The sequence below is a fragment of the Bufo gargarizans genome, chromosome 4, assembly GCF_014858855.1.
Source record: "Bufo gargarizans isolate SCDJY-AF-19 chromosome 4, ASM1485885v1, whole genome shotgun sequence".
NCBI lineage: Eukaryota > Metazoa > Chordata > Amphibia > Anura > Bufonidae > Bufo > Bufo gargarizans.
The window spans coordinates 529930599-530002687 of NC_058083.1; the positions used below are offsets into that span (position 1 = coordinate 529930599).

Here is a 72089-nt window from a genome sequence, read left to right on the forward strand (position 1 = left end):
TGGGTCTTTATTAGCGATCGCAGCTTTACTTCGCAAGCACTCCCTTTTACTAAGCAGGTTTGATCTTTTTCCTGGGTAGTCTCAGAGGAATACCCCCTAAATTTAGTGAACCCAAAATGTCAAACAAGGGGTATTCCGCTGAAGAGGCCTACAGGATTCTGGCCGTGATGGATGAAAGCGATGGGGACGCCTCACCCGCTGAATCCAGTGGTTCAGAATATGAACCTGTAGACAGCAGTGGCACTCTAACCGCTAGTGAGGATGACGAGGTAGAGGTCCCTGCTACGGCCAGACGTACCCGATCCCATGTCAGGGTTCTGCATACCCCGCATGATGAGCCTCATTTGCAGCAGAGTGGTGCTAGCGCTGATCTTGTTTATGGTGCGGCATACACCAGCAGCGCAGCACAGCCTGGACCTTCTACCAGCACTTCCGTATTCCCTGGTGAAGTCGCGAGCACCAGAAGGGCAGTTCCAGCTGGTACGGTGGCACGTGCAATAACTCCCCTGTCGCAGCCACCGCGTTCACAGGCCCGTAGAACCCTTAGTCTCCCAGAGGTGCTGGCAAATCCTAATTGGCAATCCCCTGATTCCGCCGCACCCGTATTGCCCCCTTTCACCGCCCAGTCTGGAGTTCGCGTGGAGACGGCTCATTTAGGATCGGCCCTTCAGTTTTTTGAGCTGTTCTTCACCGCGGATCTCTATGACCTAGTTGTGGCAGAAACCAACCGCTACGCCACACAGTTTATTACCGCCAATCCGGAAAGCTTCTATGCCCAGCCTTACCGGTGGAAACCAGTCACCGTTTCCGAGTTTAAATTTTTTTTGGGCCTTATCCTCAGCATGGGTCTAACTAAAAAAAATGTATTGCGGTCATATTGGTCTAAAGACCCAATACATTTCATGCCCATGTTCTCTGCTGCAATGTCTAGGGCACGTTTTGAGGCCATCATGTGCTTTATGCATTTTACGGACAATAGCACCTGTCATCCAAGAGGCCACCCTGCTTATGACCGGCTCCATAAAATTCGGCCCCTCATAGACCATTTGTCATCCAGATTTGCAGATGCGTATACCCCTAATCAAAACATCTGCATAGACGAGTCCCTAGTACATTTTACCGGGCGCCTTGGCATAAAACAGTACATCCCCAGCAAGCGCGCCCGTTATGGGGTCAAACTGTATAAGCTCTGTGAAAGGGCCACAGGCTATACATATCGTTTTAGGGTCTATGAGGGAAAAGACTCAAAACTGGAGCCGGTCGGATGTCCTGACTACCTGGGGAGCAGTGGCAAGATTGTCTGGGACTTGGTGTCACCCTTACTCCACAAGGGGTACCACTTATACGTGGACAATTTTTACTCAAGCGTGGCCCTCTTTCGGCACTTACATCTAGTCGGAATTCAATGCTGTGGCACCGCGCGACCTAGTCGCCGGGGCTTCCCCCAACGGCTCGTTAGTACCCGACTTGCACGGGGGGAGAGGGCTGCCTTGTGTGACCAAGAACTGCTCGCGGTGAAGTGGAGGGACAAGAGGGACGTTTACCTTCTGTCCACCATTCACGCAGACACGACTGTCCAAATTGAACGGGCAACTGGAGTCATTGTGAAACCCCTCTCTGTCCACGACTATAACCTTCACATGGGAGGGGTGGACTTCAATGACCAGATGTTGGCTCCCTATTTAGTTTCCCGCAGAACCAGACGATGGTATAAGAAGGTGTCTGTTTATTTGATCCAATTGGCGATGTATAATAGTTTTGTTCTCTACAGTAAGGCTGGGAGAACAGGATCCTTCCTAAAATTCCAGGAAGAGATCATTTCGGAAATCCTGTATCCAGGAGGGTCCGTGCCCCAAGGCCCTGATGTAGTGAGCCGGCTACATGGCAGACACTTCCCGTCTGTCTATCCTGGTACCCCAACTCAACGTTCCATAAGAAAAAGATGTTGTGTCTGTAGCAGGGGTGGAATAAGGCGTGACACCACCTTTTTTTGTCCTGACTGTCCTGACCAGCCTGCCCTATGCATAGGGGAGTGTTTCCGCAAGTTCCACACTCAGGTACACTATTAGCATAGGGATTGCGTACACAGGATAGGCACACAGGGCTCTTAGGGCCCTTTCACACAGAGCTGCCACAAACCTCTCCTTTCACCTGGGACAAAGTGCATAATGTACTTCGCCGCATCTCTGGGCGATTTGCGCTTTGCACATTGTCCCATGGGGAAGGAGAGGTTTGTTCAATAAAGGTAAAAAAAACAAAACAAAAAAAAAATCACCGGTAAGCAAAAAAGTTATTGTTCTGTTTCAAAAGTTTATAAAAGTTAATGTTAATAAATTTATTGCGTTGCGGGCTGTTTTTTTTTTTTTTTTTTTTTTTTTTACCTTCTAGGTGGACCAAGCGATCAAGCAGCTGCAGCACCGATGTGCATTCTGACAGAAGCATTGCGCTGCTGTCAGATTACACAAAAGTCAGTGTATGCGGCGCTGCAAGACGAGATTTCTCCTCTGCAGTAACAGATACGTTTGCCGATGCATACGAGCTGAGGAGGAGGCGGCGTTCCTATGCTTTGGCAAACACTTTGTATATATAAAAAAATATAAAAAATCCCGGCAATGATTTATTCATCCACATCGATTGATGTGAATGGAGAAATCGGGTTTGCCAGGGCATACAAGCTAAGTGGGTATTGATGTTGGGCGGAGCTCCTATGTCCTGGCAGACGCCTTTCCCCTCCTTTTTTTTTTTGGCAGAGATTTTTTCATCCACATTGATCGATGCGAATGAAGAAATCTGTGCCGTTCATTTTTTTTCTTTCAGCCCAGAGGCTGAACGGGAAAAAAAATCTCATTACCTGTATGCTCAATATAAGGAGAATAGCAGAAACTCCTAATGCTGGCCATACATGTAATGATTGCGGAGACCCTCAAATGCCAGGGCAGTACAAACACCCCACAACTGACCCCATTTTGGAAAGAAGACACCCCAAGGTATTTGCTGAGGGGCATATTGAGTCCATGAAAGTTTTAAATTTTTGACCCAAGTTAGCGGAAATTGAGACTTTGTGAGAAAAAACTAAAAAAAAATCAATTTCCGCTAACTTATGCCAAAAATGTTTTTTTCTATGAACTCGCCATGCCCCTCATTGAATACCTTGGGGTGTCTTCTTTCCAAAATGGGGTCACATGTGGGGTATTTATACTGCCCTGGCTTTTTAGGGGCCCTAAAGCGTGAGAAGAAGTCTGGGACCGAAATGTCTAAAAATGCCCTCCTAAAAGGAATTTGGGCACCTTTGCGCATCTAGGCTGCAAAAAAGTGTCACACATGTGGTATCGCCGTACTCAGGAGAAGTTGGGGAATGTGTTTTGGGGTGTCATTTTACATATACCTATGCTGGGTGAGATAAATATCTTGGTCAAATGCCAACTTTGTATAAAAAAATGGGAAATGTTGTCTTTTGCCAAGATATTTCTCTCACCCAGCATGGGTATATGTAAAATGACACCCCAAAACACATTCCCCAACTTCTCCTGAGTACGGCGATACCAGATGTGTGACACTTTTTTGCAGCCTAGGTGGGCAAAGGGGCACACATTCCAAAGAGCACCTTTAGGATTTCACCAGCCATTTTTTACAGATTTTGATTTCACACTACTTCTAACGCATATGGTCCCCTAAATTGCCAGGGCAGTATAACTACCCCACAAGTGACCCCATTTTGGAAAGAAGACACCCCAAGGTATTCCGTGAGGGGCATGGCGAGTTCTAGAATTTTTTATTTTTTGTCACAAGTTAGCGGAAAATGATGATTTTTTTATTTTTATTTTTTTCCTTACAAAGTCTCATATTCCACTAACTTGCGCCAAAAAATAAAAAAAGTGTGAGAAGAAGTCTGGGATCAACAGAGGTGCTGATGACGTGATGACGTAGACGTAGTACGTCACGCTCTCCTCTCTCCCCTGCTCGGCTGCTCGGCTGCCTCGCTGTCCTGCTGGTTTGGCGTTTCTATGGCCGCTTCTGTTTCCATGGACCTGGGGGCGATGCTGCTTGGCTAGGTTCAGGTGCTTGATTCCGCTTGCTGCCCGGCGTTGATCGTGTCTCCTGGTCTTCTGGACTGTCTGCCTCGCTTGCTCCCGGCGTTGACTCCGCCTGACTCCGCTTGCTGCCCGGCGGTGATCGTGCCTCCTGGTCTTTTGGACTGTCTGCCTCGCCTGCTCCCGGCGTTGACTCCGCCTGCTGCCCGGCGTTGATTGTGTATCCTGGTCTTCTGGACTGTCTGCCTCGCTTGCTTGTCTCCGGGATCCAGCTTCTGGGGAATATCTGGTGCGCAATCGGCTGGTCGGCTTCTTGTATACCTGGGACTGGGACTCTGGACTCCGTGACTGCGGGTGTACTTTCGGACGTTTCCGCTTCTTTCAGGTGTTAGCGCTTCTCTCCTCTGTTTTGTGTGCCAAGTTTGTGGGATCTTCGTGGACGCCGGAGGGAACGGAAAAGAGCTGGTGAGATTGTTCCTGTTTGCTCCTGCATCTATGTTCCTGCTTGTCTCCCTCGGCTCTCCTATGATTTTTGGTCTTTCCTACTAACTATACTAACCAGTAAGAGAGAGAGAAAAAAAAAGGGGAGAAAAAAAAAAAAAAGGGAAGGAAGAAATAAAAGAATAATAAATAACTATAAAGGAAGAAGAAGGAAGAAGTGATATATAGTGACACACATACAAAAGGAAAGAAGAGGCGGAATAACCGAAAAAAAATAAAAAAAAAATAAATATATATATATAGAGTGAGGAACAAGGTATGGCTCCCAAAGCCAGCAGGCGCTCGACTGACCTCTCGACCCAGAAATCTGGGTCTAAAACTGCTGAATTAACAAAAATAGATCAGTTTCTGAAGTCTCCGAGGGTTAATACGAGGGGCGCACAAGGAACCTGTCATAAAAAAAATTGACGATCCGGAGATGACTGAGTCAGAACCACAAAAAACCTTTAGATACCCCCCAGAAGAAGATGGTATAATGGGGGAAGTTATCCCTAATGACAACTCCTCTCCGCTAGAAGAAATATTGCTAGCGGTCAAACAAAATGGGGATTTAATACAGGCTGTCACAACCCAACTGGGGTTTATCCAAGCTGATGTGGGATTAATAAAAGACGATTTGTCAAAAATGCGAGACAGGGTTAACAACCTCGAGAGCTCCGTTGCCCTGATACAAAATGAATCCAAAAAAATAAATACCGAGGTCTCTACATTCAAATCAGAGTATAATCTTTTGAAGAAAAAGGTTGCGGACCTCGAGGATAGGTCACGAAGATACAACGTGAGAATAATAGGGATTCCAGAGGGTGCGGAAGAGAAGAACCCAACTCAATATATACAGAAATTAATTTTTGAGAATTTTGGGAAAGATGCGTTTTCCTCTTTTTTTATGATTGAAAGAGCTCACCGGGTCCCAGGGGGTAAACCAATTCCAGGGAGACAACCGCGGACATTTCTTGTCAAGTTATTGACCACAGGGGATAAAGACATCCTTTTGAGAAGGGCGAGAGAATGTTCACCGGTTGTACATAACGGGAATAGATTGGCTTTTTTTCCGGATTTTTCTAAAGATATACAAGAAAAGAGACGCACATTTTTGATGGTCAAAAAAAGGCTAAGAGAAAAGGACATTAATTATTCTCTCATATTCCCAGCAAAATTGCGGATTATTTTTAATGATAAAAAATTTTTTTTTGATACTTCGGAAGAAGCCGTGGACTGGCTTGACCGAAATAACTTATGATTTAATTGTCTTATGATCTGGCGGGAATATCAATTGTTACAAGGGGGTTTATCCCCCTTAATTTAATTCTCTTTGCTTCCTAATGAGGGTGGCCGAGTGGGGGGAGTGTGGGAGGGATGGTCATAGGAAAGAAATCTACTACAATACGTGGTGGATTATTTGTATGTGGGGGGGGGGGGGTGGGGGAGGGGGGTTGGGCTGTGGTGCGTCAAAATGGGTGTGTTTTTCCTCTTCTTTTTCTTTTTGCCTTTTTTTTCTTTTGTATTTCTTTTTTCTTCCAGTTCCTTTTTCCCACTTAGCCGCTGTCGATAATGTTGACTAGAATTATTGCCTGGAATATACGTGGTCTGGGGGATAGAGGAAAGAGACAAGCGATTTCTGACTTGACTCAGGTCCATCTGCCAGCAATAGTATGCTTGTTAGAGACCCACCTCACTGAGGAGACCTCTAGGGTGGTCGACAGGGGATGGGCTGCGCACACTTACCATTCTACTTTCTCTAACTACTCGAGAGGTGTTACTGTCTTGATACATAGACTTATTGACTTTGTCTGCGAGGCATCCTCTGTTGACCAACAGGGGAGATTTGTTTTTTTATACTGTAGGTTAAGGGGGAAGATATGTATTTTGGCCTTTGTCTATATTCCACCGCCATTTTCCTTTTCGGTCCTTAATTCCTTGGTATTGTTTATGGATAAATGGCCAGAGTGTCCAACACTGATTATTGGCGACTTTAACTGTGTTATCGATCCTGTACGTGATAGGGTCTCTACGAGTGTCAGGAGTGACAGCCCGGCCCAGGGGTCCCCCCTGGCACGGTTCTGCCTGGAGGCTGGTTTTGAAGATGCTTGGGAATATTTAGGACAGGGGAAGAGGGCTTTTTCATGCTTTAGTAAAGCAGGTAAATCAATGTCTAGAATAGATCTTGCATTGATCAGTAGTAAACATGTGAAATTAATAAAGCGAATGAAATATGAAACGAGGTCAATATCGGATCACTCTCCGTTACTACTTGAATTCTGTTTGTCTCAGGAAGGATATACATCAAAACCCCTTTTTAGACTAAATCCTTACTGGCTATCAGTTATAAAAACACATGAAATAATCCAAAATGAAATTGGCCGATTTTGGGATAATAATTATGGTTCAGCCAAAAGTCAAGTGGTATGGGATACTTTCAAGGCGTATATGAGGGGATTGATGGTTAGTAATATCGCGAACCTTAGAAAGGAGTATGGGAAAAAACAGAAAAACTTAGAAGAACGTGCTGCACAGGCGACAGAATCCTTTTACATGAATAAGTCGGAGCAAAATAGGGAAAATATGCAAAGAGCCACACAAATATATTCTAATTTTTTACTAGATAAGGCCCAACAGAGTCTTTTCTTTAAAGGGCAAAAATATTTTGCAGAGTCGGGGCGACCCGGTAAATTTCTCTCCAGAGTAATTTCAAGTCAACAACCTAAAAAATATATAGACAAGGTCCGATTGATTGATGGTAGGATGGTCACTGGACAGGGCCCGGTGGAGAGGGCCTTTGTTGATTATTTCCTTGATTTGTATAAAGCCGAATCTAACATCACAGATGATAAGATAGATTTTTACCTTGATAGGATCATCTTTCCAACTATTACTGAGACGCAAAAGAAAGCACTTGAACTAGAGGTCTCAATCCAGGAACTTGAGGGAGCTATTAAATTATGTTCAGCTAACTCTACTCCTGGTTCAGATGGACTCCCATATGAATTTTATAGTAAATATAGGGATTGCATCTTCCCGAGATTGTTGGAGGTCTTTTCTGAATCAATGGAGGATGGGAAGCTCCCAGACTCAATGATGGAGGCTGTAATAATATTAATTCCAAAAAAAGGCAAGGACCCTTTAGATTTAGAATCTTATAGACCAATCTCACTGCTTAACGCAGATGTAAAGCTCCTTGCGAGGGTCCTGGCTACAAGGCTTTCTAGGGTTATTTCTTCTATTGTCCATTCGGACCAGAGTGGCTTTGTCCAAGACAAGGGCACACATCATAATTTACATCGGCTTTTCTCTAATATTCAGGCCCCTGGGGGGACCACTCGCTCCATCCTGTCGCTGGATGCCTCCAAGGCATTTGACAGGGTGGAGTGGTGCTTCCTCTGGAAAGTTCTGGCAAGGATGGGCTTTGGGGAAAAGTTTATACGTACTCTTAAGTTATTGTATAGATCTCCAAGGGCAAAATTGAGTCTTAATGGAATTTTGAGTAGTAGTATTGATTTAAGAAGAGGCACACGACAGGGTTGCCCACTGTCTCCCTTATTATTCGATATTTATATTGAACCCCTCGCGATGGCCATTAGACAGGATGATCAGGTTAAAGGATTTGGTACGCTAGGAGTACAAGATCGGATCTCCTTATATGCGGATGATGTTCTGTTTTTTATAGACCATACGGAAATCACTCTTCCTAGGATTATTCAAATGGTTAAAGCATTTGGCGAGGTGTCTGGTCTTCTTATAAACTGGACAAAGACCAGCTTGATGCCAATAGATCCCCTGCCACAGAAAGAGGTTCTCGGGACACAGTTGGATATTGTTGACACCTTTCAATACTTGGGCTTGACTATATCACCTCGGGTTGAAAATTTCGTACAACTTAATTTGATTCCCATAGTGGTAAGGACTAGAGCTAAAATAGGGATCTGGTTAAGACTGCCCCTATCCAGAGCCGATCGAGTTTCACTAGTTAAAATGGTGATATTACCACAATTTCTTTATGTCCTCAGGAATACACCTATTTGGATACAAGACAAACATTTTAAACTTATTGAAAAAATAATCAATGATTTAATATGGGGAAGAAAGCGAGTTCGAATAAAGCTGGAATATCTGTATAAATCTATGGAGTGCGGGGGTTTAAATCTCCCTTACTTTAAAGGGTATTTTATTGCAGCCCAGTTATTGAGATGCTATGAATCAGAGAATAGTGCATTGTTGGGGAAATTGGTAACTAGCTATGCCCACAATAATATTTTTACCTTGTTGGAATCTGGTTTATTAAAGAGCTATGAGTGGGGCTATAGAGAGACCATAAAATTACTCCTGAAAGTGTGGGCTACAACTAGAACGTGGTTGAAGATCAAGGGTTCACTGACATTCACGCCTCTTTGGCACAATCTGTATTTACAAAGGCTAGATGATATTGCAGCTGATACATTTTGGCAAAAGAATAAAATTTTGTATATTTCACAGATAGTTAAAGATAGAGAAATTAAACCATTTATAGAGATGACACATAGTATAACAAACCTTTCTTGGTTTAGGTATTTTCAATTGCGTTCAGTCCTATCCAGTTTGGATGATAAATTGGTGCTAGATATAGATAATTCATCCTTTTTGAATGATTGGGTAGGGGGTACACTGTCTAGAATAAAAATTTCAAATATATATAAGTTATTACTTAAGGCACGGTTTAGTGACACACAGTCACCAGGACAAAAAGCGTGGGAGGTGGATTGTTTGAATTTACAGGTAGAAGGATGGGAGAATATTTTTGGAAATTTAGTTTCACTATCCCAGAATTTCAACCACGTTCTAATACAATTTTTTATTTGCCATAGATTATATATTACTCCTCTATGGATGAATAAATGTGGATTAAGAGACAAGTCCAATTGTCCCAAATGCGATACTGTAGGAGCAGATTTTCTTCATATGATATGGACTTGTCCAGAACTCACAAACTTCTGGAATACTATAAATAATTGTATTAGGTATAAACTAAAAATACGAATCCCTTTTGAACCACAAGTATTCGTGCTTAATGATCTCTCTAAATTAAATAGTCACAAGTATCAAAAGATCCTCCTGGGCAGGATATTGATGTTGGCCAGAGTGTTGGTTAGTCGAACCTGGTTTGCTCGATATACTCCAGATATAATCACATGGATGAATTTAATTGCTAAGGTAAAAAACTATGAGAAAATTTTGTACAATAAGAGGGGGGCTGAGGAGAAGTGGATTAAGATATGGGGTGGTTGGAGAGTTTGATCAGTTGTGTTCAATTTTCTTAATGATAGAGGACTTATTTTGACGCACCACAGGTAGGGGGGGGAGGGTTTCTTTAAGGGAATTGGGGTTGGGGGAAATTGTATTCTTTGTTTTCTATCTGTAATGTTTTGATATACTAATAATAAAAATAATTAAATTAAAAAAAAAAAAAAAAAAAATTCTAGGAACTCGCTTTTTGGAAAGAAGACACCCCAAGGTATTCCGTGAGGGGCATGGCGAGTTCCTAGAATTTTTTATTTTTTGTCACAAGTTAGCGGAAAATGATGATTTTTTTATTTTTATTTTTTTCCTTACAAAGTCTCATATTCCACTAACTTGCGACAAAAAATAAAAAATTATAGGAACTCGCCATGCCCCTCATGGAATACCTTGGGGTGTCTTCTTTCCAAAATGGGGTCACTTGTGGGGTAGTTATACTGCCCTGGCATTTTAGGGGTCCAAATGTGTGAGAAGTAGTTTGAAATCAAAATCTGTAAAAAATGGCTGGTGAAATCCTAAAGGTGCTCTTTGGAATGTGTGCCCCTTTGCCCACCTAGGCTGCCAAAAAGTGTCACACATCTGGTATCGCCGTACTCAGGAGAAGTTGGGGAATGTGTTTTGGGGTGTCATTCTACATATACCCATGCTGGGTGAGAGAAATATCTTGGCAAAAGACAACATTTCCCATTTTTTTATACAAAGTTGGCATTTGACCAAGATATTTATCTCACCCAGCATGGGTATATGTAAAATTACACCCCAAAACACATTCCCCAACTTCTCCCGAGTACGGCGATACCAGATGTGTGACACTTTTTTGCAGCCTAGGTGGGCAAAGGGGCACACATTCCAAAGAGCACCTTTCGGATTTCGCAGGCCATTTTTTACAGATTTTGATTTCACACTACTTCTCACGCATATGGTCCCCTAAATTGCCAGGGCAGTATAACTACGCCACAAGTGACCCCATTTTGGAAAGAAGACACCCCAAGGTATTTCGTGAGGGGCATGGCGAGTTCCTAGAATTTTTTATTTTTTGTCACAAGTTAGTGGAATATGAGACTTTGTAAGAAAAAAATAAAATAAAAAATAAATCATCATTTTCCGCTAACTTGTGACAAAAAATAAAAACTTCTATGAGCTCACTATGCCCATCAGCGAATACCTTAGGGTGTCTACTTTCCGAAATGGGGTCATTTGTGGGGTTTTTCTATTGTCTGGGCATTGTAGAACCTCAGGAAACATGACAGGTGCTCAGAAAGTCAGAGCTGCTTCAAAAAGCGGAAATTCACATTTTTGTACCATAGTTTGTAAACGCTATAACTTTTACCCAAACCATTATTTTTTTTTACCCAAACATTTTTTTTTTATCAAAGACATGTAGAACAATAAATTTAGCGAAAAATTTATATATGGATGTCGTTTTTTTTGCAAAATTTTACAACTGAAAGTGAAAAATGTCATTTTTTTGCAAAAAAATCGTTAAATTTCAATTAATAACAAAAAAAGTAAAAATGTCAGGAGCAATGAAATACCACCAAATGAAAGCTCTATTAGTGAGAAGAAAAGGAGGTAAAATTCATTTGGGTGGTAAGTTGCATGACTGAGCAATAAACTGCTAAAGTTGTGGAGTGCCGATTTGTAAAAAAGGGCCTGGTCACTAGGGGGGTATAAACCTGTGGTCCTTAAGTGGTTAAAGGGAGTCTGTCAGCACATTTACCCCTTTTTAACAGTTCCCATAGCGCTGTAGCTGCAACACAGATGATTTAAACGGTACCTTTATATGCTTTTGTGGACTTGTAAAACTGCCAAAAACGAACTTTGATGCATATGTAAATGAGGGCTCGCAAGTGCCCAGGGCGGCGTCCACAGCGTTGGAGCCCAGGCAGCTCTGCCTCTTCGGCTCTTATCCCCGACCAGCCTCTTCCTCTGCCCGTTCATCTGTTTTCTCTCCCCCTCAGCGAGATCCCGCGCCTACGCGATGACTTCCTTGGTCGGGGCATGCGCTGAGCCCAGTGACGTCCGATGCTCGCTCTTCCCTCAGTCTCCAGCAAATCGCACTGGCGCAGCCCTCAGTGGGTACTGTGTCTGCGCGAGACTTTGCTCGGCCGTCAGGGAGGGGGAGGAGAGGGATGAGACGCTGTGGGCGGTAAGGGATTCAGGAGGAAGGCGTCTTGGGCACTGCAGGGGGGCGTTACTGGGCACACAAAGTGGAACATAGAAACATAGAAACATAGAATGTGTCGGCAGATAAGAACCATTTGGCCCATCTAGTCTGCCCAATATACTGAATACTATGGATAGCCCCTGGCCCTATCTTATATGAAGGATAGCCTTATGCCTATCCCATGCATGCTTAAACTCCTCCACTGTATTTGCAGCTACCACTTCTGCAGGAAGGCTATTCCATGCATCCACTACTCTCTCAGTAAAGTAATACTTCCTTATATTACTTTTAAACCTTTGCCCCTCTAATTTAAAACTATGTCCTCTTGTAGCAGTTTTTCTTCTTTTAAATCTTCTCTCCTCCTTTACCGAGTTGATTCCCTTTATGTATTTAGCAGTTTCTATCATATCCCCTCTGTCTCGTCTTTCTTCCAAGCTCTACATGTTAAGGTCCTTTAATCTTTCCTGGTAAGTTTTATCCTGCAATCCATGTACTAGTTTAGTAGCTCTTCTCTGAACTCACTCTAGAGTATCTATATCCTTCTGGAGATATGGCCTCCAGTACTGCGCACAATACTCCAAGTGAGGTCTCACCAGTGTTCTGTACAGCGGCATAAGCACTTCACTCTTTCTACTGCTTATACCTCTCCCTATACATCCAAGCATTCTGCTGGCATTTCGTGCTGCTCTATTACATTGTCTTCCCACCTTTAAGTCTTCTGAAATAATTACTCCTAAATCCCTTTCCTCAGATACTGAGGTCAGGACTGTGTCGAATATTCTATATTCTGCCCTTGGGTTTTTACGCCCCAGGTGCATTATCTTGCACTTATCCACATTAAATTTCAGTTGCCAGAGTTCTGACCATTCTTCTAGTTTTCCTAAATCCTTTTCCATTTGGCGTTTCCCTCCAGGAACATCAACCCTGTTACATATCTTTGTGTCATCAGCAAAAAGACAAACCTTACCATCAAGGCCTTCTGCAATATCACTTATGAAGATATTAAACACAATTGGTCCCAGTACAGATCCCTGTGGAACCCCACTGGTAACATGACCTTGTTTTGAATGTTTTCCATTGACTACAACCCTCTGTTGCCTGTCCCTCAGCCACTGCCTAATCCACTCAACAATATGGGAGTCCATGCTCAATGACTGCAGTTTATTGATAAGTCTTCTGTGTGGGACAGTGTCAAAAGCCTTACTAAAATCTAGATAAGCTATGTCTACTGCACCTCTGCCATCTATTATTTTAGTCACCCAATCAAAAAAATCTATAAGATTTGTTTGACATGATCTCCCTGAAGCAAACCCATGTTGTTTTTTATCTTGCAATCCATGGGATTTTAGATGTTCCACAATCCTCTCCTTTAATAGGGTTTCCATTAAATTGCCTACTATTGATGTCAAAATCACTGGTCTATAGTTGCCGATTCCTCCCTACTACCTTTCTTGTGAATGGGCACAACATTTGCCAATTTCCAATCTTCCGGGACGACTCCTGTTACTAATGATTGGTTAAATAAATCTGTTAACGGTTTTGCCAGCTCACCACTAAGCTCTTTTAATAATTTTGGGTGTATCTCATCAGGCCCCTGTGACTTATTTGTCTTCACTATAGACAGCTGACTTAGAACATCTTCCTCTGTAAAGACACATGCATCAAACGATTTAATAGTCATCCTTTCTAGTGGAGGTCCTTCTCCTTTTTCTTTTGTAAAAACTGAACTGAAGTATTCATTAAGGCAGTCGGCTAGCCCTTTATTCTCTTCTACATACCTCCCGTCCTTTGTTTTTAATTTAGTTATTCCTTGCTTTAATTTCCTTTTTTCATTTATATATCTGAAGAATGTCTTATCCCCTTTTTTCATAGACTGAGCTAGTTTTTCTTCTGCCTGAGCTTTAGAAGTTCTTATAACTTGCTTGGCCTCTTTCTGCCTAATCTTGTAGATTTCCTTATCTTCATTGCTCTGGTTTTTTTTTATAATTACAAAATGCTAGCTTTTTATTTTTAATGATAACGCCCCTCTGGGCACCTTCAGGATTAACTAGCATAATTATAAAAGTCGTTTTTCAGCAAAACTACTGGACGGATTACAGTATAGAACAGCAAAGCCGATTCAAGGTAATCTGTGGAGCATGACTGGTTTAAAATCTGAATTTGTGTTATGAGAGGTGACAGAATCCATTTAACTATGTCCAGTAACACATCTTCTACATGGATGCAGTGTTATAGTATACAATAAAGGTATACAGGTGACTATTGTAGAATAAGCCTCTTTTATGTTTATTTTAATTTCTGAAAAATCTTTACAATAAACAATAAAAAATAAAAAACTATCATGTGACTTCTAAGCACTTGTCTCTGCAGAATTGTCCGGTCCTGTGATATTCATGGTAAAGCGCTTTCCAGAAACATCTGGTCATGTGATCTCAGTACTTTCATAGAAGTTAAAGGGGTTATCCGACACTGAAAATATCCCCGCCAATGCCCGGGCCCCTTGTATGGATTATCCTTACCTGCTCAGTGGCACCCGCATCGCTGCATCTCCCTGTCACTCAGATCAAAACATCCAGTGCGGGGGGCATTTGGTGTCGGGGGAGCAGCCAATAGCAGGCCGCAACGGTGACCAGACTCAAGGGGGCTCGTTCCAGTCCCAGCCTGCTATTGCCTGCTCTCCCCGTCACCAGCCATTTTGATCCGAGTGATGGGGAGATGCAGCAGTGGCCATGCAGGGACCCGGAGCGATGCCAGTGCCCTGAGCAGGTATAATCCATACAAGGGGCCCGGGCATTGGCGGGGATACTTTCGATATCAGATAACCCCTTTAACATTATTTGTTTAAAAAACAAATTAGAAATTTCCTATATTCTCAAAAGGACCTTTTCCATCTATTATATACTAGGAAGGATTCATACTGCTGAGGTCCTTTTCAGGGAGAGGATTTAGCCGACTCACACTGAAGTGGCTATTTCCCGTACTCCAAAAGGACCCTTTCCCTCTATTATGGAGTATGGAGGATCCATATTCCTGAGCCTGAGGTCCTTTTAAGGCTTCATTCACACGTCCGCAATTCTGTTCCGCATTTTGCATAATGGAATTGTGGAACCATTCATTTCTATGGGGCCACACCATGTGCTGTCCCGATCCCGAAATGCGGATCCGCACTTCCGGGTCCGCAATTCCGTTCCCGAAAAAAGTAGAACATGTCCTATTCTTGTCCGCAATTGCGCAAAACACATACGAATGTGTGAATGGACCCTTAGGGATAGGATTTAGCCGACTCACATTGAAGCAACTATTTCCCATACCCCAAAAGGGCCTTTTCTATGTATTATGTACTAGGATGGATTCATTCTGCGATGTCCTTTTCAGGGATAGGTGTCAGTAATAAGGACCGCCTTATTCCTAGTTATTATAATGTTTGCTGTGATAATATATTGTTTATGGTTATGTGTTGTGGTGTAACATGTACTGGTGTGATTCATATACAGGGTGGGCCATTTATATGGATACACCTTAATAACATGGGAATGGTTGGTGATATTACCTTCCTGTTTGTGGCACATTAGTATATGTGAGGGGGGAAACTTTTCAAGATGGGTGGTGACCATGGCGGCCAATTTGAAGTCGGCCATTTTGAATCCAACTTTTGTTTTTTCAATAGGAAGAGGGTCATGTGACACATCATACTTATTGGGAATTTCACAAGAAAAACAATGGTGTGCTTGGTTTTAACGTAACTTTATTCTTTCATGAGATTTTTACAAGTTTCTGACCACTTATAAAATGTGTTCAATGTGCTGCCCATTGTGTTGGATTGTCAATGCAACCCTCTTCTCCCACTCTTCACACACTGATAGCAACACCGCAGGAGACACATCTCGTATCTTCACAGCATATGCTGTGCAGCACCTGAAACATATATTGCGGACATGCTAGCGGCGATCTAGTCGTGCATGTCCGCAGCTCTATAGCCCCAAACCTGGTGACAGAATCCCTTTAAGGCTGCATATAGGCTGAGATGTCTGCCTCATACCTGGGAAAACAGCAGCCTGCTCCCCGGGGGGTAGTTAGTACAGAGATGCTAACGAGGATTGGCCTATTTGCTGGTCCCACTCGGGACAGGGGACAGCAGACTCTCCGACGCCTTGTGTCAGCATGGGGGCTTCCTAATCATCTCTGGTAGGATGGGGGCATCGCATGGACACCAGACATGGCATATCAACTCGCCCTCATCTTAAAATAAGGATCTCATCTTCCGAGCGTCCTGGAAGTGTAGCGTTTGATATGCTAGGACTCGAAACTATGAGATATGAATTATGAATTATGTATCTTCACCAGGGCAACTGGGAAACTATCTTTCTGATATTTTCATACCTGTTCCCTAGTTGGCCAGGGGGCCGGCTGCATGGGTAATGTAGCTTGGCCCAGAGGGGCTGAGCCAGAGGTGGGAATGAGAATCCTCCTCAGGCCTGCCCCTGGATGAAAATTGTATAGCGGGGGGGCTGCTTAGTGAGATTGTATGGAGGGGGGGCTGCTTAGTGAGATTGTATGGAGGGGGGGCTGCTTAGTGAGATTGTATGGAGGGGGGGCTGCTTAGTGAGATTGTATGGAGGGGGGGCTGCTTAGTGAGATTGTATGGAGGGGGGCTGCTGTGTGAGATTGTATGGAGGGGGGCTGCTGTGTGAGATTGTATGGAGGGGGGGCTGCTGTGTGAGATTGTATGGAGGGGGGCTGCTGAGTCAGATTGTATAGAGGGGGGCTGCTGTGTGAGATTGTATGGAGGGGGGCTGCTGTGTGAGATTGTATGGAGGGGGTCTGCTGTGTGAGATTGTATGGAGGGGGGCTGCTGTGTGAGATTGTATGGAGGGGGGCTGCTGTGTGAGATTGTATGGAGGGGGGCTGCTGTGTGAGATTGTATGGAGGGGGGGCTGCTGTGTGAGATTGTATGGAGGGGGGCTGCTGAGTCAGATTGTATAGAGGGGGGCTGCTGTGTGAGATTGTATGGAGGGGGGCTGCTGTGTGAGATTGTATGGAGGGGGTCTGCTGTGTGAGATTGTATGGAGGGGGGCTGCTGTGTGAGATTGTATGGAGGGGGGCTGCTGTGTGAGATTGTATGGAGGGGGGCTGCTGTGTGAGATTGTATGGAGGGGGGCTGCTGTGTGAGATTGTATGGAGGGGGGGCTGCTGTGTGAGATTGTATGGAGGGGGGGCTGCTGTGTGAGATTGTATGGAGGGGGGCTGCTGTGTGAGATTGTATGGAGGGGGGCTGCTGTGTGAGATTGTATGGAGGGGGGGCTGCTGTGTGAGATTGTATGGAGGGGGGCTGCTGTGTGAGATTGTATGGAGGGGGGGGGGGCACATAATTCCCAGACACGAAGCTGGCATGCACTAATGTGACCAGACTACCGGAGTCCAACAGACCCCTGACGGAGCAGTCATTTATCACCAGGGTACACATTTGTGGCTCAGTCTCTAGTCCTGGGGAGGCCGGACACACTGGCACTGCATACAGCGACTGTCTCTGGCTCCCAGCACACTCCATGGGCTCTGAGGTCAGAGGGCAATAGGCAGCAATATGTCCCCACTCACGGCACCTCCAGCACTGGGGCATCCTGGGTCTCCTAGGTGAGACCTCTCCAGGTCTGAACTGCCCGGGAGACTCAGCCTTAGGCCCACGCCCAACCTCTAGAGCCTTATCCCCTCTTGCACCCTTCCACACACCCCCAACAGCCAGAACTCTCTTACCCACAGATGACATGGGTCGGGTACTCCGGGAAGGTGTTGGTGCGGTAGGGACATCACGGAGGTAGTCCTCAGTCGCCAGGAACCTTTCCACCAGGTTTACGAGCTGATCCGCAGTTTTGGGGTCTCCATGTCTGACCCACCATTGCAGCTCCACTAGGAGAGCTCTGAAGTAGTGATCCACCACTACTTTCTCCACGATCTGGTCCGGTGTAGAAGACTCAGGTTCCAGCCACTTCCATACAAGATGGACGAGGTCAAACATCTGGGATCGGGCCGGCTTGTCCATGGTATAGCTCCATGTGTGGACCCCCCGGGCCCAAACGAGCCAGGATCTCCATTTTTTATTTGACATAGTCCCGCATATCCTGCTCACTGAGGTCATAGTAGGCCTTTTGTGGTTCGTCGGACAAAAAGGGCGCAATGACCTCTGCCCACTCTGGTACTGGCAGCCTTTCTCTCTCCGCCACCCTCTCAAATACGGTCAGGTAGGCCTCAATATCATCATCAAGTGTCAGTTTTTGCAAGGCCTGCTGCACAGCCCTCCTCACATACAAAATCTCTGGGGGCTTACCTCCACACACGGGGTTGGAGCTACAACAGTCTCTCTCAATCCAGCAATCTGTTCTAGCAGTAAACGATTTGTTTCCTGCTGCTGTGCCATGGCCTGTTGTTGGACACATAAGCCTTCTTCGTGTCTCTTCCTATCCTCCAGACTGGCCTTTAAAAACATCTTTATTTCCTCCATGGTATCTGATGAGCTTTGTAATGCTGCAGCAGCTTTCACCCAGTACATTAAATCATCAACTGTCATGCCGTTGCCCTTAGCTAATGCACACATCCTCCACCAATTGTAAGGGGTTACACTCTCAAGCAGGGTGGCGATGACAGATTCTATTGCAGACCACAGGGTTAAAGTCCAAACGTTGCTTTATTTTTATAACACTCCAGCAATACAGGCAGACCCAGATATAAATCACTGGGTAAGGTGAAGGTCCAGCACCACAAAACATAAACCAAACCAAAATAAACACCTGCCCGTCTGGGCTCTGGCTAATACAATTAAGATCCTAGCTCTCCTATTTAACACAGGTCACACAGAGAATTCGGCTTCTCTAGCCACCAGTGCAGCCATCTTCCCAGACTTTCTCCAGGCATTCCTCTCCCCAGACTGACAGCCTGGACTGTGCTTTATTTCCCCTTGACGATCCTAGCTGGCTTCAGCTGGGATCCCTCAGGCTACAGGAAAACCTGCCCCGGAATGGGGTGGACTGGGGAGGTCCCTCTACCAAGCCTACCTTCTCCCAGTCCAATAAAATCCTGCCCATAAACTTAACAAAACTGTCTCAGCAACCTACACATTGCTGAGACCATTTTAACCTTCTGGATTTTTTTTACCTCACCCAGTTGAGGAAGCTGGGTGGGATATACACCCCTTCCAGGACTTTACCATACACTTTTCTGTTCACCTTACCACAGTATGTAAACATTTAGGTGCTAGCGCCATATTGTAATGGCTTCACATTAATATCATGACATCCTAAACATTGAGATATATGGTGGTTAGCACTTTGGTCTTTTTTTTTTTAAAGCTTAGATTGTCAGCTTTGAAACAAAAGCTTACACTGATGAGCAAAAGGGTAACAATGTTTTGTACTTTTGACTTTCAGGCTCCATATCTCACCATCCACTACAGCTTCGTGAGACTACCATCATTTTGTAGACAATCATCTTGGCTACCTCATACATAAATTTGACTTGCAACTATTTAGCATATGATTAGTTATGCAGATTCTTGTTTTGTAAATGCATTGTTACTGTTTTGCTCCTAAAATTCTAAATGGTAATTTTTATTATTTTGTAAATCCACCTTTAGCTTTCAAAACTGCCTGAATCCTTCTGGGCACGCTATCGATCAGATTTAAGCATGTCTGTTCCCAGATCTCTTCTACAAGTTCTCAATGTCAGTGCATACTGGTCGACTCACATGGGTACGAATACAGCTTTTACTTCAAATCTACCACAAGTGTTCAATTGGGTTGAGGTCTAGAGACTGTGGGCGCCAATCCAGCTCCGCTACTTCATTGTCATTGAACCATTTCATTGCCAATCTCGACGTACGCCTCAGGTCATTGTCCTGCTGGAACACTATGTCGGCCTTTTCATACCCATAGTACTCGAGTGTACGAAGTTCCTTCAATTTCTCGATCCATTAGCCCCCTTTTCCCTCAGTTATTCCACACCCATTTGCACCCATCTGAGCCTAGTTTATTGACTTTCATCTCATTACTCCAAATCACCCATTTCTAATCTTCTACGGTCACTTTTCATACTTTTTTGCAAACTCGAGCTGGCTAGTGTTGGTTGAGCACCAAAGTGCTCGGGTGCTCGAGTAGAACACTTTGGGATACTAGGGGGCTCTACCGAGCACCAGAGCACAATGGAAGTCAGTGGGATAACCAGAGCAGTAAACCAGGCACCCCCTGCTCTGAAGAGGGGAGGGTGTCTGGTTCATAGCAAAAGGACAGAAATTGATGGAAACACCACCAAAATGGTTCGGGAACAGCATGGGTAGGATGTCTGGATGCATCTTGGACTCCTAGGTTGCTGCTGGAAGCGATGTTGTCCGAGTAGTACGCCACTTTTACAGACTGACAATAATACACACAAAACTAAAGATAAAATCGATTTTAGAGGAAAAATTGTTAGGAAACATTCTTTCCTATATATTTACTTGTATGTATGTACGCTATTGGCTGCAGACTGGCCATCCTTCTTGATTGGGGGCACTCCCTATGTTGCTCTGATGCCGCGGTCATGTGCTATCTCACGTGACCGCCTTGTCAGCCTTGTTCCACCCTCATCCTGGGCTTTTGGTATAGCTTATTGGTCCACAAGATTTAAAGCTCCTGTGTGGGCAGTATATTAGGGGAGGGTTTGTTCATTGTTTTACATCCCCGGAAGAAGACAGATTTCTGGCGAAACAGCGTTGGGTCAGGAGGCGGCTGAGAGATCAACACACCACTCAGGGTATGCTTATCATTTTCCTTCTTATCACCAAGTCTGTTTATCCTCACATTTGCCTCTATTTCCTTGTGTTTGGGGCTCATTGTCCTGAGGTTTCTTGGTGACTCGCATCTGATTATTTAATCCCTGATTCCTGGTGTGCTGACCTCCCAGCCCCTCCTTGGGTCCTATTCCTCTCCTTTGTGTTCCACCTTTGTGCTGCCTTTTTTACCATCATGTATGTATTTTTACATTGTTAATAAAGTTTATTTATATTTACTATGCAAAGATTTTTGTCTCTGTTTTTTGGTGTTAGGGCTCCTTGTGGGTGTCACCGCCAGATATCTGAGAAGCTCTGACAGACGTTCTTCAGAACCTCCTGCTTGAGGTTCTTTTGTTTTGCTTTCATTTTGTCATCTCGTTTCCCTTTCTCAGCTATCTAGTGGCACTGATTGCATCCCTTTAAATCCCCTCCCATACTGCATCACCTTGCGGTTTATACAACTTCCTGGATTGTGTGCATGCTGGATGCTGCAACTGAAGCTTCTACAGATAAGTCTGTTCCTTTATTTGTGTTTTCCTGTTGGCTTGAACCTAAGTGACCCTGACTCCCTCCGTATTAAGTGTAGGGAGCCGGTGGTTGTGTCCCCTCACTATTATAGGGTGTTCAGGTGCCATACAGTCGAGGCACGAGGGCAGGCAATTATCTATCATAGAGATCTTTGCATGGGCTGAGAAGTCAGGGAGAGCGCAAGGGCTTTTACAGGGCTCACCCTTATGTTCCTTAGTTTGGGATCAAGTCAGTCGGATCTTCATTTGTTGTCTTCTAGTTTTCTGCAACACCATCCGTGACAGTGGGTCGGCAATTTTTTGAGATTTTTTTCTGTCCGGTATAATTTGGTAGCCTATATATTTACTTGTATATAAAGTGCAAGTGCTGCCAAAAATTACAAAGAGGCACTCCGATACAACCTGTATAGTACATAAAGGAGGGCCTCATTCACATTGTGGTACAATTGTTCAGGTAGTGGGACTCCTACATAAAGCCTATGTACTAAATAAAAGGGCTGCCAAAAATTACAAAAAAACAGCACTCCAATACACCCTTTATTACACATATAGGAAAGCATCATACACACCCTTGAATAATTATGATTAATGGCCTGCTGGTGACCCTCAAAAACATAAGGAGCAAGGGCCTGCTGCTGGGCTGACCATTTAAAACATTAGGGGCGAGGGCCTGCTGCTGAGCTGAACCTCTAAAACATTAGGGGTTACGGGACACATGCTGGTGTAAGGCAGGGATGGCACACCGGGAAAAATAGTGGCGGCTGGGGACTGAGTAACGAGGGACGGCCGCCGCTATTAGGCTGCGGCTATCAGGTTGCGGAAAACCTGTGTCCACAAGCCTAATTGGCAAAATTTCTAGGGCCAGCAATTTGGAAAGGTGCGCATTCAGTGTTATGGCCTGTGTGTGGGTGTGTATTTGCACTTTCGTTAAAAGACCTGGGGTATGGACATCTGTATGCTGCGCTGAGACACAGAAGTGGATGTGCTAGCTAGCTGATGGTACTTGTGAAGGTCCAGGGGCAGGGCGGGAGGCATCTGGGCTTGTATCTTGGCTCAAGAGTTTGGGAATCAGTGCACAAGATCTCATGTCCCTCTTCAAGCAGGCTTGGCGAGAGGCCCAAATCAAGGAATGGCGATGAAAATAGCTCCTCTGAATATCCGAGTGTGGGATCACTTGTTTGCCAAGACTCTCCACGGAGGGAGGAAGGAGGATCAGGGTGAGCATTATGTTGACCAGACTGTTGGCTACTGAGACTGGACTTTGTGGAAGACAGGGTGGTGCTTAAAGAGGACCTTTCACTTGTATAAACTATGTGAACTGAGTATGCTGCCATATAGAGCGGCGCCCGGGGATCTCACTGCACTTACTATTATCCCCGGGCGCCGCTCCGTTCTCCCGTTATAGGCTCCGGTACCTTTGCTCCTTAAGTTATAGTAGGCGGGTCTTCCCTTGTCCTGTGGGCGTCTCCTCCTAGGCTGCAGCGCTGGCCAATCGCAGCGCACAGTTCACAGACTGGAAGCATTATCTGCTGCAATCCAACCGACCACCTGGTCACACTGGTCTGACTTCGAGAGTAGTGTCCTGCGCTGCCCTGCAAACTGGGACATGAAGCTAGGTATCGTGGATGAGTGAGTTTCTTGGGCTCTGGCAGCAGGCACAGTTTCAGCGAGTCCAGGGCCACGGCCTCTGTGTGCACCATCAGCAGCACGCCCACTTCCCCGTCCCTTACTGCTCGCCTTGAGCATATTAAATGGTATATATGCTTGCAAGTATGTCACAAGTACAGGAGCGCAGGTTTTGTAAGTGTATGCGCAAATAAATAACACTGTCATAGATATTTAGGATGCTCAAACGTTATACAGGAGATGAAACACCAAAAGAGAACGAGGCTAGCACAAATAGTAATAGATATAACCTTTATTATAGTCTCAATACGAGACAAAATGCAATAAAATACAAATAGCGGACAATACAATAGTGGATGGAGAACACACAGGAAGAAATGGGACACCACTAGTCAATCAGCATATCAGGGCTGGTAAGATCATACAAATACAGCATAATATATACATAACCCAATCAGGGTATATAGTACGTATGACCAGCCGAGGCTATCAGAACAGAGTAAAAATCAGATACAGTACATAGATGTATAAAGTGCAAAGGGCAAAGATTACAAAATACATAGATTTTGCATACGGGTCTACTAAAGAGCCATAAAATAAGTACCTGAGTGGTGAACCAGAGAGCCCCAACGCACGTTTCGCGTAAGCTTCTTCAGGGGGGAGGAGTGTGTAATACAGGAGATGTAGCGCAGGTAATGTCGCTGTCACCAGCGGCGAAAAAAATTACACTGAATGTTACAGATATTTAGGATGCACAAACGTTATACAGATGTAGCGCAGGTAATGCTGCTGTCACCAGCCGCCAAACAATGTCCCAGATATTTAGGATGCGCAAATGTAACACAACAGATGTAGCAGAGGTTGTGTCACTGTCAGCAGCGGCCAAACATTTGCACGCAATTTAGCACAGGTTGCACTAATAATATACACTCACCTAAAGAATTATTAGGAACACCATACTAATACGGTGTTGGACCCCCTTTTGCCTTCAGAACTGCCTTAATTCTACGTGGCATTGATTCAACAAGGTGATGGGATAGGGTAGCATCTTGCAGTTGATGGAGATTTGAGGGATGCACATCCAGGGCACGAAGCTCCCGTTCCACCACATCCCAAAGATGCTCCATTTGGTTTAGATCTGGTGACTGTGGGGCCATTTTAGTACAGTGAACTCATTGTCATGTTCAAGAAACCATTTTTCCAGTCTTCAACAGTCCAATTTTGGTAAACTCGTGCAAATTGTAGCCTCTTTTTCCTATTTGTAGTGGAGATGAGTGGTACCCGGTGGGGTCTTCTGCTGTTGTAGCCCATCCGCCTCAAGGTTGTGCGTGTTGTGGCTTCACAAATGCTTTGCTGCAGACCTCGGTTGTAACGAGTGGTTATTTCAGTCAACGTTGCTCTTCTCTCCTCTGACCTCTAGCATCAACAAGACATTTTCGCCCACAGGACTGCCGCATACTGGATGTTTTTCCCTTTTCATACCATTCTTTGTAAACCCTAGAAATGGTTGTGCGTGAAAATCCCAGTAACTGAGCAGATTGTGAAATACTCAGACCGGCCCATCTGGCACCAACAACCATGCCACGCTCAAAATCACCTTTCTTTCCCATTCTGACATTCAGTTTGGAGTTCAGGAGATTGTCTTGACCAGGACCACAACCCTACATGCATTGAAGCAACTGCCATGTGATTGGTTGACTAGAGAATCGCATTAATGAGAAATAGAACAGGTGTTCCTAATAATTCTTTAAGTGAGTGTATATTGCAGCCAGATAAAACAATAGTCCTTAAAATTACTTTTGGGTCTCTAACACCTTTCAACACTAAACCCTACCTAAAAAAAAAAAAAAATCCTGTCCCTGCGCTATATGTTCCTTGTGCTGCAGCTTGCTCTAAGACTGAGCCAAACCACGTATCATCGGGTGCGAAGCGTTCCGGAAAGCCAATCCCTGTAATGCCAGTAACCAACATGGCTACAGCATTACAGTGAGCGCCAATACTTCCCTGCATGTTTATTGGCTGAGTAGCTGCTCTGCCTTCTTTTTACATTACTCCTCCTCAGCCTCTTCCTTGGCCCGCCCCGCAAATCCCTTGCATCATCCACAGGACCGGACGATATTGTGCGCAGTGTCGGCCTCCTGTTTGCTTCTAGACCGCCCCCTAGTCACTGGTTTCACTCCGGTATGCCGGCGGTGCACTGCACACACGAGGGATATTGGCCGGTCCTATGGATGACGCAAGGGACTTGCAGGGCGGGCCAAGGAAGAAGCTGGGGAGGAGTAATGTAAAAAGAAGGCAGAGCAGCCTGGGCTCCAACACACCGAATGCCGCCCCTGGGCACTTGCGACCCCTCATTTACATATGGATTAAACTGCGTTTTTCCTGCTGGTGTAAGTCAGAAGAAAATTACAAAGGTACCATTTGAATCATGGATAGATGTGCTAGAGAGCCATGTAAGTGGTGTATAACGTCATATTTTGGTGACAGACTCCCTTTAAGTTATACAGAAGACAAGATTAGGCAGCAGGTCCCACAATGAAGCTCCACATCTCTCACATGTCTTACAATCTGAACATTACAATGGCTTCTTTTGTAAGTGAATTCTCTGATGTTTAGCAAGACTTGATTTCTGAATAAACGACTTCCCACTTTTATAACGTGAAAATGTCTTCTCTTCTGTGTGAGTTCTCTGATGTGTAACAAGATTTCCTTTTTGACTAAAGCAGTTTCCACATTCAAGACATGAAAATGGCTTCTCTCCTAAGTGGGTTCTTAGATGTTTCACAAGATTTGATTTCTGGATAAAATGTTTCCCGCATTCTGAGGATAAAATGGATTCTCTCTTGTGTGACTTCTTAGATGTTTTATAAGCAATGATTTCACACCAAAACACTTCCCACATTCAGAACACAAAAATGGCTTCTCTCCTGTGTGAGTTTTCTGATGGGCAACAAGATTTGATTTCTGACCAAAACATTTCCCGCATTCAAGACATGAAAATGGCTTTTCCCCTGTGTGACTTCTTAGATGTTTGTTAAGAATTGATCTCACCCTAAAACACTTCCCACATTCAGGACACATAAATGGCTTCTCTCCTGTGTGAGTTTTCTGATGGGCAACAAGATTTGATTTCTGACTAAAGCACTTTCCACATTCAAGACATGAAAATGGCTTCTCCCCTGTATGAGTTCTCTGATGCCGAAAAAAACATGTTTGACTGTTAAAGCATTTATGACATTGTGAACAGGAAAATGGCTTCTCCTCTAAGTGGACTCTTTCCTGTTCTACAACATGTGATTTCTGGCTAAAAGGTTTCACAGATTCTAAAGCTGAAAATGGCTTCTCTACTGTATGACTTCTTAGATGTTCTAAAAGCATTGATTTCACACCAAAATACTTACCACATTCAAGACACATACATGACTTTTCCCGTGAGTGAGTTCTCTGATGTCTAACAAGATTTGATCTCTGACTAAAACATTTCCCACATTCTGTACATAAAAAAGGCTTCTCCCCTGTGTGAATTCTTTGATGTTGCATAAGCAATGACTTCACATCAAAACACTTCCCACATTCAGAACACACAAATGGTTTCTCTCCTGTGTGAGTTCTCTGATGTGTAACAAGATTTGATTTCCGACTAAAGCATTTCCCGCATTCAACACATGAAAATGGCTTCTCCCCTGTGTGAGTTCTCTGATGCCGAAAAAAATTTGATTGACTGTTGAAGCATTTCCCGCATTCAACACATGAAAATGGCTTCTCCCCTGTGTGAGTTTTCTTATGTCTACAAAGATCTGATTTCTGTCTAAAACTTTTCCCACAATCTGAACACGGAAATGGCTTCAATCTTTTGTGAGCTCTCCGATGATAAAGAAGAGATGATTGCTGATGAAAACCTTTCCCACATTCAGGACATGAATATGGCTTGTCTCCTGTGTGAGTTCTCTGATGTTTAACAAGAATAGATGTCATGCTAAAAGATTTTCCACATTCTGAGCATGAAAATGATTTGCTATCTCTGTGATTTCTCTTATGCAAAAAAAGATTAGATTTCTTTTTTAAATTTTTCTCACAAGAAAAAACTTTCCCACATTTCTGTTTAGTTCTTGTTTTACCAATCAGCTTAAATGAAGGTTTTTTGTGACCAGCGGTTTCAGTGGCTAGATCTCTGCTGAGAAGGACTGAGGGTACATTAGGAGTTATTAAATCATCTTGTGTGGTATTGTTATCTTCTGCTTCATGATGGGAAGATAAATGGAGATGTCCATAGGAGTCGCTCATCCCGTCTTCCACTGGAAAAAAAAACTAAATTGTATTAGTTTCCCAGCTTTATTGAGACAATTGCAAGCCAGGAAATGTGATCACTACCATCTTCAATAACCTGTAGAATCCCCTGCATAAACACACTGATGTAAACTTTTCCCCACCACATATTGGTGCAACGTGTCATTCTAAAACCACTGGTTGACTTGTTTCAGGATTGAGGGATCTCCTATCACTGGCGATCCCTTTGCCCTTTTTGTCAGAAATAGGTGAGGCTCATCTATTCTCAGACCCAGGATTCCTTCAGGATCAAGATCTAACTCCTGTGATCTTGGCTGCCTGGCCCTCCTTGGCAACTTCCTTCTTAGCTGGATCTCATCACCAGAAATTCTTTGGCCTCCTTGCATCTGGAAAACTGCCCCCCCCCTCTTTCCCATTCATCTGCTACCCTTCTGGGCTTCCTGCAACATCTCCTGTGATGCTGGCCTGTACTGATCAAGGCATTGTTTAGTAAAAGTACTTTACACGTTTACTTTTTTTGCAGAGCCGCCCTCTTGTCTAAGAGGTTCACCTATTTTAAATTGCATTTGATGGGTCTTACAAGTACTTTCATCTCAGCAGGTTTGGTTTGGTTTTATCAGTTTTTACCAGCTAATTTGCAAGTGTCCTCCTCCCCTTATTTCTCTTATCATCATTAGATGCCTTCACTTTTCCAGTTATTATTTCAATGGCTATTTACCCTTCATCTTTAGGACCAAGCCCTAATCTGACTGAATGCTCACATCCTGTACTACTGATCTCCCCTGCAAGGTGGGAACCTGTCTGCGAGGGAATATGGACAACCGGAGCACTCTGACTCGAGAAGGACCCCATGGGTCCACATACCACAGGTTCTTTCATATTATGTGACCATTATACTGAATCAGCATTTAACTTCCAATAATTTTTGTGTTTGTGATTTTATCTGTTCACATTGTGTCACATTTTACCGGTGCCAATGACGATGATGGGGTATTATGGCATTAAATTAATTATATCTTTAATGATCATGAAGAGGCGGTTTCTCTGAACTTCCTATCAATTAGCCTATTAGCAAAGACATTTACAATCAAAAAAGATTGATGAAAGGCTCTTACCATTCACAGACACTGAGATGGGTTTTTCATTTTCACTCGTCGTTTCACCAGAACTTTCCTGCAAGATGAAAGACATGAGAAAAATATACCCCGCTGCTAGTTTTTCTTATGTCCAGGTGAAAATGAAACACTTCTACAAGACATGAATTAGAGATAAGTGAATTTCTTGAAATTAGTTTCGGGTCTAATTCGAGCGAAGCACTCCAAGAATTCAATTTGGATCCGAATCGATTCTACTTCAAATACAAGTTCTCTAATTGGCCTGAAACCTGGCATACCACACTCTAAGATCTCCTAGGACTCATATTTTTTTCTCTTTTGTTTCTTTTATATTTTTTTTCTCTCCCTTCCCCCTTTTAGGCCCTTTAATATTAAATAATATCAGAATGACACTGATATCTATAGCTCTGGGTAAATGCATTATTGACTGTGTTAAAAAACAGCCTGTTTAAAAAGACAGTCTGCCGTTACATGCGTTATGCTTTTTAAAATTAAAAACATTCCAATAATTGTCCCATATTGGAGGCAGATGCCTTCCCAAAAATTATCCCTTATTTGGAGCAGCAGTGCAATGAGAAACCTCAAAAAAAGGCAGGCAATGTGTAGCCATTTAGGGGTAGTAGTAATGGCACCAAGCGGAGCAGCAGCTGCAGTACAGTATGGAACACCATGAACAGGCAGGCAGTCACATCACTGGCTGATCATAAATAGCCAGCAATGGCAGATCTATGCATTGTCATCTGCTGGAAATGTATGAAAGTGCCTGAATTATTTTGACAAAGCTAAAGTTTTGCAAACTCGTAGGACAAAATAGCAAACTTGGCCATTTCCAGCCACTGTTCCAATCTGCATTCCCAGAAGTCCATAGCATCTGGAAGCAGGGTGTGTGCCAGATAAAGGGCATAGTCCAGGTACAACTGAACCTAGCTGTTCAGACAGTGCATGTCCTTTTACTGATGTGCATCAGGTTGGAGCAGAAGCTTCTACTACTTGTTGTAGCAGAGACAGCGGGAGAGTGTGGACTAAAATGTTGGTGAAGGAATGGAACTGCACTGCAATTTCCACAACTAAGTGGTACGGCAGCAACTGCACTGCCAGCAACTTGGCCACGTGGGAGTTCGGCTTGAACATAAGCTAATTGCTGTTTGCAAATAGTCTTCCCATGGCCGCAAATTCTGTTATCTACAGTCATGTGAAAAAATTAGGACACCCGTTGAAAGCATGTGGTTTTTTGTAACATTTTTAATAAAAGGTTATTTCATCTCCGTTTCAACAATACAGAGAGATTAAAGTAATCCGACTAAACAAAGAAAACTGAAGAAAAGTCTTTTCAAGATCTTCTGTAAATGTCATTCTACAAAAATGCCTATTCTAACTGAGGAAAAAGATAGGACACCCTCACATGTATTCCCTCTTAAATTGGCTCAGATCTCACACAGGTATATCACACCAGGTGCACATAATTAGTAGATCGTTACTCTGCATGTTGAATGAGGCTTGCCCTATTTAAACCTCAGACATTTAGTTTGGTGTGCTCCTGACTGTTGAAGTGAGAGTGAGCACCATGGTGAGAGCAAAAGAGCTGTCAGAGGACTTCAGAAAAAAGATTGTAGCAGCCTATGAGTCTGGGAAGGGATTTAAAAAGATCTCAAAAGATTTTGAAATCAGCCATTCCACTGTCCGGAAGATAGTCTACAAGTGGAGGGCTTTCAAAACAACTGCCAACATGCCCAGGACTGGTCGCCCCAGCAAGTTCACCCCAAGAGCAGACCGCAAGATCCTAAAAGAGGTCTCCAAAAACCCTAAAGTGTCATCTCGAGAACTACAGCAGGCTCTGGCTACTGTTGATGTAGAAGTACATGCCTCTACAATCAGAAAGAGACTGTACAAGTTTAACTTGCATGGGAGGTGTGCAAGGAGGAAACCTTTGCTTTCCAAGAGAAACATCGAGGCCAGACTGACATTTGCCAAAGATAAAGTTGACAAAGACCAGGACTTCTGGAATAATGTTCTTTGGACAGATGAGTCCAAAATTGAATTATTTGGACACAACAGCAGAGGACATGTTTGGCGTAAACCAAACACAGCATTCCAAGAAAAGAACCTCATACCAACTGTGAAGCATGGAGGTGGAAGTGTCATGGTTTGGGGCTGCTTTGCTGCAGCAGGACCTGGTCAGCTCACCATCATAGAATCCACGATGAATTCTACTGTGTATCAGAAGGTGCTTGAAGAACATGTGAGACCATCAGTTAGAAAATTAAAGCTGAAGCGGAACTGGACCATGCAACATGACAATGACCCAAAACATACTAGTAAATCAACCAAAGATTGGCTGAAAAAGAAGAAACGGAGAGTCCTGGAATGGCCAAGTCAAAGTCCAGATTTGAATCCCATTGAGATGCTGTGGGGTGACTTGAAAAGGGCTGTACGTGCAAGAAACCCCTCAAACATCTCACAGCTGAAAAAGTTCTGCATTGAGGAGTGGGGTAAAATTTCCTCAGACCGATGTCGAAGACTGGTAGATGGCTACAAGAACCGTCTCACTGCAGTTATTTCAGCCAAAGGAGGTAACACTCGCTATTAGGGGCAAGGGTGTCCTATCTTTTTCCTCAGTTAGAATAGGCATTTTTGCAGAATGACATTTACAGAAGATCTTGAAAAGACTTTTCTTCAGTTTTCTTTGTTTAGTCGGATTACTTTAATCTCTCTGTATTGTTGAAACGGAGATGAAATAACCTTTTATTAAAAATGTTACAAAAAACCACATGCTTTCAAAGGGTGTCCTAATTTTTTCACATGACTGTATGTCTCATGATGGAATCGAAGACAAGGAGAAGAAGCTGATGATGATAATGCCACTGTACTGCTTGGGGATGTGGCCTGTTTGTCACAAAGAAGACTGGGAGAAGGAGGACAGACTTTATTGAATGCTGGGCAGTTCTATTTTCCCACTGGATTTAGTGATGCCGTCTCATGTGCTGCAATAGAGCTCTGTTGCCAATGCTTGTGTTTGAATGTCAATGACATATTTTAATCCTGCAGATCAGTTTTGTGTGTTGGCCTTGTGGAGAAAAACAGCCAAACATGAGTTACTCGCACAGAGCTAGCAGCAGCCAAACTTGTTTTCAGTAGCATCACCAGTTCCCGAGCTCATCAAAATAGAAGTATATCTGGCCCTGGCAGTTTTTGAGGTTTTGGCCACTCTTTGCCACTCATTGCCTCAATTTTTTATTGCTGCCACGCCATCACCCTTCTCCTCTGGTGCTGCCTCCTCCTCAGCACACTAATCTGGTTACCATGTCCTGTCCAACACACAATCATCATTATCATAGTCCCAACCTTCACGGTCACTTTTACAGAAAGTTATATGTCATCGTGGGATCCTTGGCCCTCCACCGATTCCCTGCTCTGGGTTTGTCCCAAGTCACACCGTCGCTACTATTGTTGTTACCGTCACCACTGTGGGTTCAAATGCCACTACTACTACTACCACCACCACCACCACAGCTATGCATTGGGTCCTCTTTCTCTGCTTGAACCTCTTTCTCATGGCAGTCCTAACTCTGGCACTTCTCACACAAGTCATTAACAGGAAGACTATTTGGATTATCTTCCACAGCACATGGAGTTTTGTTGCCTCTTATTAAACAAGAAGGTCCCTCATTAGAAGAGCGCAATTAGGAGACATAGATGATGAAAAGCTTCTCTGGCGCCACAAGGAGGAGAGCAGGAGGAATGCTGTGACTCTTGGCTCAATGGCACATTGTCAGACTCAGAGGTGAAAATTGACATCAGCCTGCTGTGACTGAGAGGAGGAGTGAGCCATCCAATCCACAATCTCATCCTATCTTTGTCCTCTATAATAATCTGTCACCTACTGGAAGCAAGGGAGAACTGTGGTCTGCTACTACTACTACTAGTAGACGGGCGGCTGGTGCTGCTAATGCTGTTTGCACTACTACAGCCAGCCACATTCTGAATCATAGATAACGAGGCGCGGGTAGTGGAAGTGCTCATTAGTACAGAAGGCCCCGGGAGTGGGAAGTATGGTGCTAAGTATTACATACCGCACCCTGGTCCTCTTCTCCCGGCATCAGCTCTGCATTCTGTTCTGACACAGGTTTCAGGATACAGTGTGCGGCACGCGATATGACCTGACACTGACATCAGGACACAGTGCAGCGCCAGTGCCCGGATACAGTGCTGAACTAAGAGCGGTGGTACCTGGAGGAGGAGAGGTGAGGTATTTTTGTCTGGTCTGAGGTCTGCATTTAGGGGACCAAGAGGTGAGGTGGGAGATATAGGTGTGACAGGGGTCTGCATTATTCAGGAATCTGATATACGGTCTGTATAAATTTGGGTTCTGATTTGGGGTCTGTATAAGTATGGGATGTGTACTAATTGTGGGGTCTGATTTGGGGTCTGTATTAATTTCAGGATCTGTCTGGAGGTATGCATTAGTTTTGGGGTTGCCCAATCATGTAAAATATATATTTTAAAAATTAACCCCTCCATCACTCCGTGTGCTGTCCGCATCCGTTGCTCCGTTCCGAGGCCCCCCCACCCAAAAAATATAGCATGTCCTATTCTTGTCTGTTTTGCGGACAAGAATAGGCATGTCTACAATGTGCCGCCCGTTCCGCAAATTGCGGAAGGCACACTGGTGGCTTCCGTTTTTAGCGGATCTGCGGTTTGCGGACCGCAAAAAACAGCACGGTTGTGTGCATGTAGCCTAATAGTAACAGTGAACCCATCATGTACCTCATATAATGCGCTACATGGTGTTAATGATAATGTCTCTTACTATCATTGTGAGGCACATGGCGGCACAAACTGATAAAGTATATTAATATACAGTACAGACCAAAAGTTTGGACACACCTTCTCATTCAAAGAGTTTTCTTTATTTTCATGACTATGAAAATTGTAGATTCACACTGAAGGCATCAAAACTATGAATTATCACATGTGGAATTATATACATAACAAAAAAGTGTAAAACAGCTGAAAATATGTCATATTCTAGGTTCTTCAAAGTAGCCACCTTTTGCTTTGATTACTGCTTTGCACACTCTTGGCATTCTCTTGATGAGCTTCAAGAGGTAGTCACCTGAAATGGTTTTCACTTCACAGGTGTGCCCTGTCTGGTTTAATAAGTGGGATTTCTTGCCTTATAAATGGGGTTGGGACCATCAGTTGCGTTGTGGAGAAGTCAGGTGGATACACAGCTGATAGTCCTACTGAATAGACTGTTAGAATTTGTATTATGGCAAGAAAAAAGCAGCTAAGTAAAGAAAAACGAGTGGCCATCATTACTTTAAGAAATGAAGGTCAGTCAGTCCGGAAAATTGGGAACCCTTTGAAAGTGTCCCCAAGTGCAGTCACAAAAACCATCAAGCACTACAAAGAAACTGGCTCACATGCGGACCGCCCCAGGAAAGGAAGACCAAGAGTCACCTCTGCTGCGGAGGATAAGTTCATCCGAGTCACCAGCCTCAGAAATCGCAGGTTAACAGCAGCTCAGATTAGAGACCAGGTCAATGCCACACAGAGTTCTAGCAGCAGACACATCTCTAGAACAACTGTTAAGAGGAGACTGTGTGAATCAGGTCTTCATGGTAGAATATCTGCTGGGAAACCACTGCTAAGGACAGGCAACAAGCAGAAGAGACTTGTTTGGGCTAAAGAACACAAGGAATGGACATTAGACCAGTGGAAATCTGTGCTTTGGTCTGATGAGTCCAAATTTAAGATCTTTGGTTCCAACCACCGTGTCTTTGTGCGACGCAGAAAAGGTGAACGGATGGACTCTACATGCCTGGTTCCCACCGTGAAGCATGGAGGAGGAGGTGTGATGGTGTGGGGGTGCTTTGCTGGTGACACTGTTGGGGATTTATTCAAAATTGAAGGCATACTGAACCAGCATGGCTACCACAGCATCTTGCAGCGGCATGCTATTCCATCCGGTTTGCGTTTAGTTGGACCATTTATTTTTCAACAGGACAATGATCCCAAACACACCTCCAGGCTGTGTAAGGGCTATTTGACCATGAAGGAGAGTGATGGGGTGCTGCGCCAGATGACCTGGCCTCCACAGTCACCGGACCTGAACCCAATCGAGATTGGTTTGGAGTGAGCTGGACCGCAGAGTGAAGGCAAAAGGGCCAACAAGTGCTAAGCATCTCTGGGAACTCCTTCAAGACTGTTGGAAGACCATTTCAGGTGACTACCTCTTGAAGCTCATCAAGAGAATGCCAAGAGTGTGCAAAGCAGTAATCAAAGCAAAAGGTGGCTACTTTGAAGAACCTAGAATATGACATATTTTCAGTTGTTTCCCACTTTTTTGTTATGTATATAATTCCACATGTGTTAATTCATAGTTTTGATGCCTTCAGTGTGAATCTACAATTTTCATAGTCATGAAAATAAAGAAAACTCTTTGAAAGAGAAGGTGTGTCCAAACTTTTGGTCTGTACTGTATAATTATATATAGGCTATAATAAATGATAGACACATTGGGTATCGCCGTAACAACCTGCTCTATAAAAATATCACATGATATGCCCCCTCAGGTAAATGCTGTAAAAAAAAAAAGTAAAATAAAAGAACTATTCCAAAACAGCATTTTTTGTGACCCTGCATCACAAAAAGTGTAATACCAAGTGACAAAAAAGTCATATGTACCCCAAAATGGTACCAATCAAACCGTCATCTCATCCTGCAAAAAATGTCCTTACTAAGACAATCGCCAAAAACATATGGCTCTCAGAACATGGCAACACAAAAACAAGATTTTATGCTATGCAAAAATGCTTACAATGTGTAAATCTTAATAAAAATTTACACATTAGTTATCACAGCGTCTATACCAACCTGCTCTATAAAATTATCACATGATATACTCTGTCAGGTGAACGCTGTAAAAATAAAATAAAAACTATGCCAGAACAGTCATTTTTTGCCACCTCGCTTTACAAAATGCATAATATCCAGTAATCAAAAAGTCATATATACCCCAAAATGGTACCAATGAAAATGTCACCTCATCCCACAAAAAATGAACCCCCACACAAGACAATCACTCAAAAAATGAAAACCAATGGCCTCCGTAAACCAATCTATCAAAATCTGTGCTGCAAAAACCATGTGGCGCTCCTTCCTTTCTGAGTCCTGCCATGTGCCCCCACAGCAGTTTACCACCACATATGGGGCGTTGCCGTATTCAAGAGGAAATGGGTAACACATTATGGGATGCTTTTTCTCCTGTTACCCCTTGTGAAAATTAAAAATGTTAGGATAAGCAATATTTTATTGGAAGAAATGAAACTTGTCATTTTCACAGCCAAGGGTTTCCAAAATCTTCCTCCAAAAACCATATGGCGCACCTCCAGGAAAGAAACTGAAGCTGCCGCACATTAGTTCCCATGGAGCTCCTGCCTGTGGCACGGCTCCACAGGAATACATTGAAATTCTCATACACTAAGGAATGTTAATGCATTGGAGTGTATGAGAGAAAAAAAATCTTATGATTGCTTTTTAAAGTTCCCTATGGGAACTATAAAATAGTGTAAAAAAATGTTTTAAAGAATAAAAAAATTCAAATCACTCCCCTTTTTCCACATACTCTAATTAAAAATGTTGTTGTTGTTTTAAAACTCTTTTTATTGTTTTTTAGCCAATAAAGTAAATATAATGACTGTTTGATACAAGAGACACATATCCGTTCAGCTAATTAAAAATGTAAACAATAAAAAAAATATACTTCATGGGTTTTGCCCCGTGAGAAAACTATAAAATAAAATTTTCCCATTAGGAAAATGGCGATCTGGAAAAAAAAAATTCAAAATGCCCGATTTGCTGTTTTTGATTGCTTCACCTCCTACAAAAAGTCTTACACACCCCAGAATGCCCTGCAAAAAATTATCCCTCAAACAGCTCTGTACGCATAACTACAAAAATGTTATAGAGATAAGAATATGGCGATGAATAGAAAAACTTTTTTTTAAGGGTTTTTGTTAGTATTAAAATGTAAGCAAAACTAAACATATGTTGTATCTCCGTAATCTTACTGACCTGGAGAATGAAAGTAACAGATCAGTTTTATGGTATAAGGAATGCCGTAAAAACAAAAAAACTCATAAAACTGTTGTGGAATTGCGTTTTTCCCCAATTTCACCCCATTTTAAAAAAAAAAATCCTGCTTCCCACTACATCCTATGCATTAATAAATGGTGGAATTACAAAGTACAAAAACCAAGCCCTCATATGCTCATGTAAACTGAAAAAAAAAAAAATAATAATTTGCCCCAGAAAGGTGGGAACTGAAAAATGAAAACGCAAAAACAAAAAAAAAAAAAAACAGAATATGGCTGAAAGGGTTAATGCTGCAAATTTTAGTTCTTTACAACCTATAAAACGTTGTGCATAATAATTTTACCATTTTTAATTTGCAAGTTGTACTTTCTAGTGGCACTATTTAATATTACATATCATATAGTGGGAAGCTAAAAAAAAAATTATGGAAGCACTAATTAGTACAGGAGGAGCAGGGAGCGGTGAATACAGCTCTCCCCGTGCTAGCTCTGTACTCCCCGCTTCCTGGTCTTCTTCTGCAGGCTCTGCGCGCTGTGCTGTGACCTGCGCACAGCGTGAGGATGTCGGTGTACTTTGTGACCTCGCGCTGTGCAACGTCAGGTCACAGCACAGCAGGAAGAGCACTGAATCTCAGGAGGGGCGTCCGGAACAAGAGAGGCGAGTTGATTATTTTTTTTGTCTGATCTGAGGACTGATTAACTTGGAGGTTTTATTAACATAGGGGTCTGATCTGAGGTGTGAATGGGTGTGTTAGTAACATGGTGTCTGATTAAAAAAAATATTTTTATTCTTATTTTCCGCCTCTATAACATACTGTAGGTGCGTCTTATATGATGAATACGGTATACAGTTCTTTTAGCTTTTTAATACTGAAAGTTTTTTTAAAACTGTGGCAAAAAAAACCTTTTCTTTTCATCTCCATATTCTGGCCCCCATGACATTTTCAGTTATGTCTACGGAGCTGTGTAAGAGATCATTTTTTGCGGGACGATCTGTAGTTTTTATTGATACCATTTTGTGGTGTGTTTTTTTCCATTACACGATTCGCTGTAAGGGATCAATATTTTTAGCATTTATTATTACGGGTGTTTTTTAGACGCATGATGCCTATGAGGTCTATATTTCTGGTTATTTACTTTTATTTTAATTTTGGGTTAAATTTTAGTATTTTATTTTTCTACCAAATCAGTTTTTATTCAATTTTACAAAGAACAAACACAATATACTAATGCAAACAAAATACACTGTGATCATCCAGCACGATTGTAGACATTATGGGTACTACGGCACATCAGATTGTATAACAACGTGTCATTGATTGACACCTTAATATAAAAACCAGTCAGTTACCTAAGCAATAAAAATACAGGTATGTAGCAGTTGATATACCAGAACATATACACACATAGCCCCATATGCTATATATTGTCACATGCCATGCCAGCATAAAGGGGGAGGGTAGTAGAGAAAAAAAAGGGATGAACGGGGGGGGGGGGGCAGGGATATAAAGTGAAAAGAGTACAAAAATAATTAATAGGCTTTTAGCATATTGCTGTGCTGCCAGGGGCCCCATGTACCCATGAAAGAATCGTGTCTATGGGCCTGCCAGCTAGTCAGCTCCTCCATGATGTACCTTCTGTAGCCATTGATGCTCAGTCGGTGGATAAGGTTGCAGCCATAGCAGGAAAATTAAACACTTGGCCGCGGTTAAGAGCCGTGTTACCAAGGAATGTTTAGAGGGTTAAAAATGTTGCGAAGGTTGAGCCCTGCTGTAAGGGCAAAATCTGAAGGGCCCAAAGCTCGCATGTGTGCCTGAACCAATATTCAAAAGGAGCTGACCAGTGGGCAGTACCACCATATATGACTTAGCATGCCCACTAAATTTCTTATTTTTGGGCCCCCCAACATGCAATCAATAGATTGCCTTTTATATTAAGTATTGGAATTTCAGCCATTACAGAATATAAAGATCAGTATATTACAATACATGCTGCCACCTGCATCAGAATATACAAGTAATAGTCCTAAAAGCCTTCTACAGCCTCTGGCCTATTACTGCTATGGGACGCCTTCCCTTATTTCAGCCAGGGAAAAGTGTTCCTGCCCAGAAAGTGCGTGTTTCTGGGGTTTCTTACCCTCAGACACCGCGGTCACATTTGAACACAGCATCTGAGGGGATTAATGTCTGTGAACGGCATTATCACTGATCATAGACATTAGCCCCGTATGTCTGCTGTATGGAACTGTAAGCACCCGGCGGCTAAGGAACTTGTTCCGGAGCAGACACCATCTTTAGAGACCCGACATCCGCAGATATCAGGTAAGGGTTAAAGGGGACAGTTTAGGGGCCATTTTGTTGTTGACAAGTTCCATTTAATTACAATTAATACAATCTTTGATGACACCAGAAACCATTTGCAAACAACAATAACATGAAATACAGAGGACAGTATACTCCACTGCTGCTGGGGGAGGTCAGTAGACGGAGCGTACAGTATACTCCACTGCTGCTGGGGGGGTCAGTAGATGGAGAGTACAGTATACTCCACTGCTGCTGGGGGGGTCAGTAGATGGAGAGTACAGTATACTCCACTGCTGCTGGGGGAGGTCAGTAGATGGAGAGTACAGTATACTCCACTGCTGCTGGGGGAGGTCAGTAGACGGAGAGTACAGTATACTCCACTGCTGCTGGAGGAGGTCAGTAGACGGAGAGTACAGTATACTCCACTGCTGCTGGGGGAGGTCAGTAGACGGAGCGTACAGTATACTCCACTGCTGCTGGGGGAGGTCAGTAGATGGAGAGTACAGTATACTCCACTGCTGCTGGGGGAGGTCAGTAGATGGAGCGTACAGTATACTCCACTGCTGCTGGGGGAGGTCGTAGATGGAGAGTACAGTATACTCCACTGCTGCTGGGGGAGGTCAGTAGATGGAGAGTACAGTATACTCCACTGCTGCTGGGGGAGGTCAGTAGATCGGAGAGTACAGTATACTCCACTGCTGCTGGGGGGAGGTCAGTAGACGGAGAGTACAGTATACTCCACTGCTGCTGGGGGAGGTCAGTAGATGGAGAGTACAGTATACTCCACTGCTGCTGGGGGAGGTCAGTAGATGGAGAGTACAGTATACTCCACTGCTGGGGGGGGTCAGTAGATGGAGCGTACAGTATACTCCACTGCTGCTGGGGGAGGTCAGTAGATGGAGCGTACAGTATACTCCACTGCTGCTGGGGGAGGTCAGTAGATGCAGCGTACAGTATACTCCCACTGCTGCTGGGGGAGGTCAGTAGATGGAGAGTACAGTATACTCCACTGCTGCTGGGGGAGGTCAGTAGATGGAGAGTACAGTATACTCCACTGCTGGGGGGGGTCAGTAGATGGAGCGTACAGTATACTCCACTGCTGCTGGGGGAGGTCAGTAGATGGAGAGTACAGTATACTCCACTGCTGCTGGGGGGTCGTAGGGAGCGTACAGTATACTCCACTGCTGCTGGGGAGGTCAGTAGATGCGTACAGTATACTCCACTGCTGCTGGGGGAGGTCAGTAGATGGAGAGTACAGTATACTCCACTGCTGCTGGGGGAGGTCAGTAGATGGAGAGTACAGTATACTCCACTGCTGCTGGGGGAGGTCAGTAGATGGAGAGTACAGTATACTCCACTGCTGCTGGGGGAGGTCAGTAGATGGAGAGTACAGTATACTCCACTGCTGCTGGGGGAGGTCAGTAGATGGAGAGTACAGTATACTCCACTGCTGCTGGGGGAGGTCAGTAGATGGAGAGTACAGTATACTCCACTGCTGCTGGGGAGGTCAGTAGATGGAGAGTACAGTATACTCCACTGCTGCTGGGGGGAGGTCAGTAGATGGAGAGTACAGTATACTCCACTGCTGCTGGGGGAGGTCAGTAGATGGAGAGTACAGTATACTCCACTGCTGCTGGGGGGCGGTCAGTAGATGGAGCGTACAGTATACTCCACTGCTGCTGGGGGAGGTCAGTAGATGGAGAGTACAGTATACTCCACTGCTGCTGGGGGAGGTCAGTAGACGGAGAGTACAGTATACTCCACTGCTGCTGGGGGAGGTCAGTAGATGCAGAGTACAGTATACTCCACTGCTGCTGGGGGAGGTCAGTAGATGGAGAGTACAGTATACTCCACTGCTGCTGGGGGAGGTCAGTAGATGGAGAGTACAGTATACTCCACTGCTGCTGGGGGGGAGGTCAGTAGATGGAGAGTACAGTATACTCCACTGCTGCTGGGGGGGGAGGTCAGTAGATGGAGAGTACAGTATACTCCACTGCTGCTGGGGGGGAGGTCAGTAGACTGGAGAGTACAGTATACTCCACTGCTGCTGGGGGAGGTCAGTAGATGGAGAGTACAGTATACTCCACTGCTGCTGGGGGAGGTCAGTAGATGGAGAGTACAGTATACTCCACTGCTGCTGGAGGAGGTCAGTAGATGGAGAGTACAGTATACTCCACTGCTGCTGGGGGAGGTCAGTAGATGGAGAGTACAGTATACTCCACTGCTGCTGGGGGGGTCAGTAGATGGAGCGTACAGTATACTCCACTGCTGCTGGGGGAGGTCAGTAGATGGAGAGTACAGTATACTCCACTGCTGCTGGGGGAGGTCAGTAGATGGAGAGTACAGTATACTCCACTGCTGCTGGGGGAGGTCAGTAGATGGAGAGTACAGTATACTCCACTGCTGCTGGGGGAGGTCAGTAGATGGAGAGTACAGTATACTCCACTGCTGCTGGGGGAGGTCAGTAGATGGAGCGTACAGTATACTCCACTGCTGCTGGGGGAGGTCAGTAGATGGAGAGTACAGTATACTCCACTGCTGCTGGAGGAGGTCAGTAGATGGAGAGTACAGTATACTCCACTGCTGCTGGGGGAGGTGGAGCGTACAGTATACTCCACTGCTGCTGGGGGAGGTCAGTAGATGGAGAGTACAGTATACTCCACTGCTGCTGGGGGAGGTCAGTAGATGGAGAGTACAGTATACTCCACTGCTGCTGGGGAGGTCAGTAGACGGAGAGTACAGTATACTCCACTGCTGCTGGAGGAGGTCAGTAGATGGAGAGTACAGTATACTCCACTGCTGCTGGGGAGGTCAGTAGATGGAGAGTACAGTATACTCCACTGCTGGCTGGGGGAGGTCAGTAGATGGAGAGTACAGTATACTCCACTGCTGCTGGGGGAGGTCAGTAGACTGGAGAGTACAGTATACATCCACTGCTGCTGGGGGAGGTCAGTAGATGGAGAGTACAGTATACTCCACTGCTGCTGGGGGAGGTCAGTAGACGGAGAGTACAGTATACTCCACTGCTGCTGGGGGAGGTCAGTAGACTGGAGAGTACAGTATACTCCACTGCTGCTGGGGAGGCAGTAGATGGAGAGTACAGTATACTCCACTGCTGCTGGGGGAGGTCAGTAGATGGAGAGTACAGTATACTCCACTGCTGCTGGGGGAGGTCAGTAGACGGAGAGTACAGTATACTCCACTGCTGCTGGGGGAGGTCAGTAGATGGAGAGTACAGTATACTCCACTGCTGCTGGGGGAGGTCAGTAGATGGAGAGTACAGTATACTCCACTGCTGCTGGGGGAGGTCAGTAGATGGAGAGTACAGTATACTCCACTGCTGCTGGGGGAGGTACGTAGATGCAGAGTACAGTATACTCCACTGCTGCTGGGGGAGGTCAGTAGACGGAGAGTACAGTATACTCCACTGCTGCTGGGGGAGGTCAGTAGATGGAGAGTACAGTATACTCCACTGCTGCTGGGGGAGGTCAGTAGATGGAGAGTACAGTATACTCCACTGCTGGGGGGGGGTCAGTAGATGGAGCGTACAGTATACTCCACTGCTGCTGGGGGAGGTCAGTAGATGGAGCGTACAGTATACTCCACTGCTGCTGGGGGAGGTCAGTAGATGCAGCGTACAGTATACTCCACTGCTGCTGGGGGAGGTCAGTAGATGGAGAGTACAGTATACTCCACTGCTGCTGGGGGAGGTCAGTAGATGGAGAGTACAGTATACTCCACTGCTGGGGGGGGTCAGTAGATGGAGCGTACAGTATACTCCACTGCTGCTGGGGGAGGTCAGTAGATGGAGAGTACAGTATACTCCACTGCTGCTGGGGGGGTCAGTAGATGGAGCGTACAGTATACTCCACTGCTGCTGGGGGAGGTCAGTAGATGCAGCGTACAGTATACTCCACTGCTGCTGGGGGAGGTCAGTAGATGGAGAGTACAGTATACTCCACTGCTGCTGGGGGAGGTCAGTAGATGGAGAGTACAGTATACTCCACTGCTGCTGGGGGAGGTCAGTAGATGGAGAGTACAGTATACTCCACTGCTGCTGGAGGAGGTCAGTAGATGGAGAGTACAGTATATCCACTGCTGCTGGGGGAGGTCAGTAGATGGAGAGTACAGTATACTCCACTGCTGCTGGGGGAGGTCAGTAGATGGAGAGTACAGTATACTCCACTGCTGCTGGGGGAGGTCAGTAGATGGAGCGTACAGTATACTCCACTGCTGCTGGGGGAGGTCAGTAGATGGAGAGTACAGTATACTCCACTGCTGCTGGGGGGGTCAGTAGACGGAGAGTACAGTATACTCCACTGCTGCTGGGGGAGGTCATTAGACGGAGAGTACAGTATACTCCACTGCTGCTGGGGAGGTCAGTAGATGGCAGAGTACAGTATACTCCACTGCTGCTGGGGGAGGTCAGTAGATGGAGAGTACAGTATACTCCACTGCTGCTGGGGGAGGTCAGTAGATGGAGAGTACAGTATACTCCACTGCTGCTGGGGGGAGGTCAGTAGATGGAGAGTACAGTATACTCCACTGCTGCTGGGGGAGGTCAGTAGATGGAGAGTACAGTATACTCCACTGCTGCTGGGGGGAGGTCAGTAGATGGAGAGTACAGTATACTCCACTGCTGCTGGGGGAGGTCAGTAGATGGAGAGTACAGTATACTCCACTGCTGCTGGGGGAGGTCAGTAGATGGAGAGTACAGTATACTCCACTGCTGCTGGAGGAGGTCAGTAGATGGAGAGTACAGTATACTCCACTGCTGCTGGGGGAGGTCAGTAGATGGAGAGTACAGTATACTCCACTGCTGCTGGGGGGGTCAGTAGATGGAGCGTACAGTATACTCCACTGCTGCTGGGGGAGGTCAGTAGATGGAGAGTACAGTATACTCCACTGCTGCTGGGGGAGGTCAGTAGATGGAGAGTACAGTATACTCCACTGCTGCTGGGGGAGGTCAGTAGATGGAGAGTACAGTATACTCCACTGCTGCTGGGGGAGGTCAGTAGATGGAGAGTACAGTATACTCCACTGCTGCTGGGGGAGGTCAGTAGATGGAGCGTACAGTATACTCCACTGCTGCTGGGGGAGGTCAGTAGATGGAGAGTACAGTATACTCCACTGCTGCTGGAGGAGGTCAGTAGATGGAGCGTACAGTATACTCCACTGCTGCTGGGGGAGGTCAGTAGATGGAGCGTACAGTATACTCCACTGCTGCTGGGGGAGGTCAGTAGATGGAGAGTACAGTATACTCCACTGCTGCTGGGGGAGGTCAGTAGACGGAGAGTACAGTATACTCCACTGCTGCTGGAGGAGGTCAGTAGATGGAGAGTACAGTATACTCCACTGCTGCTGGGGGAGGTCAGTAGATGGAGAGTACAGTATACTCCACTGCTGGGGGGGGTCAGTAGATGGAGAGTACAGTATACTCCACTGCTGCTGGGGGAGGTCAGTAGACGGAGAGTACAGTATACACCACTGCTGCTGGAGGAGGTCAGTAGATGGAGCGTACAGTATACTCCACTGCTGCTGGGGGAGGTCAGTAGACGGAGAGTACAGTATACTCCACTGCTGCTGGGGGAGGTCAGTAGACGGACAGTACAGTATACTCCACTGCTGCTGGGCGAGGTCAGTAGATGGAGAGTACAGTATACTCCACTGCTGCTGGGGGAGGTCAGTAGAAAGCTCCATTACATCCGTCTATAGAGGATTTGTAGAAACCTCAGCTTCACCTACCTGATGATCCAGTGGGATATTTGGTTTCTCCTCTGGACAGTCCTGGGAATACTGAGGACTGGGACATCTCTCTGGTGCATTTCTCTGACTGGATCCATCTGTAGGAAAAAGACACAGTAACTAAACACATTGTCTATATCCAATGATGAGTGAATCTGTGATGCCGGCCGGTCCGTGGCTGCTGACATCTCCTTGTTCCTTGAAGGCCGTTGGAGCTCTTACCCAACTCCCTGCTCCGGTGGTCCATACCTGTTGACATTTCATTGTTCTGTCCACAGTGTGCTGATCTGTAGCCAGCTCTTGGCCTTCAGTGGCTTTGTCCGCCTGTAGGGCATGTGCTTCCTCTGTTTCTTAAAGGGCCAGCATGTGTGGCCCTAATCTGTTCCGTCTATGGCTATTCCCTGGGTTATTTAAGGCACCCTCCCTGTGGAATGGAGCCTGAGTAAGAGGTTCTAGTTGCTAGTTTCCTACCAAGGAGCTCCACTCTTGAGTTCAGTTGCACATTTACCCACCTCTGCCTGTTAACTGGATTTAACCAACTGCTGCCTGACCTGACCTCTGCCTTTTCCTAGTATTGACCGTGTGTTGCCTACTCTGATCTTTGCACTGTGACTACTACCAAAGGTAGCGGCCTGGTGGTTCCCCTGCAAGTGTTCCTTTAGCAATAGCCCCAGCCAAATCTGTGGCACAGCACATCTACATCCGCACTCTGATTCAAAACTGTTCCCCTCTCCAGTCATGGAAGGTCTCGTCTTACCCGGCGATGTGAGGGACTGGTGATTCTCCATCATGATGTCCTTGTACAGATCCTTGTGTCCTTCTAAATACTCCCACTCCTCCATGGAGAAATAGACAGCGACATCCTGACACCTTATAGGAACCTGACAACACAAGGACACAGTCATTACCAGACCCCTCCCTTGGCGTTATTGTATAATGTCCCAGCATTCCCAGCAGCGCTCACCTCTCCGCTCAGCAGCTCAGTGATCCTGGTGGTAAGTTCTAGGATCTTCTGCTCATGTATCAGGGAATGAGGTGGAGGCTCGGTGATGGGGCTCTGGGTCCTGCTCCATCCTCCTGACACACGGGGTGTCACACACTCACCAGACGACTTCTTCACTACTGTGTAATCCTGTGTATGGGGAGACGCCGATCACTACAGAGATTCTAAGAATCCTTCACCTTTCCAGACATTTCCCTGGTTTATTACTAGAGATAAGAGTGATGTCATGTGAGACTCTCACCTCTCCAGTTATCAAGGAGATGATCTCCAGGGTGAGGTCTAATATCCTTGCAGCCATGAGGTCTCTGTCCTTCTCCATCCTTGGTGGGTCATTGATGGAAAGGACCATTGGCTCTAAAAAGAAGAGAGTCCTGAACCTAAGAAACCTGAGGGAAAGAAGGAGGATTTGGAGCAAAATCACATCTTACATGAACTAAAGTGTCTCAAAAATTAGGAATGACAAAAGTCTACCAATATTGTACAACGGAGGTGACTTAGCTATTGAGGCGTCTTATACATACCAGACTGTATGTATTTGCTTGAGGGAGTGGCATCTTCAAGTGTGAATGCGCACCTATATTATCTTGGGAGTAGCATTCCTCTGCACTTTTGCCCCCCTCCCCTATCCAATAAAGCGCCTTGATTAGGTGGTACATATGGCTGTGCTTGCTCCTCCTCCCATTGGTTGCTTGATGCACATGGAGGTGACTAGGAGCAGCACACCATATGTGCGGCGTCTGCGCTCCTGACCATAGAAGCCCAATGGCTTAGGTAGGTTTAGCGTAGGACCCGCCTGACCAGAGACCACCTTGGCGCTTTTTTGAAAATGTCTTTATTAACCCTTTCCTTGAGTGGAGTGGGCTCTACAGCAACAGAGCGCCTGCTGTTTCTTAAAGCAGCCACCCGCGGCTAATGTCTCAGATGCCGTGGTCAAACCTGCGCTAGAAACCGAAAGCGCACCCTTCAGATGATGCTCGGAGTCTGCTGCACCCTGTTTCCTATGGAGCTTGTAATAGGGCTCCATAGGAAACTAGTAAAATCATCATAGACTTCAATTCTAATCTAATGACAATACAATAATGAGGGGCACTAAGGGGACAGCACTATTGTGAGGGGGCACTACTAAGGGGACAGCACTATTGTGAGGGGGCACTACTAAGGGGACAGGACTATTGTGAGGGGGCACTAAGGGGACAGCACTATTGTGAGGGGGCACTAAGGGGACAGCACTATTGCGAGGGGCACTATTAAGGGGACAGCACTATTGCGAGGGGGCACTAAGGGGACAGCACTATTGTGAGGGGGCACTAAGGGGACAGCACTATTGTGAGGGGGCACTAAGGGGACAGCACTATTGTGAGGGGGCACTAAGGGGACAGCACTATTGTGAGGGGGCACTAAGAGGACAGCACTATTGTGAGGGGGCACTAAGGGGACAGCACTATTGTGAGGGGGCACTAAGGGGACAGCACTATTGCGAGGGGCACTATTAAGGGGACAGCACTATTGCGAGGGGCACTACTAAGGGGACAGCACTATTGTGAGGGGGCACTACTAAGGGGACAGCACTATTGTGAGGGGGCACTAAGGGGACAGCACTATTGTGAGGGGGCACTAAGGGGACAGCACTATTGTGAGGGGCACTACTAAGGGGACAGCACTATTGCGAGGGGCACTATTAAGGGGACAGCACTATTGTGAGGGGCACTACTAAGGGGACAGCACTATTGTGGGGGACACTACTAAGGGGACAGCACTATTGTGAGGGGCACTACTAAGGGGACAGCACTATTGTGAGGGGGCACTACTAAGGGGACAGAACTATTGTGAGGGGGCACTAAGGGGACAGCACTATTGTGAGGGGGCACTACTAAGGGGACATGATGGAAGACCCCTCTAATCCAGGAGAACAGCCCCTCTTACAGGGGTCTCCTAATATTCCAGGGGGAGAGCAGACATGTCTGAGGAGAACTCCCCTCCTGTGAGCAGAGACTCTCTATGGCCGGTGCTGCCCCCTGCTGGCTGGACCTGCTATATATCACCTATAGAACCGCTCCATTCTAATAAACCCAGAACCAAGTCCAATAACTGACCTGCAGATCTCACCTCCTGGGGCTGCAGGACCTGCGATGACGTCACACTGGTCACATGACAGGAAGTGCTGCACAGTGAAAAACAAACACTGCTTTACTCCTCCCCTCATGTGACTGATCACATGACCATGACATCATCAGAGGTCCTGTAGTCACTAGGATATAATATGAGTAGTGTCTTTACTCTGTGAGCTGTAAGGACCTTCAGACGTCACAGGATCACGTCATTGCTGCTCACAGTAAAGTACAATTCTCCCCCATTTATCACATTGATGTAAAGGAAAACTGTCTTAGTTGTCCATAGCAACCAGTCAGATTCCACCTTTCCTTTTACACAGCTGCTTTAGAAAATGAAAGGTGCAATCTGATTGGTTGCTATGGGTAACTAGGCCAGTTGTGCTTTACACCAGTTTGGTAAATGCCCCCATAGTTTCTGATACAGGGATATCATTTACTTCTAAATTCTGGAGGTCCCTCTGCGAGTTGTTAAAGGTCATACCGACCAACTTTGAAAAAGCCCAAAGAGGGACTTCATTTTTCACACTAAGCCGCACCTCTAACTCATGCCCAAATCCTGCCCAGTCCTCTTTGTGCCGCCACACAATATAATGCTGGCCTTAGTGTTCACTTCACAGTAGTTACGCCATCTAATTCCCTCACACAGTAGTGATGCTCCCTTATTGCCCCCACAGAGTAGTAATAAAATAATTCACCCCTGAGCCCTGTTCCCCGGTGTATACAGCACCCACGCTCTCCCCAGCAGCGCGCGCTATGACTCCATGGTGCCTGCTGAGCACTAGAGCGCAGGGACCGGGAAATCCTCCTCATCCCCCGGCCTCTGTGGTCTGATATTCATCGCTGAAGACGCAATGAGAGCGCCGGCAGTTGAATGTTGGAGCAGGGAGCGGATGTCTCCTGCGTCTCCATTGCACTCCATGCGTCCTAAGGACACCGAGACAGTGGAGAGCAGGACCTTCCACAGTTACCGCAGGACGGCCACAGATATCAGGAATTGTCCCGCTGGGTCTGGGACTGCTGGGAGGTTCAGCCCATCATTATACACACACGTTTCTGGTCTAGAGTCACTGATGGTGAAGTCAATACAAATAATGGATAAATCAGCGCCATTTCTCTATTACTATCATTAGATTTAACTTCCAACTCTGTCTCTGCACTAATATAACTAATCACTGACCCATTGCTGATGAAGATAACAGAGGGACGAGGCAGATCTATGTTTACAGATGAGTGGTGATTTTACAGGGTGTATTTCTATCCATCATAGGGTCTCAATACCGGAAAAAAAAGTTTCAGTTTTGTCTCCATTCATTGTCAACGGGGACAAAACGTAACTGAACAGAACGGAGCGCTCCAAAATGCATTCCGTTCCGTTCTCATACCGGACAGCATGCTGCGGTTTGCTTTCCGTCCTGGGATACGGATCCTTCATGACCCACAATGCAAGTCAATGGGGACGGATCAGTTTTCTCTGACACAATAGAAAATGGATCCGTCCCCCATTGACATTCAATGGAGTTCATGACGGATCTGTCTTGGCTATCTTAAAGATAATACAACCGGATCCATTGATAACAGATGCAGATGGTTGTATTAACAGTAATGGAAATGTTTTTGCTGAACCCTGCCGGATCCAGCAAAAACGCTAGTGTGAAAGTAGCCTAAGGCCTAGTTCACACTTCAGTGAAAGGGCCTAACGTTTCTAAGGTTCCCTTTGGGTAGAACAAAATCCACCTTTAGGTTCCTAACAGTAAAATGGTTCAAAGTAATGACATCTGCAGAACACCCTCCGACCATAGAAAGTGTGTATCTGACGACCACAGACAGCCTTATAGGGAGGCGAGCGGTGGGACAATAAGGGGGAGATTTATCAAACTGCAGTAAAGCAGTACCGGCTTAGCTCCCCAAAGCAACCAATCAGATTCCATCTTTCATTTTTTTTACAGCTTTAGAAACTGAAAGGTGGAATCGTATTGGTTGCTATTGGGAACTAAGCCGGTTCTACTTTAAACCAGTTTGATAAATCTCCCCCTGAGTTTTCAATCTGCTTCTTTATTGTGTTGCCAGACATATTGAATACCTTCATATGAATACAACGACCTGTGTGGTGGTCAATGGGTGTAAATCACCAATGATAGATCTATTTGGAGGCACCAGTCAGGGTTGTCCTTTGTCGCCCCTATTGTTCAATCTCTCCAAAGACTCCCTTCTGCGTCACTTATTGTGAACTCCGGCTTTCGAGGGACTCTGGGTGGGTGCTAGAGAACCGAAGGTAGTGGCGTTTGCCGATGATATCTTGCTTGTAGTCACCAACTCCAAACAAGTCATCCATGGCTTCATACGAGAACTGGAAATCACAGGGAGTCTGTCGGGCTCCACTATTAATTGGGACAAGACAGAAGTACTGCTACTCCGCGGCCCTTCCAAATCACTATGGTCCTTAGCCTTTCCCCGTCAATGGAAAACGGACTATTTAAAGTACCTGGGAATATTCGTAACGACTCGAGACACCCCGGCTAAATTATACAGATTCATCATCAATCTCTATAATAATATCCTGGAATCCACATTAGGTAAGTGGAAAGATTTGACTGCATCATACTTAGTAGTGGCCAATTTAGTTAAAATGGTGGAATTTCCACGGCTTCTTTATCTTTTTCATACCCTCCCAATATACCTAGCCCCAAAGGAGAAAAAAGGATTAACCATTTATATCGCACATTTATCTGGGGAGATACAAACTCCCAGATAGCACATATCCTACTTCAGCAACCAAGAATACGTGGGGGACTTAACTTCCCTGATATTAAACACCTTACATGTTTACTTAGGGAGGTGACAGATTGGCTGAAAGGCACTTCCTACTACACTAGCTATAACCTGGACTGCTCATTCACTGCGGGACTGGCCCTGTCTGTTCTCTTGCATCTTTGCTATGGCGAGCTGCTGGCCGAGGTGAAAACAAACCCGATCCTAGTCGCTACGTGGAAGGTATGGCAAAAACTTTGCCACAACTTTAAGCTATCTCCTCAGATGTCATTTCATCTCCACTCATCCACAATCCCTCCTTTCAAGACGGACACTCTCACGCCATTTTTATAGATGGCATTCTCAAGGCCTCACCTCTCTTAGACAACTGATCAATTTGGAAGAACGGATATATTCAGTTGAGGAACTCCGCTGTAAATAGCCAACAATTACGTTCCCATTTTTTACCTTCATGCAAGTTAAAAGCTATGTGTCAAATGTACAGTAGCGCGTGCCTCAGAGCGGAAGTGGAATCCATACCTGCTGCAGAGGTTCTCTAAAGCTAACTCCTCTTCTAGTCAAATTGCTACTAACTACAAGTTAATTCACATCACTTTGGATTATATACACTCCCGGTTCCCTATATAGTTTTATATACAAGATATAAAGACATGTTTTCGCTAGACAGTGTGGTACCAAGAGCAATTGCTTTTGGGAGAATCACCTACTTAGATGTGCTTCTGGTTGTTGGTGGTCTTTCCTGGAATTGGTGGGTCCCACACAGTACTCCTTGAGAGAAACACAGATAATGTTAACAGGTGATTCCAGGTGTCTCTCACCCCAACCCCCCACCCCATTTCCTCCTTCTTACCTTCTTGACTTATGGTTTTCTGTGCAAGGAATGCCTACAACGGCCTCATTTCTCTTACTTAGGGCTGATGCACATGACCGTATGTATTTTGCGGTCCACAAAAAACGTCCGTGTCCATATTTTGCGAAACGGAACAGCTGGTCCCTAATAGAACAGTCCTATCCTTGTCCATTCGGCAGAGTGATGACCACTGGCTCTCCACCATGTTAGACCCTCGCTACCGGTCTAAAATGGGGGCCTTTTTTCCACTCGCTGAGAGGGAGGACAAACTGAAATACTATCTGCACTCACGTTACACTGCCATGGCTGCTGAGGGGGTGGGCAGGCAGAAGCAGTACCCGCTCCATCAGCAGCAACTTAAGTCTAGAGTCTCTGATGAGATTGGAGCAGAACCTGAACCAGCAGGTGGTGGCATACTTGGACTGCACCCTGCCACCCCACATCGAAGATTCCCTGGACTACTGGGCAGCCAAACTTGATTTGTGGCCGTAACTGGAGTTTGCCCTGGACAAGCCTTTCTGCCCGGCCAGTAGTGTGGCATTATAGCGGGTGTTTAGTGCGACAGGGGCCATAGTTACCCCAAGGACAACCCGCCGTTCCACACAAAATGTGGAGAGACTGACCTTCGTAAAGATAAATTAGGCGTGGATCAGCCAGGATTTAGGTATGGTTCACACCCGTTCAGAGTCTGCCAGTTTACACACATCGGTCGCTTTTTTCATGATTCAGAAGGAAAATTGACTTTTAATATAAAGTCATATATCAATTGCAATTCTGAATATGTGATTTGCACAAACTTTGCTGCCCTTATAAGCCGTGTACCGGGGTGGGCTCCCCAGGATACAGCGAAGTCACGAACAAGGAAAGCAACTCCTACACCAGCTTTTGTAAAACAAACTTTTTACTGTAACAGGATATTAAATACAACCCCAAATGCAGTGAACATAAAATAAAGTTACATACACTCAGCCTGGAGGCCAAGACCCCTGCGTTTCACAGCATGGCCCCCTCCAATGGTAGCCAGGAAAACAATTGCGATAATTTACCTGCTGACGGGCACAACTAACACTGCCTCGTCGTACCTATTATTACCCTAGAAACAGGAACAATTGTGTGGGGTGCAAGATACAATTTTGCCTGCAGTGCAACACAGCAGCTTACAATCTTATCGACTGTACAATATTTCTGAGTGAAGCGCTAAGCTGGATTGAGTTGGTGAACTATATGGCAGCTTTCAATTACGCAATGTCTCTTTAAGCAATGGATTCCTTGTAGTAAAAATAGCAACACTTTTGGCCTGATGCAAAACAGAAACCCCTAACTAGCTAACTACAGCCCTGTTATAGTCTCTAGGCGCCAATCTTCAATTGGGTGCGTACACGCTCTTACCAACCCGGGTCTGCCCTTCATCCGTTGATGGCTTTGAAACAAACAGTAAGTCTTTACAGAAAACATGTGGCCTTGCACGGTATGTAGCTCTGTTCCACAGCTCTATCAGCCTTCCGGGAAATGATTCTCTCTTTTCTGGACAGTATCTGGATGTAGGACAGCGAACAGTCACATTCAGCTGCAACTCAGGCCACCGGATCTTGTTCTCCAGCCTCTTTGTGTCTCTCCAGAAGATGTCTGCCAAGCTCCTTCCTGCTTCTTCTTCAGCATGTTAAGCCCACCTCTCATGCATATTCAGGTACTTGCAATATGTTATCTGTAAGGGGAAACAGCAGCCTCTTGTGCTTTAATAGCAGAATGACAGCCCTAATAAATCAAGATGCACATATTTGAGTTCTCTGATATGCAACAAGATGTGATTTTTGACTAAAAAATTTCCCACATTCTGAACATAAATATGGCTTCACCCATGTGTGAATTATTTTAAGTTGTATAAACAATGACTTCACATAAAAACATTTCCCACATTCGGGACACACAAATGGCTTCTCTCCTGTGTGAGTTCTCTGATGCTAAGAAAAATTATATTGACTGTTAAAGCCTTTCCCACATTCAGGACATGAATACAGCTTCTCCCTGTGTGACTTTTCTGATGTCTAACAAGATTTGATTTCTGACCAAAACATTCAAGACATGAAAATGGCTTCTCCCCTGTGTGACTTCTTATACGTTTGTTAAGCATTGATCTCACCGTAAAATACTTCCCACATTCAGGACACATACTGTAAATGGCTTCTCTTCTATTTCAGTTCACTGATGTGCTCCTATGTGAGTTCTTTGATGTGTAACAAGATGTGATTTCTGACTAAAACACTTTCCACATTGAAGACATGAAAATGGCTTCTCCCTGTATGAGTTCTCTGATGCTGAAAAAAAACTTGTTTGAGTCTTAAATCATTTCCCACATTGTGAACATGAAAATGGCTTCACCCCGTGTGAATTCTTTGATGTTGTATAAAAAATATAAAAAAATTACTTCACATGAAAACACTTCCCACATTCAGGACACACAAATGGCTTCTCTCCTGTGTGAGTTCTCTGATGTCTAACCAGTGGTGTGGTGCTGGCTCTGATGGGGGTGCCAGCAGGCCCAGAAGCAATAAGCGCTTCCATCAATACAGATGGAAGCACTCATTGCTGAAGCGCTGACACCCGTGACCCACGTACTGCGGCGGGGCAGGGTACGGAGCGCATAGTTTCCTGCCCCGCCGCCGTTCACAGCCATAGGCTTCAGGCCTAGTAGGCCTGCAGCCTTTGCGGCAGTGAAATCCCAGCGCAGGCGAGCGTGATGACGTCATCGCACGCGCCTGTGCCGGGACTCAGCAGCACAGTGCTGGGACTCTGCGAACAAGCGCAGGTAAGTATTTAGTTTTTAGTTTTTTTTTCTTTTTTTTTTTCTTTTATGTGCCAACTTTGGGGGACATGAGGGGGCCGGGGTGCACACAGGACATAGGACGTGTGGGGGGAAAATATGGTGGAATACTGTGTGGGGGCAAATTTTTATTTTATTTTATGTGCCAACTTTGGGGGACATGAGGGGGTGCACACAGGGGGACGTGGGGGGATATGGTGGGATACTGTGTGGCACAGTGGGGGGCAAATTATTATGGGAGGGATGGCAATGTGGGGGACACTACTGTGTGGGGGCAGTGTTGGGGACACTACTGTGTGGGAGGCAACGTGGGGGACACTGCAGTGTGGGGGACACTACTGTGTGGGGGGCAGCGTGGGGGACACTACTGTGTGGGGGCAGTCTGGGGGACACTGCTGTGTGGGGGACACTACTGTATGGGGGCAGTGTGGGGGACACGGCTGTATGGGGCAGTGTGGGGGACACTACTGCGTGGGGGACACTACTGTATAGAGACACTACTGTGTGGAGAAAATTACTGTGTGGGGGGCAGTGTGGTGGAAATTACTGTGTGGGGGCAGCATGGGGGCCTTTCTATTGGGGAGGCACTGTAGGGGCCATTCTATTATTTCTGGGGACACTATACAGGGATTATTGCCCAGAGCACAATAAAGGATGTTATTATTACTCAGGGTCTCTAGGGGACATTATAGCTGCTGTAGACACTATAGGAACATTTGGGGTAATTTATCAAACTGGTATAAAGTAGAACTGGCTTAGTTGCCCATAGCAGCCAATCAGATTCTATCTTTCATATTTGACAGCTCTTTTGGAAATCCAGTTCCACTTTACACCAGTTTGATAAATGACCCCAATTATGTCTATTAGGGTCCCTATTTTTTCAGCAGTATAGTACCTGGGGCACAGGGGGGCACAACGGGCACAGTATTGGGGCTGGCAGTAGGATGACACTGTGGGGACACTAGGATGGGGAGGTTGATGGAAAATTTTTGAAATCTAACGTGTCTGTGTTACAAATTCAGTAGAGACAAGATGCGGCTGAAAGAATTTCTCATGGCGGTCTAACGGAGGAGAAGAGGAAAGAGAAGGTCTACATGACAGGAGATGTCACTGGATGTAAGAGGTATGTGGTCAAGTAATGGAGTATTAGGGGGGTGCCAGAGAAATGACCCGACCCGGGTGCGAAACACCCTGGGCATGCCACTTTGTCTAACAAGACACGTTTTCAGACTAAAAGATTTACCACATTCTGGGCATGAATATGGCTTCTCCCCTGTGTGAGTTCTTTGATGCCGAATACAACTTGATTGATTGATAAAGCACATTCAGGACATGAATATGGATTCTCCCTTGTGTGAGTTCTCTGATGGGCAACAAGATTTGATCTCAAACTAAAGCACTTTCTACATTTCAGACATGAAAATTACTTCTCCCCTGTGTGCGTTCTCTGATGTGTAACAAGATGTAATTTCTGACTAAAACACTTTCCACATTCAAGACATGCAAATGGCTTCTCCCCTATATGAGTTCTCTGATGTCTAACAAGACAAATTTTCAGAATAAAAGATTTCTCACATTCTGGGCATGAATATGGCTTCTTCCCTGTGTGAGTTCTCTGATGCCAAATAAAACTTGAGTGATTGTTAAAGCCTTTCCCACATTCAGGACATGAATGTGGATTCTCCCTTGTGTGAGTTCTCTGATGTCTAACTAGAATGGATTTCATGCTAAAAGATTTTCCACATGTCAAGCATGAAAATGACCCGATATCTCTGCAATTGCTCTCATGCAAAAAAATGGTATATCACACCCAAAAATTTGTGAATTTCACCCAAAAATATAACAGACAAATGAGTGAATTTTTTTACCTGTCTACTAGGTATAGCAGTGGTATTTCACACCCAAAAATTGGTGAATTGCACCCAAAAATGTAACAGACAAATTAGTGATTTTTTTTAACCTGTCTACTAGGTAGAGCAATGGTATATCACACCCAAAGATTGGTGAATTTCACCAGAAAATATGACAAAGTAGTGAAATGACAAAATTCCAATTGCGGAACAGACGTGGAACGGACGCGGAAGAAAAACACGGTCATGTGAATGCTCCCTAAAATAAATATAAGATATATGATTTCTCTGACTGAATCAATCTGTAGGAAAAACACATGGTGACTGAATACATTATCTATATCCAGTGATGAGTGAATCTGTGATGCCGGCCGGTTTGTGGCTGCTGACATTATCTTGATCCTTGAAGGCCATTGGAGCGCTTACCCAATTCCCTGCTCCAGTGGGCCATACCTGTTGACATTTCATTAAATCAATATCTGTATTGTGTAGATGGGCACTCCACATCTAGTCATACACGGAGAGATGTATACAGTACTGATTATTTTATTCTATTGATGATAAAAAGGTATAGAAAATACAAATATATAAAAACAATAGGAAAGAATAAAAAGGGGTAAAAAAATGTAAAGGAATACCAAAAATATTTATAAAAAGTAAATACTTCATAAAATATAGGGTCTCATACTCCTAAAGAGCAGCAACAAATATTTCTAGAGAAAGGTACATCAAAGTATAATGGTCATCGTGGCAGCTGATCATTGTTGACAGGAAAAATACATACAATGGTTGTGATCAATCTGATGTATGCATTTTGCCTATTCCGATAAATAGATGAGTAGGAGACATCCGTTGATCTCATTACATGATCTCAGCCAAGTGAGCCTCCATAACGTTTTTATTTATTTCATTAAATCAACCAGGAGAAAAATCCAGCTTCCCAAGAAAAGAAAAGTGATCATCTTTAATAAATACATGCCTTAAAAGCTGACATACAATACATACCTATGCATTTCGGATCACAAAAATGTGGACTCTTACTCATGTGGACACTCGTCATGAGTAAGGGTCCACATTTTTGTGATCTGAAACCCGTAGACATGTATGTATTGTATGTTGGCTTTTAAGGCACGTATTTATTAAAGATTATTACTTTTCTTGGGAAGCTGGATTTTTCTCCTAGTTGATTTTTTGCATTTGGCGTTTGGTTCCTGACATCTATCCGTGCCTCCCTTGGATTTTGAACAGCCGGATGAGCACTGCAATCTGACTCTGTTTGTATGTTGACATTTCATTGCTCTGTCCACAGCATGCTGATCTGTAGCCAGCTCTTGGCCAGTAGGGCATGTGCTTCCTCTGGTTCTTAAAGGGTCAGCATGTGTGGCCCTAATCTCTCCACTCTATGGCTAGTCTCCCTGGGATATTTAAGGCACCCGCCCCTGTGGAATGGTGCCTAAGAGGTTAGAGTTGCTAGTTTCCTACCAAGGAGCTCCACTCTTGAGTTCAGTTGCATATTTAGACTGCTTTCAGATGAGTGACTGTGACACTGCAGACTCGCAGCGCAGCACCGTAGATAGCTTCATTTAGGTTTGGCTGAGCTGGTGTGTGTGATCCATCTCTACAGAAGTTAAGTGTAAAGTTTGGTTGTATTTTTTAAATTCCCTGTTGTTGTATCTGGGCCTGAGACAGAGACTTCCATTCATCCATCTGGGGAGGAATGGGTTGTCTCTGGTCCTAAACTTATTCCAGGACATCATAGGGAAATCAGGGCCTAGGTATCCTGCATATGAATATTCCTACCTTCAAGGTCTATTCATATTGATAGGTAGTCAGGGCCTGGATTAGGGTTGTCTAGAAGGTGACCTGTTTCTTCCCTCGTTTCCAGGCCCAGTTACTGTTCCCCTACCCTTTTGTGTTCAGTGTGGAGTCCCCCCCCCCCCCCCCACACTGATCATGACATTATCTACCGCCATAAAAACCGCCATTTCGTTCAGGTCAGTGTAGCTATGGATCCTATGTCTGCACTGGTCGAACAGCTGCAGGGACTGTCTTTGGAAGTAGCTGACCTCCGCACGACAGTCTTATGGATTCAGAGACCACAGGCGTCTGGTTCCGATGGTGGGTACCAGGCCTGCTCTGAACCTAAGGTTGCCCTCCCGGACAGATTTTCAGGGGGTAGTGACAATTTCATTTGGTTCAGGGAATCATGTAAATTGTACTTTAAGCTGCGTCCATACTCTTCTGAGTGTCAACGTGCGGATATGATAATTTCTTGCTTAAGGATGATGCACAGTCTTGTGCTTTTTCTCTGTCGACCGGATCACCGTCCCTCCAGTCGGTAGATGAATGTTTTAGAGACTTGTGTCTTATTTTTTATGACCCGGATCGGATCTCTCAGGCTGAGACCAAGTTACGTTGTTTACAGCAGGGAGAACGCTCCGCGGAAATCTATTGCTCTGAATTTAGGAGATGGGATACGGAGTGGAATGATCCTGCTTTCCGTAGCCAGTTCTGTCAGGGTCTATCTGAGAGGCTGCAGGACATGTTGGCCTTTCATGAAAAACTTGAGTTATTGGAAGCAGCCATGTCCCGACTCCTTTGCTGTACGTCTGGATAGACGCCTGAGGGGGAGATCTAAGGGTCCTCACCCTCAGGACTTACTGTCAAATAAGGTGGTGGCTTACCTTTATGGTAAAGAGACACCTGTGGTTACGCCTTGTGAGGAGCCTATGCAGTTGGGGGAGCTACTCCTGGGACTGCTGGTAAGAGCTCTGGTCATATGAAGGGAGTCTGTTTTTGTTGTGGAAAGAAGGGACATTTCGTGAATATTTGTCCGCACATTCAGCGTCAAGGTGTAAAAAAAAAAAAGGGCTAATTTCCACATTACTATTGGTGGTGAGGGTGGGGAGCAAGAAAACTTACTTTTGTCATTTACTGGTAATACCCGATTTCTCCTGTCTGCCGAGGTGGCGCTAGAGTCCAAAACTGTGGAAATCAAGGTATTTATCGACAGTGGGTCTGGGGTTAACCTGATTGATGGACAGTTTGTTCGTATTCATGGGTTGACTACTAGTGTACTAGAGAAAAGCATTTCTGTCTTTGCAAATGATTCTGCACCTCTTACCCAAAAATGCCTCACAGGTGGTAAATGACATCCATTTAAGAGTGATTTCCATCAGGATTCTGTCTCGTGTTATGTGTTGGAGGGTCTGTCTGCTCCGATGGTTTTGGGCTTACCATGTATCGACTGGCAAGCGAGACAGAGTCTCGATTGGAGTGATTTTCGCATGAACAACTGTCTTAATGCGTCTTTCTCTGTGGTCACCACTAAAACTGTACCCTTGTTCATTTCAGAATTTTCTGATGTTTTCCGGAAAGTGGTAACCAGGAGTTACCCCCCGCATTGGGAGTATGATTGTCCCGTCAATCTTATTCCTGGAGCTAAACTGCCCAAATCTTGGTTGTATAATCTTTCGGAGCCCAAAAGAAAGGTTATGCAAGAGTATATCATGAGACCTTGACGAAGGGTCATATCAGACCATCCAGATCCCCAGTGGCTGCTGGGTTGTTTTTTGTAAAAAAAGAAAAGAAAAGATGGTACCCTTGGACCATGTCTGAACTTCAGTGAGCTCAACCTTATTTCCGTCCGTGATACTTACCCCCCTTCCTTTGATTCCGGATTTGTTTAGTCAGATTGTCGGTGGCAAGGTGTTCTCTAAATTGGATCTGAGGGGGGCATATAATCTGGTAAGGATCAGGAAGGGAGATGAGTGGAAGACCGTATTTATTACCCCTGAGAGTCATTTTGAAAACCTGGTTATGCCCTTTGGGTTAAACAACGCTCCAGCGGTTTTTCAACACTATATCAATGACATCTTTCATCATCTGGTGGGGAGATTTGTTGTATATCTGGATGACATACTAATTTATTATCCTTACATGGAGACTCATAAGGATCATGTGAGACAGGTGTTACAGATCCTAAGAGAGAATAAATTGTATACGAGGATAGAAAAATGTGTTTTTGCTGTTAAGGAAGTGCAATTCCTTGGTTACCTGCTCTCACCCTCAGGTTTTCATATGGATCCCGAGAAAGTCCGTGCGGTGTTGGACTGGGATTGACCCGAAAATCTGAAAGCGCTTATGCGGTTTTTGGGATTCACCAACTACTACTGTAAATTAATCTTGAACTATTCAACTGTGGTTAAACCTTTAACAGACATGACTAGGAAGGGGGTCGATTTCTCTGTTTGGTCTGAGGCGGCATTACAGGCCTTTTCTGCTATGAAGGAATGTTTTGCTTTAGCCCCTATTCTGGTGCAACCGGACGTGTCTCAGCCATTCATTGTAGAGGTTGACGGATCCGAGGTAGGGGTGGGAGAAGTTTTGTCGCAAGGTCCTTCACCTAGTAAATGCACCCATGTGCTTTTTTCTAAAAAAAAAACCTCTCAAATGCTGAAAGAAATTATGACGTGGGTAATAGGGAATTGCTGGCCATTAAGTTGGCTTTTGAAGAATTAAACTAGATTTGAAAGGCGTTGCCTTTCAAATCTAGTTTAATCTATCGTGTGGTGAAATTGTGCACCCGTCTCTATGTCTATTACGACTTTTTCCTACGATAATGCCACTGCGGACGGAATCGTCTCTCAGGTAACAGCCTCAAGTGATTTTTTACATATCTCACATAGTGAAGTGAAATCCTGGAACGAGAATCAAAAAAACTAATCGGCTCTGAACTCCATTGTGCTACCTTAGCCGAATATTATAAAAATGGACTGATACCCCTGTGGATTGAGGGTTCATTTAAGACCCAACCTCTTCTCTACTAACAAAGATTATTGTGATACATTTGAAACAATATTGAATAAGTTCTCTATGGATATAATTGTTCTCAGTATTGATTTCCTACAGAGGTCTATATTCGAATCTAAAGAGAAGATCTTGGCTATTGAAACTCAACTCGCAGCAACCATTTCTCCCCAGGACCTGACTGACCTTAAGAAAAAAACTGACAAAATTCTGGAAGATCATCGGAAATATATCGAACAGACCAAAAGATCTAAATATATTCGTGACACAGAGGACTACCAGTTGAACCGGGTGTATAGGTGGCAATGGCAAGAACCGAATACCTATGGGCAGTATTACTATGTGGACTATGCGTCCTCTTCATCTGGGAGCGAGAAACCGCCTTACCGCAGACCGCAACGTTTTTTCAATCGACGAGGCAATCGCCCCCGGCAAAAACAAAGAGGATACGCAGGGGACGACATTCCAACCGGATCAGAGACACTCCCAATGCAGACCAGGTCCCAGGTAGGGATCTTGTTATTAATATTTCGTCTAGAACTCTGTCTCCTGCGGAAATAATGGTTCTCTCTAAAGGACTGTCTTATTGCCCTATGGCACCTTTACATCATTTTGATTTAATACAAGACTTGCATAGATTTTATCGTTCATTACGATTAAAGGCTCATTTTCTATCACCCGATTCTTCTGATAAGCCAGTTAGCCAAGATAGATTATCCATCACACATTTGGGCCTTAGATCCAGAAGCAACTTTATGCCTCCCAAACACTATCATAGTGTTGAAGCTTTTATTGATTTAGTGGACAGGGAAGTACGTCAGGCATTAGACGCACAGAAGAGAGGGAGATATCCAATATCAGGCAATCTATCTAGCATAGAGACCTCAGCCCTTAGAACTTTGATGCAGGATACTACTATTACAATCAAGCCCGTCGATAAGGGCGGTGCTATAGTTGTCATGGACACTAAGTACTACATTCATGAAATAGAGACCCAACTTTCAGATACAGAAACTTACGAGCTGGTTCCTTATAATCCTACCTATAAAATACAAAAATAAATCAATTTACTTTTAGATTCAGCATTACAACAGGGCACCATTGATAAAGCCACATTCAATTATTTGCATAATGAACATCCTATGATGCCAGTATTGTATACACTGCCAAAAATACATAAAAATCTAGACAAACCACCAGGCCGGCCCATAGTGGCCTCTACTAATTCATTATTATCACCCCTGTCTATTTATCTTGAAAAGATTCTAACCCCACTGATTCAGAAAACTGATTCTTTTTTTACTGGATACTAGTCATTTTCTAAATATTGTTTCTGATATCGGCCATGTGCCGGAGGATGCTCTTCTAGTGACGCTGGATGTGTGCAGCCTGTACACCTCCATATCTCATGATGGGGGTGTACAGGCCGCATCCAACATTCTTCAATCCTCGTTATTGTCCACGCAGCAACAGAATTTCTGCATTGAGTTATTAAAGCTGGTGTTACGATGTAATTATTTCATGTTTGGAGATAATTATTACGTCCAGCGGAAGGGTACAGCAATGAGGGCAAATGTAGCCCCCCCTATGCTAATGCCTATATGGCAAATTTTGAGACACTGCATGTATATTCCAACTCATTTTTTCAACAGCACTGCACGATATGGCGTTGTTTCATTGACGACATCTTCCTGATTTGGGTAGGTACTCGCGATTCGTTTGACCAATTTTTTCAATATCTAAATAATATTATACCAGATTTACAGTTTACTGTGACCATCAGTGAATCCACTGTTCATTTTTTGGATACATCTATAACAAAAAATCCAGATGGTCAACTTAAAATTGATCTCTATAAAAAACCTACCGATAGAAATACTCTTCTTTTTTCGAGTAATCATCATCGTAACACAAAAAAATCGTTACCAAAATCTCAATTTATGAGGGTCAAGCGAATCGTGAGCGATCCCAATATCAGGAAGATTCGTCTTCAGGAAATGTCCCAAAGACTTTTTGAACGTGGTTATCCACAATCACTCCTAGACATCGAGCTGAATAAAATAGTCGAGAACACTGAGGTAGTGACTAAGCCTGCTTCCCCCCCCACCAATACCGTTTATCACTACCTATCATTCGTTTGTACCTAAGATACATCAAATCATTCGAAAACACTGGCCTCTTTTAAATAAATTCTATCCTGATGTTCCTGAATTTTCATATCCTATGAGAATGTGCTACAAACGACCACGCAATCTGAGGGATTCTCTGGTACACGCCGACATAGGCCCATATAAACCTAAATTCATTCAGTCTACATTAGCCCCCTCTAAGAATGGCACATTCCCTTGTTTGAACTGTGCCCAATGTACTCATGTTAAAAAAGGAAATACCTTTTCACATCCCCACTCTGGGAAAATTTATAACATTAGGGGCTACTATACTTGTGCATCATCTTATGTAGTTTATATGATTAAATGCCCTTGCGGCCAGGCCTATATCGGGGAAACTTCTCAATGTATCCGCGACAGGATTAGTAAGCACAAGTCTGACATTAGATGCAAGAAAGCAGAACTTCCGATACCACATCATTTTTTACAGATGCAACATAGGGTCAGCCAGTTACAGTTTCAAGTTATAGATCACGTCCCAATGCCTAGACGAGGGGGCAATCGCAAGCTTTTACTACAAAAAAGAGAGTCCTTCTGGATCTATGAGCTCAAAACAATATCACCACAAGGGCTTAATCGTGAATTTGATCTATTATTATGATCATGATATATCAAAAGGATGGGGCTCGGGGGACTATAAAAATGGTCTTGTTCTTCCTTCATATGTTATTTATATGTTTCTTGTTTAATTGAATTATTTCCATGATATTCATATGTAACGTTTTTTATTCTCTTTTTCTTTCTATCTAGACGCGTTGATACATAGGTCTAGGTATGCTTCAATTTCGTTGTCTGTCTTTTGTATGCTAATACATACTAACCTAGTTAAACTTAAATTTTGTGACGAATTCAGGTATCTAACACGACATATGATGACCCACACTATGAAACGGCATATAAGGACTTATCTCGGGAGTATGTGCGCATATGGTATATACAGATTCAACTTGAGAGCATCTCTACTATGTGATGACCGACACTATGAAACGGGTGCATTTGGCACCTAGAGAGCCATCTCCTGAGTGTCTCCCTTATAAGCTATAGGAGAACATGACATTATGATGTGTTTATTAATTTCTGTATAAATCTTTGTATAAATGTTTAACATATGCCCATACTTATCCTATTTACTTGAATAATCCCGTTCCTATGTGGGACAGGGTGCTGCTCTAATTGACTTAGAGGGGAGCGAGCGCATAAAATATTCGCATAAAATATTCGCATAAAATATTCGCTTCTGCGCCTACGCATGCGCAGTCCTGATGTAGAGCGACTTGCGTTCCATTTAGTACCAGGCACATACTAGTGACGTCAGACGCCGACAGACATGAGGGAAACGTCTTATAACTAGCGCTCCGCGGTCATTCTCCCCTATACCACCAACGAATAAGCACTACCTCTCCTGCACTAGGTATGTTTATGTTAATTATGCTATACACTCGATGTTGGAACAGTTCCTATTGACTTACTTATAATAGATGTCGCTAACTGTTCATACTATTGTAAACTTGGAGTGTTTTACATTACACTATACGGCTGTTAGTTATCTTATTTTTGTCCATATTGAGCATAATTGTATATTGGATATCTGATCACCTATGTGGCATTCCTATAAATAGTGATCCTACCTAGTGCATAGATCTCTATATAGCCTTCCATTTTGATCAAACTTCTATAAAGTCTTATAGGGATAAGACCCATATTTGATCAGATTCCATCGTTTAGTTCTCTTTTTTCTTCTTTTTTCACTTGACTACCAGTCAGATTGATTCTACCATGGCGATCGAGTATTGATTGTTATTAGCTATACTAAAATACGCATATAGATTGTTTGTATATCTTTGTATTTCTTTAGATCTGATGTATTGAGTGTGACCAAAATCCAACTGATATTATATATTTACTTGTATTGTTATAGGCCGTGATCAAGGTCCCGTGCGGACCGAAACGTTGGCCCTGCTTTCCATGATATGAATTTTTTAGTTGGTGTTGGCAATCAATAAATTCTATTCTATTAAGCAAAATTACATGAGAGTGCCGTGGATATATATACAGGTCCTTCTCAAAAAATTAGCATATTGTGATAAAGTTCATTATTTTCTGTAATGTACTGATAAACATTAGACTTTCATATATTTTAGATTCATTACACACAACTGAAGTAGTTCAAGCCTTTTATTGTTTTAATATTGATGATTTTGGCATACAGCTCATGAAAACCCAAAATTCCTATCTAAAAAAAATTAGCATATTTCATCCGACCAATAAAAGAAAAGTGTTTTTAATACAAAAAAAAGTCAACCATCAAATAATTATGTTCAGTTCTGCACTCATTACTTGGTCGGGAATCCTTTTGCAGAAATGACTGCTTCAATGCGGCGTGGCATGGAGGCCATCAGCCTGTGGCACTGCTGAGGTGTTATGGAGGCCCAGGATGCGTCAATGCGGCGTGGCATGGAGGCAATCAGCCTGTGGCACTGCTGAGGTGTTATGGAGGCCCAGGATGCTTCGATAGCGGCCTTAAGCTCATCCAGAGTGTTGGGTCTTGCGTCTCCCAACTTTCTCTTCCCAATATCCCACAGATTCTCTATGGGGTTCAGGTCAGGAGAGTTGGCAGGCCAATTGAGCACAGTAATACCATGGTCAGTAAACCATTTACCAGTGGTTTTGGCACTGTGAGCAGGTGCCAGGTCGTGCTGAAAAATTACATCTTCATCTCCATAAAGCTTTTCAGCAGATGGAAGCATGAAGTGCTCCAAAATCTCCTGATAGCTAGCTGCATTGACCCTGCCCTTGATAAAACACAGTGGACCAACACCAGCAGCTGACATGGCACCCCAGACCATCACTGACTGTGGGTACTTGACACTGGACTTCAGGCATTTTGGCATTTCCCTCCCCCAGTCTTCCTCCAGACTCTGGCACCTTGATTTCCGAATGACATGCAAAATTAGCTTTCATCCGAAAAAAGTACTTTGGACCACTGAGCAACAGTCCAGTGCTGCTTCTCTGTAGCCCAGGTCAGGCGCTTCTGCCGCTGTTTCTGGTTTAAAAGTGGCTTGACCTGGGGAATGTGGCACCTGTAGCCCATTTCCTGCACACGCCTGTACACAGTGGCTCTGGATGTTTCTACTCCAGACTCAGTCCACTGCTTCCGCAGGTCCCCCAAGGTCTGGAATCGGTCCTTCTCCACAATCTTCCTCAGGGTCCGGTCACCTCTTCTCGTTGTGCAGCGTTTTCTGCCACACTTTTTCCTTCCCACAGACTTCCCACTGAGGTGCCTTGATGCTGCACTCTGGGAACAGCCTATTCGTTCAGAAATTTCTTTCTGTGTCTTACCCTCTTGCTTGAGGGTGTCAATGATGGCCTTCTGGACAGCAGTCAGGTCGGCAGTCTTACCCATGATTGCGGTTTTGAGTAATGAACCAGGCTTGGAGTTTTTAAAAGCCTCAGGAATCTTTTGCAGGTGTTTAGAGTTAATTAGTTGATTCAGATGATTAGGTTAATAGCTCGTTTAGAGAACCTTTTCATGAAATGCTAATTTTTTTAGATAGGAATTTGGGGTTTTCATGAGCTGTATGCCAAAATCATCAATATTAAAACAATAAAAGGCTTGAACTATTTCAGTTGGTGTGTAATGAATCTAAAATATATGAAAGTCTAATGTTTATCAGTACATTACAGAAAATAATGAACTTTATCACAATATGCTAATTTTTTTAGAAGGACCTGTACACGGCTTTTGAAGAATGGCGCCATTGGTTGAAAGGAGCAATTCATCCTATTACGGTAATTACCGATCACAAAAATTGGCTTACCTTAAATCGGCTAAACGACTGAATCCAGGGCAGGTCAGCTGGTCACTGTTATTCACCAGATTTAACTTCATTGTCACCTACCGCCCTGGGGTTAAGAACGTCAAGGCGGATGCTTTGTCGCGCAGCTTACCTGGGGGGGGGGGGGGGGGTGATTCTAAAGATCCTAGTCTTATTTTGTCTGAAGGGGTAGTCATATCTGCCCTATAGCCTGATCTTGAGGCTAATATGTTGGACGCCCAAGAGGATGCATCGGACTCTTGTCTTCCAGGGAAATTGTATGTTCCTTCAGACTTACATCATAAGGTATTTGAGGAACATCACTGTACTGTCTTGGTTAGGCACCCTGGGAGTAGATCCACTGTCGATCTCACCTCGCTCAGATTTTGGTGGCCGGGGTTGCTTAAGTATGTTGAGGACTATGCGTCAGCCTGTTGTACTTGTGCTCCACGATAAGTCAACGTTTTTTGGGGCATATGAATTCCGTCCGCAGTTTGGCACATTTTCTGGTTCTCAAACTTCCGGTATTCCTGAGGAGGAACAATTTTCCTCTTCTTTGTCTTCAATTTGGCGGAAAATTCTAAATAACCTGAAAAAGATGGGCAACAGGTATAAGCGTGTGGCTGACAGGAGACGTATAAATAGTCCGGATGTTTTCTTGTGAAGTTCCCCCAAGGCAAAAACTTTTATTCATATGTAAATTAGTGCCCAGGGGCGGCGTGCCCAGGCTGTTCTGCCTCTTTTCGTCATAACCCTGCCCCAGCCTCTTCCTCTTCCCGCCCCGCTCTTCCTTTTCGTCCTCCTTCTCTGCAGCGAGATCCCGTGCCTGCGCTATCCATTGCTCTTGGCCGGGGCATGCACACTGCGATGCCCATTGTGGGTGTCTCTGGTCCGCCTCCTCGCCGCTGTTTATCACTGTAGCTACTGAGATGCCGTGCCCATAATGGGCATCGCAGTGCGCATGCCCCAGCCAAGCAATGGATAGCGCAGGCGTGGGATCTCGCTGCAGAGAAGGAGGACGCGGGGCGAGCAGAGGAAGAGGCTGGGGCGGGGATATGACGAAAAGAGGCAGAACAGCCTGGGCAACAACGAGGTGAACGCCGCCCCTGGGCACTTGCGAGCCCTAATTTACATATAAATAAAAGTCTGTTTTTACCTTGGGGGAACTTCACAAGAAAACATCAAAGGTTCCATTAGAATCATAGACTGCTATGCTAGAGCGCTATGTAAGCGGTCTATAAGGTCAAAATCTGGTGACAGACTCCCTTTAAGCTTAAGGTACCTTCTTAGAAGTTGGGCCCAAGATTTATTGGTCCATATAAGATCACTGTCATTGTTAACCCTGTAGCCTTCCATCTTGAACTTCCTCAGGCTTTGAAAATTCATAATGTATTTCATAAGTCGTTGTTGAAGAAATGCGTCAAACCTGTTGAGCCGTCCTCCCTACCTCCCGCTCCTGTCATGGTGGACGATAATGAGAGGATGTGGGTTCCAGCGGCCAATGTTAATGCAAATCGTCTGGTGAAGGCCTTTCACAGAGCCCATCCTGATAAGGTCGGTCCTGGGTGCCCAGAGGTCACCCGTAGAAGGGGGGGTACTGTCACGGTCCCTCAGGTGACTGATGTCAGAAAATCAAGGAGATTGGCTGAGCGTGGAGGAATCTAACAGCCTCCTTAATTTCTCTTGATTCAGTGTTGATAGAGTTAATGACCACTTCCCTTTTCTCAGCTGTTGCTCAGTGGTCATCACTTCTACCCTTTATAGTCTCACCCCACCCTTCTAACTATGCGGTAGATAGCTTCATTTAGGTTTGGCTGAGCTTGTGTGTGATCCTCTCTGGTGGTCCTGTTCTTCCATCTCTACAGAAGTTAAGTGTTGCGTTTGGTTGTATTTGTTATATTCTCTGTTGTTGTATCTGGTCCTGAGACAGAGACTTCTATTCGTCCATCTGGTCCTAAACTTATTCCAGGGCCTTATAGGGAAATAAGGTCCTAGGTATCCAGCATATGAATATTCCTACCTTCAAGGTCTATTCATATTGATAGGTAGTTAGCATCAGGATTAGGGTTGTTTAGGAGGTGACCTGTTCCTTCCCTAGATTCCTGGCCCAGTTACTGTTCCCCTTCCCTCCTGTGTTTAGTGTGGAGTTTCCCCCCACACTGATCGTGACAATATAATGTACAGGGGTTCACACATCACTATATATAATGTACAGGGGGTCACACATCACTATATATAATGTACAGGGGGTCACACATCACTATATATAATGTACAGGGGTCACACATCACTATATATAATGTACAGGGGTCACACATCACTATATATAATGTACAGGGGGCCACACATCACTATATATAATGTACAGGGGGTCACACATCACTATATATAATGTACAGGGGGTCACACATCACTATATATAATGTACAGGGGGTCACACATCACTATATATAATGTACAGGGGGTCACACATCACTATATATAATGTACAGGGGGTCACACATCACTATATATAATGTACAGGGGGTCACACATCACTATATACAGTGTACAGGGGGTCACACATCACTATATACAGTGTACAGGGGGTCACACATCACTATATATAATGTACAGGGGGTCACACATCACTATATATAATGTACAGGGGGTCACACATCACTATATATAATGTACAGGGGTCACACATCACTATATATAATGTACAGGGGGTCACACATCACTATATATAATGTACAGGGGGTCACACATCACTATATATAATGTACAGGGGGTCACACATCACTATATATAATGTACAGGGGGTCACACATCTATATATAATGTACAGGGGGTCACACATCACTATATATAATGTACGAGGGGGTCACATATCCCTATATATAATGTACAGGGGGTCACACATCACTATATATAATGTACAGGGGGTCACACATCACTATATATAATGTACAGGGGGTCACACATCACTATATATAATGTACAGGGGGTCACACATCACTATATATAATGTACAGGGGTCACACATCACTATATATAATGTACAGGGGGCCACACATCACTATATATAATGTACAGGGGGTCACACATCACTATATATAATGTACAGGGGGTCACACATCACTATATATAATGTACAGGGGGTCACACATCACTATATATAATGTACAGGGGTCACACATCACTATATATAATGTACAGGGGGTCACACATCACTATATATAATGTACAGGGGGTCACACATCACTATATACAGTGTACAGGGGGTCACACATCACTATATACAGTGTACAGGGGGTCACACATCACTATATATAATGTACAGGGGGTCACACATCACTATATATAATGTACAGGGGGTCACACATCACTATATATAATGTACAGGGGGTCACACATCACTATATATAATGTACAGGGGGTCACACATCACTATATATAATGTACAGGGGGTCACACATCTGTATATACAGTCTACAGGGGGTCACAGATCTCTATATACAGTGGTGGGGGTCACACATCAGTATATACAGTGTACAGGGGGTCACAGATCTCTATATACAGTCTACAGGGGGTCACATCTGTATATACAGTGTACAGGGGGTCACAGATCTCTATATACAGTGTACAGTGGTGGGAGTCATATATCACTGTATGGAGTTTGTCATATCACTATATACAGTGTACAAGGGGGGGTTATATCACTATATACAGTGTACAGGGGGGTTGTCATATCACTATATACAGAGTGTAGGGAGGAGAGGGCACACATCTACAGATGAGTCCCGTGACTGCTGCTGATATCACTGACCTCAGGCATACTGACAGCTCAGAAGGTGTTAAAGCTCCTGAACTGTTGGTCTGTCTGTAATAAACATGTGTGATAAGATCACAGAGCAGAGGGGCCATAAGCAGGACAGACACTTGGATTGCTCACAGTTTGTGGTCCACAGCACCTTTCTGGCTCTGCTACATCACTGCTTCTCCTCACATCTCCTTTCCTCCTGCAAAGTTCCTTTATTTCAGCTTTTAACAAGGGTTCCTGCTAAGCCCCTGCCAGCCTGGCACAGCCAGCAGTGCCAGTCACAGCAGAAGGCACCTCTGTCACCAGCCCTGCACAACCAGGAGTGCCAGTCACAGCAGAAGGCACCTCTGACACCAGCCCTGCACAACCAGGAGTGCCAGTCACAGCAGAAGGCACCTCTGTCACCAGCCCTGCACAGCCAGGAGTGCCAGTCACAGCAGAAGGCACCTCTGACACCAGCAGGGTGCTTCTAGGACCCAGACAGCAGCACAGGCTTCAGGCATGGACGAGGAAGCTCCTCCATGGCACCTGCAGTGATGGGCTGCTGTGAGAGCCGGACAGGAGGGGGCGTGGCCTCCAATAGTAAGGAAACCAGGCAGATCTGCCTAAGAAGATATATTAGGGTACTTTCCCACTTGCGTTTTTCTTTTCCGGAGTTCCGTCAAAAGGGCTCTATGCTGGAAAACAACTGATCCGTCATATCCCCATGCATTCTGAATGGAGAGTAATCCGTTCAGGATGTCTTCAGTTCAGTTATTTTGACTGATCAGGCAAAAAAGAATACCATAGCATGCTACGTTTTTTTCTCTGGCAAAGAGAATACGGATACGTCTCAAAGATTTCCATTGTTTGCCTGATTGATAAATCCGGCTTTTCTTTCTGGGCCTGCGCAATCGAATAGGAGGAGCTGTGGGCACCGTCAACTTCCTGTCTCTCTTCGATCCTGCCTGCGAGGGAAAAGGGTGAACGCCATTGAGGTGAGTAAAAAGTTAGTTTTTTTTTGTTTGTGTTTGCAGGAAAAAGAAATATAAGCAGCTGCTATGTATTTATACATAGGAGCTGTAGTAAATAAGTCATGCTAGGAGTAGTAGTCTTGTTGATTACTACTCCTAGCATCCACTATGTACTTGTACCAGCTGTGGGGCCCTATGTACTTTTGCATAGGGACTGCATGTGGTGCAAGTACATAGTGGATGGGATGCTAGGGCTGGTAGTCCTGATGGCTACTACCCCTAGCATCCACTATGTACTTGCTCCACATGCATTGCCTATGTAGTTTTGCATAGGCAATGCATGTGGTGCAAGTACATAGTGGATGCTAGGGGTAGTAGTCCTGATGACTACTACCCCAGTATCCACTATGTACTTGCTCCACATGTAGTGCCTATGTAGATTAGCATAGGCAATGCATGTGGTGCTAGTACATAGTGGATGCTAGGGGTAGTAGTCCTGATGACTACTACCCCTAGCATCCACTATGTACTTGCACCACATGCATTGCCTATGCAAAACTACATAGGCAATGCATGTGGTGCAAGTACATAGTGGATGCTAGGGGTGGTAGTCCTGATGACTACTACCCCTAGCATCCAGTATGTACTTGCTCCACATGCAGTGCCTATGCA

The 72089-nt window shown here is 44.6% G+C and overlaps 1 protein-coding gene and 1 long non-coding RNA gene across 2 annotated transcripts; both read right to left on the reverse strand.

Moving 5' to 3' along the window:
- Positions 1 to 24676: 24676 nt before the first annotated feature.
- Positions 24677 to 45464, reverse strand: LOC122934771 (gastrula zinc finger protein XlCGF26.1-like). The gene is made up of 5 exons (XM_044290466.1): positions 45428 to 45464; positions 45221 to 45344; positions 44464 to 44561; positions 28320 to 28377; positions 24677 to 27212 (listed from the first exon to the last, which is right to left on the reverse strand). Exons 2-5 carry the CDS (start codon positions 45303 to 45305, stop codon positions 25699 to 25701), a joined length of 1755 nt encoding a protein of 584 aa, XP_044146401.1. The 5' UTR covers positions 45306 to 45344; positions 45428 to 45464; the 3' UTR covers positions 24677 to 25698.
- Positions 45465 to 45535: 71 nt separating this feature from the next.
- LOC122934841 lies at positions 45536 to 47643 on the reverse strand. The gene is made up of 3 exons (XR_006388696.1): positions 47560 to 47643; positions 45708 to 45852; positions 45536 to 45595 (listed from the first exon to the last, which is right to left on the reverse strand). It is a non-coding gene; the product is annotated as an uncharacterized LOC122934841 (long non-coding RNA).
- Between the last annotated feature and the right edge of the window lie 24446 nt (positions 47644 to 72089).

Coding starts and splice junctions, on each gene's coding strand:
- LOC122934771 (XM_044290466.1), bottom strand. CDS start 45,305: ATGGAGGAGTGGGAGTATTTAGAAGGACACAAGGATCTGTACAAGGAC. Junction 44,562..45,220: donor CCAGTCCCTCACATCGCCGG/GTAAGACGAGAC, acceptor TTTTTCCTACAG/ATGGATCCAGTCAGAGAAAT. Junction 27,213..28,319: donor CATCTCAGTGTCTGTGAATG/GTAAGAGCCTTT, acceptor TTTTTTTTCCAG/TGGAAGACGGGATGAGCGAC.